The sequence below is a fragment of the Hevea brasiliensis genome, chromosome 2, assembly GCF_030052815.1.
Source record: "Hevea brasiliensis isolate MT/VB/25A 57/8 chromosome 2, ASM3005281v1, whole genome shotgun sequence".
In the NCBI taxonomy this organism is placed as follows: domain Eukaryota; kingdom Viridiplantae; phylum Streptophyta; class Magnoliopsida; order Malpighiales; family Euphorbiaceae; genus Hevea; species Hevea brasiliensis.
The window spans coordinates 103,075,483-103,147,571 of NC_079494.1; the positions used below are offsets into that span (position 1 = coordinate 103,075,483).

The 72,089-nt window shown below is 31.7% G+C and overlaps 5 protein-coding genes and 2 long non-coding RNA genes across 9 annotated transcripts; 4 read left to right on the forward strand and 3 right to left on the reverse strand.

Moving 5' to 3' along the window:
* Positions 1–3,927: 3,927 nt before the first annotated feature.
* On the reverse strand, positions 3,928–10,918 carry LOC110640569 (single-stranded DNA-binding protein, mitochondrial). The gene is made up of 4 exons (XM_021791920.2): positions 10,485–10,918; positions 9,982–10,208; positions 5,077–5,177; positions 3,928–4,129 (listed from the first exon to the last, which is right to left on the reverse strand). Exons 1-4 carry the CDS (start codon positions 10,779–10,781, stop codon positions 4,050–4,052), a joined length of 705 nt encoding a protein of 234 aa, XP_021647612.1. The 5' UTR covers positions 10,782–10,918; the 3' UTR covers positions 3,928–4,049.
* Positions 10,919–20,867: 9,949 nt separating this feature from the next.
* Positions 20,868–22,372, forward strand: LOC110640550 (peptidyl-prolyl cis-trans isomerase CYP26-2, chloroplastic). Its single transcript, XM_021791895.2, has 2 exons — positions 20,868–21,833; positions 21,984–22,372. Exons 1-2 carry the CDS (start codon positions 20,962–20,964, stop codon positions 22,084–22,086), a joined length of 975 nt encoding a protein of 324 aa, XP_021647587.2. The 5' UTR covers positions 20,868–20,961; the 3' UTR covers positions 22,087–22,372.
* A 7,882-nt stretch (positions 22,373–30,254) lies between these two features.
* LOC110640549 (kinesin-like protein KIN-8A) lies at positions 30,255–34,574 on the forward strand. The gene is made up of 7 exons (XM_021791893.2): positions 30,255–31,354; positions 31,792–32,065; positions 32,323–32,373; positions 32,462–32,554; positions 32,658–33,023; positions 33,100–33,777; positions 34,017–34,574. Exons 1-7 carry the CDS (start codon positions 30,501–30,503, stop codon positions 34,050–34,052), a joined length of 2,352 nt encoding a protein of 783 aa, XP_021647585.2. The 5' UTR covers positions 30,255–30,500; the 3' UTR covers positions 34,053–34,574.
* A 3,586-nt stretch (positions 34,575–38,160) lies between these two features.
* On the reverse strand, positions 38,161–39,647 carry LOC110640552 (protein MIZU-KUSSEI 1-like). The gene has a single exon (XM_021791898.2). The coding sequence runs from the start codon at positions 39,186–39,188 to the stop codon at positions 38,433–38,435; it is 756 nt and encodes a 251-aa protein (XP_021647590.2). The 5' UTR covers positions 39,189–39,647; the 3' UTR covers positions 38,161–38,432.
* A 3,181-nt stretch (positions 39,648–42,828) lies between these two features.
* Positions 42,829–48,598, reverse strand: LOC110640568 (protein Dr1 homolog). Of its 3 annotated transcripts, none has more exons than XM_021791917.2 (6): positions 48,348–48,598; positions 48,144–48,214; positions 46,522–46,611; positions 44,695–44,789; positions 43,552–43,620; positions 42,829–43,257 (listed from the first exon to the last, which is right to left on the reverse strand). In XM_021791917.2, exons 2-6 carry the CDS (start codon positions 48,196–48,198, stop codon positions 43,099–43,101), a joined length of 468 nt encoding a protein of 155 aa, XP_021647609.1. In that variant the 5' UTR covers positions 48,199–48,214; positions 48,348–48,598; the 3' UTR covers positions 42,829–43,098. The 3 variants fall into 3 exon arrangements, with proteins under 3 accessions (XP_021647609.1, XP_021647608.1, XP_021647610.1); XM_021791916.2 differs by having other exon boundaries at positions 42,829–43,260; positions 48,348–48,597; XM_021791918.2 differs by lacking the exon at positions 48,144–48,214 and having other exon boundaries at positions 42,829–43,260; positions 48,348–48,596.
* Positions 48,599–49,976: 1,378 nt separating this feature from the next.
* On the forward strand, positions 49,977–54,197 carry LOC110640575 (uncharacterized). The gene is made up of 3 exons (XR_009144323.1): positions 49,977–50,375; positions 51,390–51,669; positions 53,889–54,197. It is a non-coding gene; the product is annotated as an uncharacterized LOC110640575 (long non-coding RNA).
* A 1,436-nt stretch (positions 54,198–55,633) lies between these two features.
* LOC131173975 (uncharacterized) lies at positions 55,634–57,355 on the forward strand. Its single transcript, XR_009144325.1, has 3 exons — positions 55,634–55,911; positions 56,010–56,084; positions 56,253–57,355. It is a non-coding gene; the product is annotated as an uncharacterized LOC131173975 (long non-coding RNA).
* Positions 57,356–72,089: the final 14,734 nt, after the last annotated feature.

The following is a 72,089-nucleotide window of genomic DNA, read 5'->3' on the forward strand; positions in this document are numbered from 1 at the left end:
TTTGTGCCTTACATGCATGATAATGGGACCGTCATATCCAAGATCATAACAAAGATATTTCTGATACATAGGATCCTCATATGAGGCAAGTGTAGAGCATACGTATCTCTGATTACAAAGGTATAATACACGTTCTAAGGTTTTCAGGAGAATAAAGAGAATTTAAAAAGCCATGGAAAGAAAACTCAGGATATTATTTCAAGAACACTTAAGTTTGCTTACAGTTGAAGAGAGCATCTCCTTATATAGACTTGGAGGCTCTGGGATAACAAGCAATCGGCTAGTGACTGGTTACCGACACTCTAGAGTAAAAGATTCTTACAGAGTGAAAATAGGAAAAGATAAAGACACACTTATTACATATAAGATTGGTAGGCTTTTACTTTAATCATGGCGTTGTTGACAGATTGAATGTGATATAATCAGAGTCATCTGAGTCACTAACTCCAAAAAAGTCCTTTGGCCACTGTCGGTGTTCAACAGGTGATGGTGGGTCAGCATTCTCAATGGCTTCTCATGTTTCGATGTCCATTGGGTCTTGGGAATCTTGCCAGATTGGATAGGACCAATCTATGGGCTCATCTGTAAGAGACTGAATGGGTCCAAGAGACATACAATTCACATGAGGCAGGGTCAGAGGTTGATAGCCATTGATTTCGCAGAGATGCTCTGCCAGTTGTCTCCTTAGTGGTTCCATAGTGTCCTTTTCAATGATGGATCCTTCGTAGTTCCTCCATTCATACTCAGAGTTTTGGGTCTAAAGAAGTCCATCAGGCCTTCTAGAGAAAGGCCTATGCATGATGAACGTGGTCTTGATGTTGGGCTGAGTCCTGCTAGGCCTTTCTTTAATTCCATGGGTCTCAATAAGCCATCCGAGACTGTATTGCCATGTTGAAATGGGCTTGAACCATTCTAAGAATCTAAACAGGAGAGTCCTGTTTGTTCTGTCCAGAGTGTGCTGGTATAGAGACATGAGTGGGCACCATAGGAGCCATAACTCTTCAAGGATGAGATCTTTATCTAGATGGATGCTGAAACATGTCAGAAATGAAAATGGATGAGGAGGGGAGTAGTCCCCTTAGGGTATTCCTGGCACTTAGGTAATGGAATAGGTAGTCCTTTGCAAACTGGGCTATTTTTGGGATAGGCTGGTTAGGAGAACAGCCAGGTGGGAAACTATCTGGTGAAGGAACGAGGAAACCAGGAGTGTTTGGGGAAGATGAGGATGCCATGAAGATCAAAGGGAAAGTGGAGTGAGTTCTGATGAGGTGAATTTCTTTAGGTCGAGACAGAAGGTCTGGAATTAAGTTATGTTTCCCTTTGATATGTTGGACTGTGAATTTATACTTAGAAAACCAGTCCTTTAGCCTCAGTAGCTGTGGTTCTGGGAAAGACTTGTTCTTGAAGTCTAGGATCTTCAAGAAAGATGAGCTGTCCATAACCACAGTAAAGTGATGACCAATGAGGTGGAATTCAAATCTTTTTATTTCGTTTTTGACAGCCAATATCTCTTTGTATACTGAGTGGTAGTGTTTTTGTGGCTCTGGGAATTCTCCACTAGCATGTCCACAGATATACCTTTCTCCTTGGATCTCTTCAATAAGGACAACACCCCAGTGGGTGTCACTAGCATCAGTCTGAAGAGTTCGATGTCCTATGCTAGGACTCTTCAGAGGTGGCAGATTCTGAGCCACAGCCTTGAGAGCCTTGACAGCTTTTGTCTGTTCCTCCTTCCAAGGTGGGGCAGTCTTTCTAAGCATTCTTGACAGCTGGCTGGTGTGAGTGGCAACATGAGGAATAAACTTTCTGATGTAGTTGACAATGCCAAGAAACTGTTGTATCTGTTTTACTGATAAGCCATTGTCAGGAAACTTTAATAGTTCTTCTATAATGTGTGATCCTAGTTGGTATTTCCCGTCCTTGAACTTCATTTCAAGGAAGTCAATGTTGGTCTGGGCCAAAGAGCTTTTCTTTTCTGATAGCATGATCCCATGGGAATTCACAAAGGTTTGGAAAGTGGATAAGAGCTCCTTGTGGGCCGTGACATCTTTGGAGAATAGGAGGATATCATCTATACAGATGAGAGCACTATAGAGAATGGGCTCGAATATTTTTGTCATGGGTTTTTGGAAAACAGATGGGGCTATTTTTAAACCAAATGAGAGAACAGTCCATTGGTATTGGGCCGTAGGAATGCAGAAAGCGGTTTTGGGCCTGTTTGTGGGGTTGATACCCAATTGCCGAAATCCGGCCTTGAGATCGAACTTTAAAAAGATATGGGCTTCATGGAGTTGGGTAAATAAGGCTTCAGGTTTGGGTAAAGGAAACTTATCATCCTGAAGGAAATGGTTGAGAGGTTTGTAGTCAATAACAAGCCTCTTTTTTCCCCTTAGCCATTCAGATCTTTTTTCCACATAAAAGGCTTAGCAAGCCCATTGAGAAGATGTGGGTTCTATGAGACCTTGTTGAAGCAATTATCTGCATTCTTCCTGGGCTAAAGCCAGGTCTGCTGGGTTCATACCCGGATGTGATGCCTTGGTCGGGTTTATATCCTCATTGAGCTTGAATGGGAGGTTGACAAAGAAGTCGGAGTTTCTCCATAAGGGTTGGTGATGATGGAACTATGCATGAAAGTCGGCACAGCTTATTAAGAGAAGTTCTTTGTATTCTTGGAACTCGGCTGAGGCATCCGTTAAAGAGTACAACCTTGGCATAGAGGTGAATGGTTGGAAACTTCTTTTGAATTTTAATCTTGTAGGGAGGATCTTCAGATGTTTTGCTTGCTGGTATAAGTCAAAACCAATCAGCAAGTCTTTATCAGGGAGGTTTGACCCAATGACCTTGGTCCAAAGAGTACAAGTGGGAAAGAATTGGATCCCAATGGGCTGTTTAGTGATTAGACTAATTTTGAAAACATTTCCATCAGCTGTCTTGAAATATTCTTCATGTGAGATCCAGTATTCTGAAGATAGAATGGCTAGGTTCATCATGTTTTTATGGTTCCAGTATCAAAGAAACCAATAACGCTGATGGGTCGATCATACTTGCTGAGAGGATGTGAAGTGGAACCAGTGGAATTGGAATAGTATCTGGGTTGTGAGTTGGATGAGAGAATTGAATATGTTGGGCTAGGTAAGAAGGGTAATGGGTCTCAGTGTCAGATTCTGAATGTTCTGAAGACAAAGGCTAGTTCTGATCGAAATCAATATCCGTTCCAAGCACGAAAACAATCTCTTCATTTGATTCATCTTGTTCAGAAAATAAAGATTCAATATCATCATGCTCTAGAGAGATATGAGAAGCCTGTTGAATATGCTGTAAGAGTTTAACAACCTTATTAAAATTCTTGGAGCAATTCTTTGCATAGTAAATATTTTTAAATTAATGAATTTTTTATTTATTTATTAGTAATAGTTGATTAACTATGATATCTTTTAAATTAAAAATTTTTGTATGTACATTATAAAATTATTTATACAACTACACTTAGATAATCTTGATTAAAAGGAAAAAAATACAATTAGATAATCTTTTCTTCCAATATATTACATTTTTTTTTCTATTTTTCCTTGATCAGTTTTTTTTGCACATTAAGACTAGTTTCCTTCTTGCCGATCTTAAGAATTGATCTCCCCACATCACATCAGTATAATACATTTAGAATAAATAATCATCAAGTACTCTTTAATAGAGTCGAATCATAATTGATAAAGATGAAAATCCTTATCAACTGGACAAACCATAGTAGATAATATTACTTTTAATAATAAATAAAATTTTTAATTATAAATTTTAGAAAGGAAAACTGTAAAATTAGGGAAATGAACATATTTTCTTATGGAAAATTAGGAAAAGGAAGAGAAAACAGAAAAGAGGGCTTCCTATTTCCATAAACAAATCATGTTGAATTAAAAAGCCATGAAAAAGTAAACAAAAAAAGGCAACCGGCAAGGCTTTCTGCCTCCATAAATCATAATCATTACTAGCTTGAAGCAAATTCAAAGCAAAATTAGGTTACATGAATACACAAATTGTTATGAGTTATGCTCCTAGTGATAGCCTACATTTTTCAATTCATTTGCACTTGCTTGCTGGTCATCACCCCCTTTTCCCAAAAACACAAGCCGACCTGGCAAAAAGTCCACATAACAATGTTAAATCTAGTAGTTAATGCTGTAGTAGCTAGCACTTAACTGAACTGAAGTATGAAAGCATGTTGGTCAAGAAACAATCCAAGTGGAACTTGATTTGAACTTTTAAGTACGTAGAATTTGAAAGTTACAATCTCATCTTCATCTTGATTGTAATATTCCTAAAAACCATGCCATTAAGTGACAAATGAAAGAAGCAAACCTATGCAGTTACTTGCTTCTGACGCTGACACTGCCAAACAACAAATTCACAACCTTTATGAAGTTTCATGTCCTCTGCTTTTTATCATGCAAGGCGAACTACAATGTATTTTCAATAAGCATTTATCACTTTGACTTGACGTATATCTCTCTGTGCATGCACATGTATACACACATAGAGCTAAAGCTGTCTGTATTTAAGAATTGTGTGGTGAAGCTGAGATCAACCGGTTCCTAACGTTGACTCCAAAATTATCTATTTCAAAATTCCAAGCACAAAAGTAACAGATTCCAAGGCCACCAAACAGCCAGAATACACAGCTAAATGCCAAATTGTCTTGTAGAGTTAAAACTAAAAAACATGTCAAATAAGTCATTTGAAAGAATAACAGTACTGTTCTCAAGACTCATAAATAATGCATAGGGGAGCTTAAGCCTTAATTAATGCAAGTAGAGTGGCAGAAAAGAGAATTATAGCCTAAAGCATGATTCCATCAAAACATTAAATCACTGCTATCTTTCACAATATTATGATAAACATCTGATTTTTTTTTTTTTTCAGGTGTGGTATGTATAAAATTTATGACATGCATATAAAAGAAAGTGGCACGTCCATCTCAGTGTTAAATATCTTTGTTTTCAAAATATGAAGCCATCATTGAAGTCCCAATTCCTCACGGTAACAATGGTAAACAGCAACAAAACACATAAAGAATGAACATACCATGTTGACGAATAGCAACCTCTCTTATGCGACGAACAAGACCAGTGATCGGATCAGTGAACAGCCTGGACTCCAGACTTCCCTCCAGATAAATAATTGAACTATAAAAAGAAATTTAGAACATTGCCACTGAAATCAGGATCCACATGATCAATTGCAAAAGTTAGCAGTAGCCAAAAATCAAGACAAATTGAAAATCATCAGCAAAAATCATCACTTCACATTAACAAAGAAATTCATTAAAATATACCATAAAGAATAAAAGTTTAGGCGCACAGCTTAGAATCAAAATAATTTCTAGAAACAAATAAGAAAAAACAAAAGGAAATACCTTTTGATTAAAAAAGTTCAATTTAATGAGAAAATTTCCCATGTTTGACAAGAGTTGCTTCCCATGTACTGATCTAAAACAGCTCATCAAGCAATTTCTTTTTTCTTTTTCTTTTTTTTTTTTTTTGAAGGACCTCATCAAACAGTTTCTATATTAACCATAATAGTAAAAACTTAAACAAAAGTTCCCATGTTTCCTGAGACATTTGTATAATGCATTGAATTTATGTTGATGCTGCTCGCCATAATATTATTCCAGCAGGCTCTCCAAATAGATAATTTAGTACATAATGGAGTTCTCTACCATAGAGCATTTAACCTTATATGCTCAAAAATGAGAGGGGAAAAAGAGGACCTTTGAAGACAAAATTGAACCACTACAATGTGCTCCATTGAAAATAACTGGAAATAAATACAGCAAAAGCCAGTGAAAAAAACTTGATTGCATCATTTGGCTGCAAGTGAAAGTACCAAAAAATGAAAACAAAAAAAATGGTCTATCCAAAGTCGAAATACAATTGGCCTTCAAGATTGCCGTTTTATAGACACTGACATATTTCAGCAATATAAACTCTATAGCACTGTTATCAAAGGCGCGCCTCAGGCGCAAGCCGCACCAGGCGCAGCCCTAGGCGCCTCGGGACAACTGAGGAGCACCACCTCACCGAGGCGCACTGAGGCACACCAAGGCGCGCCCCAATAAGGCAAGGCGCTTGATAAAAAGGTAGGCTGTTAGGGTTTTTTTTTTTTTAAGCTTGTCCAGCAGCCAGCAAAAAGGAAAAAAAAAGAAGAAGAAAAAGAAGAACAAGAAGAAGAAGATGAGTGAAGGGAGAGAACAAACAAACCTGGTAGTATTTTTTTTTATTTTTTTCTTATTCTTTTTCTTCTTCTTTTTATTCTTTTTCTTCTCCTCTCACTCTCCTTTGCTCTCTTCCCCTGTGCTGCATTTTTTTCTTTTTGTTTCAGTGTTTCCTTTTTTTTTTTTTTGCTGCCAATGCCATGCTTTCTCTCTCTCTCTCTCTCTCTCTCTCTCTCTCCTGTGCTGGGTATTCTTTTTCTGCTTCTCTTTTTTTTTTTTTTGAACTGCCATGCTCTCTCTCTCTCTCTCTCTCTCTCTCTCTCTCTCTCCTGTAGTGTTTCTGCACTGCACTTTCTGTTTCTGCTTCTCTTTTTTTTTTTTTGACTGCCATGCTCTCTCTCTCTCTCTCTCTCTCTCTCTCTCTCTCTCTCTCTCTCCTGCAGTGTTTCTGCACTGCACTTTCTTTTCTGCATTTTTTTTTTGCTGCCATGCTCTCTCTCTCTTTCCTGCACTGTTTCTGCACTACACTTTCTTCTTCTGCATCTTTTTTTTTTTTGCTGCCAATGCCATGCTCTCTCTGGTTTCTGCACTGTTACAGCAGCTGTAATTTTTCATTTTCTTCTTTTCATGCTCTCTTCTTAGTCCTTACCCTGCAATGTTTTTCTTTTTCTTTTCCTTTTCTTTTTAGTATAAATCTGTGATTTTGACATATTATTTATTGTGAATATGTGAAAATATGTTGAGACTTGACCTTTATTGTTAATATGTGAAAATATGAGTATGAGGAGGATAATGAACAAGATGAAGAAGATGAAGAGGATTTTGATATTTCTATTGATGTGGATTGAACATTTAGTAGTTTTCTAGTTTATTAAACTTTAATTTTTAATAGTTTATTTTTATCTCTTTTGGATTATAAACTAATTATTACTTGCATATTTGTTAGTTATTATTATATAGTTTTATGTTACTTGAGGCGTGATAGCATAATTATAATTTTTTTATTTTTAATATATATTTTTTATTTTTGCGCCTTGGCTCTCTCGAGCGCGCGCCTGCGCCTGCGCCTGCTCCTTGCGCCTTGCGCCTAGGCTCCAAGACACCTTGGCGCCTCGGGCGCCTTGAGCCTTTGATAACTATGCTCTATAGTAGAAACAGCAACTATAATTAACTATGATGCAAAGGCATTTGATTCTCTGCATTGTACATGACCAAACCATCTTAAATGGCCCTCTCTCATTTTATCTCCAAACCTTCCTGGCTATCTTTCCTTTCTTTCAATATGTCAAACAAGCAAATCAGCTATAAGCTATTTGACACACAACAACTAAAAGGCCTTGAAGGGACAAAAACAAAATCTCATATCTGAATGCAATAGAAATTTGTTTGCAAAATCTAAGGAAAAAGGCAGAATTTTTAAAAAGCTTTAAAATGCAAGAATTCAATTCTACTTGCTTGATTCTCATATTTGGAAGCTCTTTAAGTGATAGAATTCAATTGTTAAGGAGTCAAAAGTATCATTTTGCAAGAACTGGAAACTGCCCATCATTTAAAAAAAATAAAAAATAAAAAAAACCTTAAAGTAACTTTGTCATATTTTAAATTCAATCCAATTTATCATTTTACAAATTATTCTAAACGACTGAATTGTATCACAAACCAATTGAACTGAATTCTTTCGCATGATTGAATACAAAGTGTGAAGTTTAGAAGATTTTAGCACCATACCTACAATGCCTTATGCATTACACTCAAGGTCCAACGCAATCCAGATTGCGTCACATAACATAATCCTAAAGAGGCAGAACTGCTGGAAATTTTTGAATCAGTTCTTTAATTGATTCTGTTCATAAAGCCTTAAAGGAAATATCTATGGACTCAGTAATCCTAAACCTTTTTAAGACTTTGACTTCTAAAACTTAAAGTACTCATTAGAGATGTACATGGGTTAGTTTGGACAGTCTGGATATATAATGCTAAACCCAGTGTTATTAAAGCAAGAGACGACATTAAGACGAGAGGCGAGGGCCTTTTTGAAGTGAGGAGCTATAGCCAATATATATATATATATATATATGTGTATATATATATATATATATATATATATATATATTATACTTTTAACTAGTTTAATGAGTAAAAACCATATTGCAAAGGAAAAAAAAACATATTATTTGCAGTGCACAATATGTAATATAAGAGAAATGGAAGCAAAAAATAATAAGGTTATATAAAGGAAATGAAATTTAAAGAAAGATTAATTAACTCCACTTTATTGGGAGTTTAGAACAAGTGTTTGACAAAAAAGACACTGAGAACTCTTCAATAGATAGGATTTATATAGGACAAAAAAATTTACATATGTGAAAACTAATATTTTAGCTTAATCAGATATTGTATCATAGCCAAAAATGGAGAATGTCAAATATGTATTGTAAGAATCTCTAAAAATGTAAAATATGTATTGTTAGAATCTCTAAAATATTTCCTATTTATTTTTATTCCTTATTTGAGAAAGAGTTGACTTAGGAATTCACTAGCTATATAATCACTTTGCTGTATAATCCTTAATTTAGATCCTAATTTATTATAATCCCTTATTAGTTGTCTAATCCCTGATTTAGTTCTTAATTGTTGTAATCCATGATTAGTTGTTTTTTTTTTTCCTTGTTTAGTTAGGTCTTCATGGTGTATATATTCTTCTCGTACCTATAACTTAAAAAAAAAAAAAAAAAGTTTTGTTCATGTACAGCTAGCCGTAATTAGTGTGATTGCTTATGTCTTAGGAGAGGATTAAGCTATCAGTGCAGATTTAGTTCCTAATTTGTTGTAATCCCTAATGATGAAGAGTATTATATAAGAAAATTACCTTCTAATCTTTTGCTGTGTAAAAAACAAATTAAAAAAAAGAAGTAAATGTTACATGAAAAAAGCGCCGCCTCTGTCGCCTCTCGGCTAGCGCCTTTCTCTCTAGGGCGCTCGCCTCATGCAATCTAGGCAAGGAGCTACAGGGTCGCCTCGCCTCACCCGGCGCCTCGCCTCGCTCCTCGCCTGGTGCCTCAGAGTGCCTTTAACAACATTGGCTAAACCAAACCAAGCTTCTTGGTTTATAAATAATTCAAACTGAAAACAACCATTAAAATATTGAAACCAGCTATTTCAGTTTATTAAAATATCAAACCAATACCAACCATTAAACTCATAAAACAAAAAAAAAAATTGGCTTGAACTGGTTTGGTTTGGATTAGTCAGGTTGGGTAATTTGTGCGGGCTGACGTACACCCAACACCCCTAGTACTCATAATCCTAAAGTAAAGTACTTCTAATGATACTACTAATAATATATCCCTAACAAATAGCAAAATTACTGCAATGCTGAGCACACAATTAAAATGAGCTCACATCATCATATGAAGAACCTCAACCTGCAGATCATACAACTCAAATTTAAATTACCTTAATTCCAAGACCACCATTATTCACCATGGATGATCATGACATGCTGGTAATAGAATGAAAACTCCAATTTGAATCACAAAAATGACTCCATTAATACAAAAATATGAGCACAATAATGCATCTCAAGATTTAAATTATAAGCATGATAAAGTATCACAAGATACAACTTGCATTGAAATGCATAATTATTAAAATGATTCTGCGATTCCAGAATAGGTAATTTGATAATCCTCAATACAGAATGAAAACTCCATATTTAAGCATCCAATCCATAATTCTATTGGGAAAAACAAGGTATGAATTGCTTCAAAACTTACCCTGGTAAAATACTCTTCATAAAAAGACTCCCCAACCTTTCTTGGTAAACTGCAACCCGGTGCCACTGAACAGAAGACCGATTTTCATACTCTCCTGGCTCCTCATTCTGTAATGGCCTCCTATTATTGCGAATACCACCTGTCCCCAGGGAGAACATTGTCACAGTCCTCCCATTCCTCAACTTCTTCTGCCATGGACTCCTCCCAACCTGCCCCACCAATATTGCCTAAAACTCACACACAGAAGCCACAAATCAAAAACCCTAAAAGTGTCAGTTGTAGAGATTAATCTTTAGCACGTTTGAGGCACTAAAAATCATCATAATTACATATTTACACTTACATACCATCAACCCACACAAACAGCAAAAGATATTCGTTCCAAGAACTTCACAAACCCACCAATAAAAATAAAGAAAGAATAATGAAACTTAAAATGCTATAAATAACAAATAAACACAATTTTTTTATTTTGCCAAACACGGGAGGGATTTTGGCAGCACCCTGTAAATGCCAACATCGAGGCCATCCTCGAGCCGCTGTTGATAGACCACTCGATCATCAGTCGAAGCTGGCGAAGCTGCTGTTGGTTCAGATGTTGATGAGGAGAATAATGATGACTGCGAGGTTGAGTTGGGCACAGAATCCGCGGCGGAGTTCAGATCGGAGTCTTCAGAGTTATAGTCGTCGCGAGAGGATAGGTTGTCAGTGCAAAAGGGCATGGAAATCTGAGAGAAGTTGGAGTTAGAGAGAAGGGAACGAGAGAGCCTGCGTGAGAGAGCAGCAATTGAATTAGCCATTTCTTTGAAACTCAAAATTTCAATGATTTTGTGTTTTAGGGCTTAAATCCTTAAACCCACAACTTAAAACCCTGGCGACCTCGACCTTAGCCTCGGCCTTGACCTCGCCACGCTATACTGTTTTCGTTTCGTCATGCAAGAACTCGCTCTTTTATTTTTTTTCATAAATTATATATTAAATCGGTGGACCTGGGTGAATTTCACCAGAAAATTTTGAACTTTTGCCTTATTAGTTATTATTTAAATTAAATTTTAATTTGAATCATAATATAATTCAAATTAAAATTTAATTAATATAATAATTTCAACAAACTAAGCCGAGTTTGAACATAATTTGATATGATATAAATAAATTTGAGACGAATTGAAGGTTAATCATTTATAATATAAATAAGTTTGAGATGATTTGATCTCAAATTTAAAATATTTAAATGGAGCCCTTGAGCTGTAATCTCCTTCGATAGCTTAATAAAGATGGCTCAATATAAGGGAACTTGGCATGCGGAGGGGGCTTGATCAGGAACAGAAATAGTAATTGGGTTAGGGATTTTTCTCTTTATATTGATACTTGCTCAGCCCCGTGTGCAGAGCTTTGGGGTCTTTTTGAAGGAATTAAGTTAGCATGGTCTCTCTGATTATCTGAGCATCCGCAGTCACCAAGTGAAAAGCGATAGCTTGTTGGCGGTTAATATGATTAGTGAGGATTCTTTGTCGATGGTGGCGTACATCCGTTAGATGTCAATAAGAAATTATTTTAATTTGAATTGGGATTGCAAGATTGGAGAGGCATCATTCAGCTGATAAGCTTGCGGATCTCGCTGCGTAATTCCCTATAGGTCTCAATGGTTTTGAACTTCCCTTGGATTAGATCACAGATAGCTTAGTTAAAGGGAACTCGACATGTGGAGGGGACAACAATGGTAATTGAGTTGGGGATTTTGCCTCTCATATTGGAACTTGCTCAGTCCCTTGTGCAGAGCTTTCGACTCTATTTGAAGGAATTAAGTTAGCTTGGTCTTTGATTATCTGGGCATCTGTAGTCTCTAAGGGAAGAGTGATAGCTTGTTGATGGTTAATATAATTTGTGAGAATTCTTTACCGCATGGTGGTTTACGTCCATTAGTGATGTCAATAAGAAATTATCTTGATTTGAATTGTGATTGCAATATTAGTCATGTGGTTTACGTCCATGGTTTGTTTTGAGCTTCCCTTACCTTAGATTAGATCAATGATTGCTGCATGATGTTTGTGGGGTGTCATACCCCAGGTTTTGCTATTAGTTTTGTGCCTAAGCTGTGCTCCTTTCTGTACACACAAAAAAAAAATACAAAAAGAGTTGAGCTTGAGCTAATTTCAAGCTTAAAAAATTTTAATAAATCAAGCTTGTACTGTTTAAAATTCAATGATTCATTTATACTTTTTATTTTTGTCTTTTTTTTATTGTCTCTTTCTTTTTTATATAAAAAAAAAATACAAAAACAGTTGAGCTTGAGCTAAGTTCAAGCTTAAAAATAAGAAAAATTAATGAATCAAGTTTCTAGTATTCAAAACTCGACTCAACTTGATTCACTTATACCTTTTATTTTTACCTTTTTTTTAATTGTCTCTTTCTCCTTTGACTTTTTATAATTTTTCTATTTACCATTTTAGCTTTACTATAATCTTAATTTTATATCCTATCTCCTTAGAACTCCGTTTTGCTTAAATTGTAAATTTTCTTTAGTTTTTTAAGAACAGCAACAATGCGGTCAGGGTGGGGATTGCTCTACTTAGGGATGTGCAAAAGGTCGGTTCGGTTTCAAATCAAATCAAACCGATAAAATCAAAAATCAAAAATTAAAAATATTAAAAACTGAACCAAATTGATTAATAAGAGAAAATCAAATCGAATCGAATCAATAAATATCGATTCGGTTCGGTTTTAAATCTATCAAACCGAAATTTATAAAATTTCATATTTTTAATATTAAATCTAAATAATAAAACATAAAAACAAAAAAAAATTAGAAATCAAAACTCAAAAATCTTAAGGTTCGGTTCGGTTTTCTTTAATTTCGATTCGATTCTATTTGATTCGATTAGGTTTGATTCAATTTTCTTTGATTTCCTATATATATTAATAATTTCGGTTTGGTTTGTTTATTTTTTTACTTTTTATGAAAATAACCGAACCGAATCGATTAACTGAAATTATCAAAATTATAAACTAAATCAAACCTATTAAATTTTAAAACTGAACCGATTAAATCAAATTGAATCAATTTAGTTTGATTTTTTAGTTTAAACCGAAAACTGCTCTCCCCTCGCTCTACCAATCTCTATCTCGTAAGAGATTGGTGTCAGGATGAAAACTTTCTTTGCTGAAAGCTTGTTGAAAGCAGGACGGGACGAGTTTCCTTGTAAGGATTTTCTTTTTACTTAAATATATAAAAATATATTATTTTTGATAATAGTAATAAAAAAATTAATAATAATATATTATAGGATGGGTTTTGAAGACATGGGAGAAGAGACATTTTCCTCATTTCTGTCCCATGCCGCATCAAAATTGAAGAAAATTAATCAAACTACAAGACAGACCAAGTCAGAATCGATAATAATTATCATCTCTATGATTTTTACTATGATTGTGAAAAACATCAAATGCTTAAATTTTCTGTATTTCAATGGAACCATTGAATCATTATGTGCAACGGAAAAAGGAAAAAAAATGCCTTTTGTTAATTTTAATTATTGGAAATTATAGCAAACATCAGTTAGGTCTTTCTCAGATTTCAACACAAATACATCTCACCCTCAACAAATGCTAAAGCTTTCAGTCTTGCTTTTAATGATCTACTTGCATTGACCATTCACGTACTTCAGTCGAGAATACGCGGCCTATTTAAGGCATTTTTTTAATTAAAAAAAATTTCAAGTGTGATAGTCATTACTTTTGGACTAAGGATTTATAGTTAAATGAAGACGGTCATTACGTCAAGGCTAAGAAAACTTACCATTAAACTCGAATTGAATCCCAATGAAGCTTACAAGGAAAAACCGTCTTTGATCCATATCTCACTCTTGAATAGAAATAATATTTAGCTATCAACATTAGTGTAGGGATTCAACCAGGATTGAAACCATGCCACTACACCAGACTTACCACTAAGTCATCAGGTCTAATGGTCACGGCACCTTCGAATTAGCTACATGAATCCACTTTCATTTTTCTGCTTATATCATTCTTTGGTGCTAGTTAGTAATCTTCCCTAAGTTGGAGTTTGGACATCTTGCAGGTTTGAGATTCGTAGAAGGAACATCATGAAATGTTCATAAGCTATTCCATGGATAAAATGCTTCCTCAGTGTGAGACATTCTGCAAGCAACCCAGCTCCTGGAAGCGACAGACTCCTTTGGTTAACCACTTTGTCTAACGGTGGCCAATAATCAAGCTCATTAAGACTCAAATTCCCAATCCCATTCAAGAAAAACCTCTCCCACGAGCTCAAATACATTTGTCCATATGGGGCAGTTAACGCAAATCCTATTATGTCACTGCAATGCAACTACATCTTTGACAGTCGGAGACATTGGGTAAGGCATATATCATTCCAAATGCACGCTGTGATGGTTTATGCCAGCCTATACAATCCCCTTCAACCAGTATTTGAATCTCCCCCAAGTTAGGGTAATCACTGCAGCACCTTCTTTCCTCTATAATGCGCATATCCAATTTGTGGTGAATGAAGTTGAGCTTTCTGTAGGTACATGTTTTTGTTTGTGTTCTCTCTCTCTCTCTCTCTCTCTTTCTCTGTTATTTACGTACCTTCAATTATTCATTTAATAGATAAAGACAGAAAAGAGAGTGAGAGAAACAGAGAGAGAAGAGGGAAATTGACCGTACAAGGGTGAGGAAGAAACAAAAATTACTAAAATTGGATGTTATGTGAAAAATTTACCTGATTAGGATGAAAAAAGTCAGGAGCGTAAAAATGCTAATAGTAATAGCGTTTTAATGTCCAAAATGTTATTAATAATGGCGTTCAAAAAAAACGTCAAAAACGAAAGCTATTCAATTTTTTTTACAAAAAAAAAAGCTGGACGCTACTTACAGTAGCGTCCAACTTTTGTTTAAATTTTTTAATATTTTAAATAATATATAAATATTATTTTAATAAATAATATTATAATAATTAATATTATGTATTATAATATTTTTATTATAAAAAATTATTTTTTTATTTAAAATTAAATTTTAATTAAATAAAAAATTAAAATATAAAATATTATTTATTAAAATAATATTTTTAATTTATTTAAAATATAAAATAAAATATTTAAAAATCTAAAGAAAAATTGGACGATAAGTAGTGTTCAATTTTTCTTAAATTTTTTAATTATTTATTTTTTTAATTTTTATTTTATTAAATTTTAATTTAATTTTAAATTAAAAATATTATTTATAATAAAAATATTAAAATATATATTATTAAATATTATAATTTTATTTATTAAAATAATATTTTCAATTTATTTAAAATATAAAATAAAATAATTAAAAATCTAAAGAAAAATTGGACGTAGCGTCCAATTTTTCTTAAATTTTTGTAATGACCTGAATTTTAAATACTCATATATTTGGTTTTATTTACAATACTTTAATTATAATTTAGTTATTTAAAGTATGTGCTGAAATCAATAGTTATATTATGAGAATATTTTATATATATGTATTGTTTTAAATAGATCACCTCTAGTTTATAAATAATTTTAATTATATATATATTATAAATAACAATTTATGCATTTATATTAAATAAGCAATAATAAATGATAATATAGATTCTAAAATTTCTATTAAAAATTTTAATGTTTTATTTTAGTTAACTAGTTGATAATTTAATTAATTTAGATTAAATGATTTTCTAATTTACATTAATATATCATTAACAATAAAATAGGATAGATTAAATTGTAAGCAAATAATTTATAGTATAATCTAGCTCTAAGTATAAGTTAGTACTATATTATTTTAAGAGAATAGTAAATATGTTTTACTTGGAAAATTAATAATAGTTATAATAGTATATATATATAATATAAATAGGAGAGAGGACATGAATTTTCTTTAATGAAGAGCTTCTCCTCTGTCAACAACCAATCAAAAAAAAAATAAAAATAGAGAGAGAGAAATGGGTACAGCATCTTTTCGGGCAATTTTTGGCCAATCCGACCGTCGGATCGGAAATCCGAGGCCACCGATGGACTCAGGACGACGAGATCTTCGAGATAGGACTGGTCCCGCTCCGATCGGACACTGTTTGAAAAAGGCAATAATCGGACGGTCCAGATCGCTTGGTGAGATTTTCGAACTTTTTCGGTTTCTAAAATTTAAAAATAATTTTATGATAATTATTAACAAAATTTGGACTTAAATTAGGTGCGATCGGATCGAGGATAGCTTACCGGCGTCGGGACTGCATTTTCAGCAAGATCCCGTCTCAGAACGTGGTCAATATTACAGTCAATCCTAGCATTTTTAGACGTTCTGGACGCGTTCCAGGTGTCAGAATTGGCATAGGTAAACCTGAACTCCAAGTTGCTCATTTTCGACGAATATCGATTTAGAATAAAATTCATAAAATATTCGTGGATGATCGAAAAATTATAATTCCTTTTGCAATAGTCTTATAATATTATTAGGGACCGCGGAGCGAAATTTCAGAATTTTTAGAGCTTGTTTGAGTGGATTTTTGCAAAATGTCAATTATAGGGACTAAAACGTAATTTTTAAGATTTTGAGTATTGTTTGATTTGGAGGGCCCAGGAGGGGCCATGTGATATTGATGAGATGTGATTGTGGAAATTGAGAATCTAGAAGTGTTATTTGAGCCTTTTTGCAGGTTGGGTAGGTCCTAGGTATAGGGGAGACTCTGCCGGATTTTCGGCACGACTTAGGACGTATTGGTCTTTTTCTTTGTTTGTATTGAGTCAAATTTATTAAATGATTGTAATAAAATTGTCAGGTGAGCCGATGACCTTCTTCCTCCGCTCACCGCATTGACCAACGTCAAGTCTGTGAGTAAAATATTAATTTTAATTATAATTTCGATATTATTATATGTTCAAAGATGCCCATGCATCACTTATATGCATATATTTATGTAGTTAAACTCTAGGCACGATTTATGTTGCATTCATAATCGTTGATGTACCATGGATGTTGTTGTGGTAATTTGGAGCAGCAGCGTGGCGTTGGCGTGCGTGTGATGTGGTGTGGACTATGGAAAGGACGGGTAGTCACGCTTGAGTAATTCGGGACCTGCTCTTCGAGGGGTAGTCACGGCTTGAGTAATTCACTGACCCTCGATTTGGTTATTAAGTGGAAGTCCGAGCTTGAGTAATTACCGCTGGGTTGGATTTAAGAGAGTCAGATAGGGATCACCCCATATGTTATGATTGATACTACAGGGTGTGTGAGTGCTACAAATTACCTTAATGATGAAAAGATGTGAAAATTTTTTGTATGTTTCTTTTCAATCTACAGTTTTCAGTAGTTTCAGATAGTTATAGAGATTATATATAAGAGTGATATGTTACTCTCGAGTCGAACGCTCACTCTGCTCAAAAATTTTTACAGGCCACAGGAGGATATTTTGTTGCAGGTTAACTCGCTTTTTACCTCGCAGGTTGTTTATCAATATTGTGTAATTTTAATTACTCCTAGAATTTCCGCATGTGTTAGCAGTAATTATTTGAAATTGGTCTGTAATATTATATTCATGTTGGACCTGTAAACTTAATATTTTAAGTCTGTTTGATGGATTGGATGAGGGAGCTGAGCTCCCATTTATTATTATGTTGATGAGTATGTGGAGGGTGAGAGCTCCCAATGGATTGTTTATTGTGTTTACAGTCGGGTGAGTCGAAAACTCCCGTTGGAAAGTCCATTTTATGGCCTGGACTGTCCGCTTGTTTTCTTGATATTGGGCCCAAATGGGCCTTAGAGTTGGGTTAATGCATAGTTAAGCCTTACTACGCCCTGGGGCTTTAGGTCGCCTGTGTCCTAGTACGCCCATAGGTTGGGTCGTGACAATTTTTTAATTATTTATTTTTTTAAATTTAATTTTAAATTAAAATTATTATTTATAATAAAAATTTAAAATATATAATATTAAATATTATAATTTTATTTATTAAAATAATATTTTTAATTTATTTAAAATATAAAATAAAATAATTAAAAATCTAAAGAAAAATTGGACGCTACTTATAGTAGCGTCTCATTTTTCTTAAATTTTTTAATTATTTATTTTTTAATTTTTATTTTTATTTTATTAAATTTTAATTTAATTTTAAATTAAAAATATTATTTATAATAAAAATATTATAATATATATTATTAAATATTATAATTTTATTTATTAAAATAATATTTATATTTTATTTAAAATATAAAAAAAAATAATTAAAAATTAAAAAAAGGTTGAACGCTACTATAAGTAGCGTCCAACCTTTAAATTTTTTTTAATTGATTTTTTATTATTTAAAGGAAAGCTGGACGCTATTTTTGAATAGCTTTCAGCTTTCTTTTTAAACATCTGGACGCTATTTATAATAGCGTCCGGACCTTAAAAACACCACTATGATTAGCGTTTTGCATTCAGCCCGTCTACCTCAGCACAATTCATCCATTTTTGGTAATTAATTTCAAAATCACCTGTTTTGGTAAATTTTATTTTTGATTACACCTTTTTGGTAATTAACCCGAGAGAAGAGATGGTGAGGTTAGCGATGGCCAGCGGAGGAAGAAGAAAGATGGTGGATAAGTAAGGTGGAGAAGAAGGGGTTGGATCAGTTTTTAAATTAAACCGACTTACTCAAATTATATGATTATTTTATTACAATTACTTAATTTCAATTTATTAAAGTAAAATTCTTCGACTTAATTTTATTTCAAAACGAAGTTTTCCCAACTTATAATAATAAATTTTCAGATAAAAAAAATAAAATTATTCTTTTGTTTTATTTTTATCTTTTTCTTTTTCTATCTTTATGAAAAAAATTAATGAATAATATTATCAATAAAATTATTTTATTTTAAATAAATTTAATAATAAAATTATTAATTATATATATGTTATTTATTATTATTAATTAAAATTATATATATAGAAAAATACTAATATAATAATAATAAATTTCAAATTTTAAAATAATATTTTATTAATATTTTGAAATTTTATCAAGTTTTTATATAAAAAATAAAAAATAATAAACAATGACTAATAATTATAGATTTTTTAATTAAATATTAATTTAGTATTAATTAAAAAAAAAGAAAAAATAACATAAAAACTATTATTGCAAGTTAATGGTCCTTTTTTCCATAATGAAATTAAATTTTAGAAATTTTATGTTAACAAATTGAAATTGAGCAATTAAAATAAAATAATTACTTAAATTGAGAGATAATTAATGTAATTTACTCGATTGAATTAGGTAAGTGGAGATAACAAGAGGAGTGCAAGTGAAAAAGATAGATTTAGTTTTTATTAGAGGATTAAGTCATCTTAATTTTTTTTTTAGAAAAAATCAAATTAGTTTTTTAATTAAAAAATAAATTATTACAAATTAAAAATAATTTTATATTCTTTAAATTAATATAAGAAAAATTTTATATTACAAATTAAAGTTTAAATAAATATATAATATATCAATTGTTTAGGACAAAATTTATTTTACTTTCAAACATTTTAAACTAATTCAGTTTTGCAATAATAATAATAATAATAATAATAATAATAATAATAATAATAATAATAAATAAATAAATAAATAAATAAAATGGTATATAATTAAATTTGGGAGGAAGATAGTAATCCATCACATTTAAACTTTTACAAACACTTTCAAATAGCTCCTTCAAACTATTAAAAAATATACAATAATTAATTTTTAAACCATTTTTGGAAAATAATTTCTCAGTTATAACTTAATAAGATGTTTTAGTGAGAACATCAGGGCGTGTTCAATAGTGGAAAATTATGGTAATTTTTTAATGAATTCTGTAAAATAATTACAAAATATAGTTTTTAATTTATAGGTGCTAATTTTTATTTATTGAAAAATTAATATTTTATTTTTTAAAAATTTAATTAATATTTTTAAATTATTTTTCATTATCTTTTTTTAATAAAAGTCATATTTTTTCAATGAAAAATAACAGTTTTTCTATTACAAAAAATATATTACAACTTTTCTATGGCTAAATTATTTATTTACAATAATAAAAAATAATTATATCATTATAAAATAAATAAATAATACATATTAAAGTAAAATAAAATTTTAAATATATTTATAATTATTTATTTTTTTAATTAGAAATATATGAATAGTTGTTTAAATTAAATAATTATTTTTTATTATTAACAGTGAACATTTTTTTATTTTTTTTAAAAAAATGAAAATAGAGTATTTAAAAAAATAAAAAAATAAAGTTCCTCAGCATTTGCGTTTCTTTTTTTCTCCACTCTACTGATATACTGTACATTTTGGTAATTTTCACAGGAATTTTATTTAATATTTTACTTTTATCTCTTAACTTTAATATATTACTAAATAATCTTTTAATTTTAATTTTGTTTGATAAAAAATTTCTCTAATATGCGATAAGAGATTTTTATATTAAAAAAATTTCTCTAAATTATAATGTATTATCTATAAATATAATTTTAATATTTTTTAGTGAATAATTAATTTTCATTATTTTTAGAAAATTGCTGATATTTTTATAATAGATTTAGATGATTAATGAAATTTTTAATATTTTTTTAATATGAAAATGAGATAAAAATATCTTTTTATTATTTTTTTTAATATGAAAATTTAATATAAAAAATATGGGAAATTTTTATAAAATAAAATAAAATTTTAATAATTTTTTAATAATAAATTAAAATTAAAAGATAAAAGTGAAAAAAAAAAACAACCTCTATACATTCACATTCTGCCATAAAATATTATTGTTATTAATTTATGTACTGTGTCGACCCCACACAAGGCTTCAGATAACTTGTATGCATTACAAATTGCAATGGATGGATTTTCTCTGTATCTTTTCTTATCCTCAAAATTCCTTTCCCGGAAGAAAAGTCTTTAGCTTCAAACTGAACAAAACCCTCTTCACAGAGAAATGTTACAAAACCCCAAACTCCTCCAAATCCAATCCTCCCTTAAGCTCCATTCTCTAATACCACCAACACATTTTCAAAGCATACCCACTTGCCCTATCATCAAACAATGTTGCAAGTTGTCTCGCAGAGAGCTTGCAATTTTCAGCAATTCTTCATTGCTTCTTCTTCTCAGCTCTCAATCTCTAGAACCATTTAACCTGTCAAAAGCAAAAGCTGAAGAAAATTTGCCAGGAACCAGTAAAATTGATCAGCCAGAAGAGAAAACAGGGACTAATCCAAACTGCAGCAACCAAACTCCAACTAAGCAAGCATTTCTTGATATATCCGTTGATGGAGAACCTGTTGGCCGCATTATTATTGGATTATATGGAGAGGGTGTCCCTGCTGGAGCTGCTAGGTTCAGTAATCTTGTGAGTGGAGCTGCTGGTATTAGCTACAGAAGAAAAGAGTTCATCAAAATCATGCCAAACTATGTGCAACATGGTGGGGTGAGATCTTATGGTGTGGATGCTGAGCTTGCAAGTAGAAAAGGAAGTAACTTGGCAGTTGAAAGCCTCGCAGATGAATGGGAGAGACAGAGTGAGTGTTCAGGGATCAAGAATTCGGCTGGGACTGTTAGCATAATTGTGAGGGATCCATTGAAACCTCCTCCAAAGTTGAAGTTGATTGCAAGGAATGGGAAGTTAGAGATTGATAAAGAAAAGGTGGGAACTGATCCAAATGGTACCGAATTCGTGATCGCCACTGGGGATTCACCGGACCTGGATGACTCAATTCTGGTGATTGGAAGAGTACTAGAAGGTATGGAGGTTGTGGAGAGAATTGGACGAGTGAAGACAGTCCAAGAGAACACTGGTTCCCCCTATTTCAGGTAAGTCAATTCTCTGGCAGTTCTCTCGCAGAACATTGTTCTGTATAAACAGAAATGCTAAGCTCATAAAACAAGATCACCTTTTAAGAATTCATTGCATAATCACAGAGTTAATAAACAGTAAAATTATTTCTTTTTTCTGGTGAGCAGAGTTGCAAAGCTTATAGGAGACAAGAGGGCTGTTGTTGCAGAAAGAGGCTTTAACAGACCTTATTCAAAGGTGATTGTCACCAATTGTGGCTTGATGGAATAACACCAAATTCTTCTTGTAATTTCCCCCCTGCCAAAATCTCACAACAATATTTAAGAATGCAATCTGTCCTGCCAATGTTACAGTTTAATTCACAAAATACTTTAGGTTGTAAAATTTGATGGCTGCTGCCATGCCAAACCTAGTGATACAACAGTCAACAATTGCATGGTATGAATACATAATTTCTATGGTCACAGTACCTTGATCATGGAAATGGGTGAAGGAGATTTGTAGAAAGGCTAGAATGCACTTTTGATGAAATAAAGCAGATAATGCTTGCTTCCAACCAGCTGCTCGAGTGTTTGCTGATACAATCCAGGGGCAAAAATATCTGTGCTGACTGAATGGATCAAACTCCATTCCTTCATCAGATATTTCTTTCAGCTCCTTTCCTGAAACATGAGAAGAACATGATTGAAAAATGACAACAAACTCTCAAGCAAATAAAAAACAAGAGCAATTCACACCATCAACAGCAAATTCTGCAAATGCATGAGGGAAAAAAAATACATTTAAAATGACCAACAAACATAATTTCAACAATAGACCTGCTATGCTAAATTGGTTAGTCTACATATAAAATATAAAATATATAGAATTCACATATTTATATCTTAGATTCATAATAAATTAGGTCTAGTAGCATTGAGGATGAGTGAAATGCACTGCAAACTCATTTGATAAACAATGTCTTCCATAATGCTTGCAAATGGTTTGATGTGCATGAATTTTCGTTCATTGGATTAGAAGCTCTCACTTACAATTTTAGGATTAGGTTTTATAGGTACCAAGATTGATATTCATTGTTATTAGATTAAGGCTCCGTTTGTTTCACAGATTTTCCTAAAAATTATTTTTCGTATTTTTTAATATTTTGGAGCAGTTAGGGAAATGCGTCAACAAAAATTTTCTTGATCAAAACTAAGTCATTACTAAAGAAAATGACTTCGATAATCTTATTAAAATGTGAAAATATTTTTACATATATGATATAAATATATATCATTAGTTTAACATTACAACCAAACAATGAAAAATATTTTCATCATGTAAAATATTTTTTATACACAAGTTATTTTTTGCGAAACAAACGGAGCCTAATAGTGAATAATCTTAAAAGAGGTCGATGGAGAAACTCAAACTCAACACCTATTAAGATGTATAAAGACTAACCACGCTACCCATGATTGATTAAATCTAATCATTTCTTTCTCTTTATGCTAAGTATAAAAAATAGAAAATGAAAGAGTTATTTGCCAAAAAAACTTGAAATTTGATAATTTTTGCAATTAAATTCTGATATTTATATAATTGTCAATTAAACCCTTATATTTGATTGATGTGTTAAATTGACATTGACCGTCAAAAAACTGTTGGTATACTTAACGGAGTTCCACGTCAGCTGCCATATCATCATTAGAAAAGCCATATCAAAACCATAAATTTGTGTTCATTTGCCAAAAAAAGTGAAGTTTGCCAATTTTGTAATTAAACTTTGAAATTTACATAATTACCAATTAAACTATTACATTTTATTGGTGTTTCAAATTAACCTGATCATTAATAACTTATTAGTATACTTCAATCTTAGAAGTAGAGCAAAATAAAATAAAATAAAATAAAATAAAATTCTTCCTTCTCTGCACAGTCAACTCTTTCTTCAAATAAACTATTTTATCCTTAATTTTTTTCGGGTCTTTGTCTACACTTCAACTATGCTTTACATATCATTAATCAATATATCATTTTGATTATACTTTTCACTAAGTTGCATCTATTTTTCAGTGATTTTGCTGTAAATCTCATTCAATTTTGTAACTTTCTCTTTAACCTTTTCCCGGCCATTGGAAAGTGGATCAAACCACTGGAAGAAAGAACAGTCATTCCCTAAATTAATTGCTTATTAATATCAGTTATCAATAAGCTTATAAAGTCCAAATCTCAACCAAAATAGTTAAAATAAAATCTAATATAATTAACTGTCAAGCACCACATATTAATGGTTGATTGATTGTAGGGTTAATTTGAGATATTAATTGGTAATTATACAAACTTTAGTTTATAATTGTAAAAATTGGCAAACTTCATGATTTTTTTAGTAATTAAATCTGATTTTGGATTTTTTATGTGGCTTCTTCAGTGATAATATGGTAGCTGACGTAAAATTCTTATTAAGTATAATGAAAGTTTATTAACGGTTGGGTCAATCTAAGACATCAATCAAACGTGAGAGTTTAATTAATAATTATGCAAATTTTAATAATTAATTGCAAAAATTGATAAACTTCAAGATTTTTTTGGCAATTAACCCAAAATAAAATAACAAAAACATGGAGGTGCCACCAATTAGGATGAAGAATTATTTCGTCAAATTGCAGGTGAGTTCATTAGAGATGTGGATAAATTAATTATTGGACAATACAGTGGGAATCATGGAACAAGAACATGATGATAAGATAACATATACTCCACTCCAAAGCATTCATGAATTCTCATAATTTGAGTGCTTCATTGGCCTTCCTTAGAAGGCATATCCATTGTTTATAGTTTTAACAAAAACACTAATCATGATAACGTGGATAATTATATACCACTCACTCTATAATCGATAAAAATTCTTATCTAAATTCGATTTAATATAGATTTAAAATACAAAAATGTGAGATTCATGGGTTTAATAGGTAAGTCTCACTATACATCTAATGTCTTAAATTCATGATAGACCCAATTTATACAAGAAAAATTCATATAATTGCTCATTTAATCACATGTTAATTAATCAATTGTTATCTTGAGGCAGTCTCTTTGTATTTAAGGTTCAAAATTTTCACTTAAAATTGTGTTTAGAAAGACAAAGGGGTCGAGCTGGAACAACAGGTTTAGATGATTTTAAGTTATGAATGTGTTCATTTAAATTATTTATATAGTCATTATATAAAAAATTATACTAAATTCAGATTAAATTGTGACTTTTTGATTGTTTTGAATTAAAATATTGCTTTTATCATAGAAACTAATTCTAATAGTTTAATTAATGTCAAAATATGAATTGATCAAGTTAATTCAAACAGATCAATTTCGAGTCAAATTAATTATCTAATTGACATCCAATCAAATCTTTAAATTTGTCCGTTATTTTAAATTTAGTATAAATTAAATTAACAAATTCACGTTGAATAAAAATATATCATATGTCATTTGTTTGATGTGAATGGCATATGCTTTACCTTAGACTAATTAAACTACAAAAGTTTCAAAATTTATGTTGGAGTAACAACTTATAGTTTTGCGGTATGAGCACTTAGAGTCTCAAGAATTAATTCTTCATTGTAATTCAAGACATGTGATTTCGTATCGTTAGCACATAGATGAAAAAATAGTTAATGTCATTAAACATGTTGACGTTACACATTAAAAAATCAAATTTTCTGAGTTGGTAAATGTGGGTTGGCCTAATGTATCTTTTCATCTCTAAATTTATACATCTTAACATATCACCCCATCAAGCTTTTGTTCTTCTAGCGAGAGTAAGAAATAACCACTTTTATAACGGATAATTTCTCAGTCTTTAACTGTATCTAAATGTAATTTCTCTAAAACTTAATATATTAACATGTAATCATGCTATGGGATCAATATCTAATGTGCTTCCAAGGTTACTTGAGTAGGCTCAATCAGGGAATCTCATCCAAGGATACAAAATCTCTTAATACTACCCCACTTTAACTCGTTTCCTTTTTGCCGATGACACTATTCTCTTTGGTTAAGCATCCTTGGAAGAAGCTACTCAAATTGATTCCATTTTAGGTAAATACAGTTTAGCATCTGGGCAATGTATCAATTAAGCAAAGTTTGATATCACATTTAGCTGTAACACTCGTCTTGCTTGTCATAGAGAAATTGCTAATATTCTGCATATTCAAAATTCTAGTTCCTTTTTGAAGTACTTGGGATTGCCTGTTTCTTGGGGTAGATCGAAAACACAAGCACTATCCTTTTTGCAAGATCGTATTCTCTCTAAAATCCAAGGATGGAAGAATAAATTCCTCTCTTAAGCAGGAAGAGAAACTCTTATTAAAGCAATTGTACACGAGGTTCCCTCTTATGTTATATCGATATTCAGGCTCCCTAGTGGTTTTGTTAATGACCTCCAGCAGCTCTTAACAAAATTTTGGTGGAGGAATTCATTTGATAAATCGAATGTCCATTGGTTAGGTTGGAATGAGTGTCTTAGCGTATGAGTGAAGGGGGAATTGGTTTTAAGAATCTGAATCTTTTCAATGTGGCATTATTGGCTAAGCAGCCTTAGAGAATTCTAAAAAATTCGGACACATTATGGGTGAAGGTGGTGAAGGGTATTTATTATCCCCACTCAAACTTTTTAAATGTTAAGTGTGTTGAATTAGTCCCTCACGATCATATTTCATTAGGGAATTATTGCTCATGGGTTTGGAGAAGCTTCTTGATTGAAGGTAGAGATGCTATTTTGTCAGATTTGAGATGGAATGTGCTAGGTTTTTCTTTCATAAATGTGTGGAATGAATTTTGAATTCCTACTCTTCCGGGGTTCAAGGTTAGTGGCCTTAGACCACTAGACTCTTCTATTTTGTATGTTGCTGATTTGATCAATTCTGAAACTAGAAACTGGGGCAGACCTAATATTTACGCATCATTTGAGCCTAAGGAGTGTTATGAGATTTTGAAATTTCCTTTAGCGGAAACCGCTAGAGAACCTGAAATGGTTTGGCATCTTGCGAAACAAGGAGCATCTTCAATTAAAGCGGTGTATTTCAAGATTAAAAAAATTCAAGCTCATTCACAATCACAATAGATGGTATCCTCTTCTTCTTTTCAGGTTTGATAGCTTTTTGGAAGAAGATTTGGTCTTTGGAAGTTCCTCCAAAAATCTAGAATTCCATTTGGAGATGTTGTAAGAGTTCTTTGGCATCCAAAGACAATCTTTTCAATGAAAATGTAATGTAAATCCTAGATGCCAGCTGTGTAACCATCAAGAGGAAACCATTGAACACTTGTTATTCTTTTGCCATCTTGCCAAAGTTTCTTGGTTTGGGTCGCCTTTGGGTTATTCTCCTAGGGAGGCAAGTTTTGGTTTTGTTATGGGCTGGTGGAAGCACGTTTTGGAGAACTTCCCATCAACAAACCAATATTTTGTTCAATTCTCCAGTTATTTATGTTGGAATATTTGGAAAGCTGTTGTGTTCCAGGATTGTAAGCCTAATCCCTGGCTCACCATTAAGAGGTGTTATCCCTTGTAACAACCCAATAGTGGGGTGAATTGGGTTTTAATTAAAAATTTGGAAGGATAGGTGGAGATTATCAAGTGAAATGCACAAGGAAAAGGAATGAAAGAAAGAGCGCAAGAGATTTTATAGAGGTTCGGCTATCTCACGTCTACGTCCTCTCCTTAAGGCCCTCCTTAAGAGTTAATTCTACTAAAATTTTTCTTTGATTGAAGAATAAAACCCTTACAATTACCACAAAAGTAAACCATTACTCTTTTATAAATCCCTTTATACTCAAGAATAATTTAATGCTCAATCGCACTCAAGTAGCAATAAATGTTCACAACAACTTTGAACTAACTCTCAGAACAAAGAAATTATAACTCAAAATATCAAGCTCTCAATAATCAATTATGGCAGCTTAAGTTCTAGAGAGAGAAGAAGAAGTAACCACCCAAAACCCTATTTTATTAAGTTGCAAAAACTCAAGTTCAGTTGTCGAAGTCATTTACTGTGATTGTCGAAGGTTGGGGCACTAAAAAACATCATTTAAAAAGTGAACTTCAACCGTCGAAGGTCCCAACTTCTGCTACCGAAGTGAACTCTGGAGAAAAAGGACATTTAAGCTTTAAAAACTCAAAAACCATTATTTTAAAGAGTGAACTTCGGCTGCCGAAGTGCTCTCTGGATAAAAGGCACAAAAATGGCATTTAGGCTTCAAAAACTCGTAACTTATTAACTCAAACTCAGATTTTTTTATCTATTTAAACCGTTGAAAAGTTAATGTGTTAAAATTTTCAATGAAAATACTTTCAAAAACAAATTTGCATTTCTCAAAAGTAAAAATTTCATTTTAGTCCCCCTTGGTCAAGAATAAGTTAAAAATTCATAACTTTTTGACCTAAACTCGGATTTTCGATCTGTTTAAACTGTTGAAAAGTTAATTTAATAAACTTTTCAATGAAAATACTTTTAAAGACAAATTTGCATTTCTCAAAAATAAAAATTTTATTTTACTCCCCTTTAGTCAAGAAAAAGTTAAAAATAAAGACACTAAGAAATTTAGAGAAACCTAGACTTGAGCTAACATAACTAACCATTTGAGATTCGTAAGATAAAAGAAAATTTTAAATTATAGCGTCTCCTTGATCTTTGCTTGAATTTTTTATCTCTTTTAATCTTGATTTGAAATAATTTCTTAATTTTGAACTTTGGACCTCCAATCTTAATACAAATACTTCTAAAGTAGATCAGTAGCACAATAATTATTTATTATCATCAAAACATAGATTAAGATCCCTAGGTCCAACAATAGATTTCATAAGGACATTCAGGATTTGTGTAATTTGGGTTTAAATCCTACGAGTCCTATCCAGCCTATGACTCATCGAAATAATAAAGGTCAAATTAAATGGTCCCCTCTACCTGGTAATGTAATGTCAAGGTAAATGTGGATGCTTCCTTTGATTATATAACGGCGAAGGCAAGTATTATATACTTATTTGTAAATTCAAAAAGAGTGTGGTTGATGGATGTGCTGCCTTCTTTCCATCAGTTTCCCCTTTTAATGCAAAGAGTTTTGTGCTGAAAGTTGTTTATCCTTTTCTTAGTTGTAGAAATTTTCGAATTTTGATTAGGTCATTATCCCTAATCCTTTGTTTAGATCTTTATTTGTGTAGAAGAAATGCGGAAAAATTAAAGAAAAGAAAAAAAATAGAAATTATTTGGATATCTTACTAAAATAGAGGAGAAATAGAATTTCTCTTCTAATAGAATTACCTAATGCAATGAGTTTTAATTTTATTATTATATGATGTTATAAGTAATTTTAATATAAATAATATCTAATCCTCTCCATTTCACTAAATTGGAAAAAAATATTTTGGGTTGATGAAGAAAAATTTGGAAATATAATTTTTTTCATTTTCTCTCATTTCTCTCATTTATTTGCTATCCAACCAAAGGATGAACATTCAAAAAATAATTATGTCATTTTCTCTAACAATATTCAAATAAATTAATTGATGCTTCTGTTTTTTTTTTTTTTTAGTTGTATTATGAAGGATTAAGCTAAGATGATCTAAACATAATTATCCAAGAAAAAGTAAAATAGCTTTATGCCTATATCTAATGACACAACTATTTCTTTCTTTCACTAAAATTGAATAAACAAGAAAAATGGGGTTTGGTTGAAGAAATTATTTAAAAATTTACTTGAGAATTTGTAATTTAATTAACTTCCTGAAAAAAAGTGAAATGCAAATTATATATATTTGATAGCATAAAACTAATGTTTGTCATCATTCATCCGCTTATGAATATATATATATTTTTATTTAATTTAATTAAAATTAAAATTAAAATTAAAAATTTCATAATTAAAATTATTTTTCCCAATTTTTGTCTAAACAAGTGAAAGTAAAGCAAAGATCTAAACAACATCCAATTTTTTATACGAGAAAATCAACTAATCTTGGTTTGTATCGAAGCAAACCCATTGTGTGACGAGTTAGTATTAGCCAGTTAGCCACTCGATGTACTTTTATTTAACCGTCAACGGTGTAGGATAGAAGTTTGCATGGACAAATGGTGTGCCTGAGCACCACTATATAATTCACCCTTTGCTTTTGCTTGCTTTGAAAAAGATTTGTACTTTAATTATTCACATTAGTCATTACGAATTTTGCTAGTGGGCCCCATGGCTATAATATCTAACCGTTTTGGGGCTGACAACATTTTGACCGTTGCAAAAAATTCTTTTAAAAATTTTCATTTCAAAAATTAACCCGATTAGCACTCCAGTTTCTACTCCTTCCACTCCCTTTCACTGAGGTTTTCACTTTTTAGCACATTGGAATTTAATTCTAGAGGACTGCGAGAAGCAAAAAGTGTAGTGTTAATAGCACCTCACTTCAAAATCTGACCTTCCCCGCTAGCCGTCGGATCTTACTCCAAATTAACAGCTCCGAGTCGCCCCAAAATTAACTCACAAAGTTGCAATCTTGATCTTCCCTCTCTTTCCATTTCTCCTTTTAGCTTCAACTCAGTTCCATATCCCATCAATCACTCAACTTTCCAGGGAAATTTCAAAACTTTCTTGCATTTTGAGCAGTTACTCGAACTGGGTTGGAGAAAAAAAACAGGCATGTTTGAATAGCTAGAAAATTTAGAATGCCAGTGTCAACCAGGTCTCATATCAACAGCCAAGACCAAAATGGTCCAAACACAGTGCAAAGAACCAGACCTAGCTCGGATCAAGAAGAGACCCATGTGAGCTTTCCATTGAGAAATCCCCACCATGGCTTGAAAGAGAAGATGAAAGCTTTGACTCTGTTATATGAGCAGCAAAAGAAAGCTTCTTCAACTCTTCGGAACCTCTCCCCCAAACCTGAAGAGAAACGATTCTCGACACATCCAAGCGTGGATCTCCTCAGTTCTTGCAAAAAAAACGAGAGAGATTTTAAAGAAACTAAAGATTCTGAGCAAGACAATGTAATGAGAGAGAACACAATGCCCACGGTGCCTACATTGCCTAATGCGAAACTTAATTCAGCAGGCACAAGAACCTTTCTGTTGCCACAGCCACCTGTGGATGTTGCTAAGGAGAATCTTGTGATGGGTCCGGATCGTTTTATTGGGTTCCCTTCGTTTCCAAGAAAGGCCAATGTTTCGACTACAGTCGCTAGGAAGCTTTCGATGGGAAGTTCAGTGCCACAAACAGAGCCAAGAGAGTTTCTTGGGAAAGAAAATGTGCTAGAAGTGGAAAAATTAGAATCTGTTTCGGAGAAAAATGAGGCTAGTGGAAGCCGCATCTTAGTGTTTGTGAGGCTTAGGCCTATGTTCAAGAAGGAAAGAGAGGCTGGTTTGCGCTGCTGTGTGAAGATTGTGAATAGAAAAGATGTGTATTTGACTGAGTTTCCTAATGATAATGATTATCTTAGGCTAAAGAGGGTTCGTGGACGCCATTTCACCTTTGATGCTTCGTTTTCGGATTCAACTTCTCAACAGGAAGTTTATTCTACCACGTGAGTTTGATTGCTTCAATTTGAATGGATAAATGTTAGTTCTGAGAACGATTTTCCTGCTCGTGAAGCTTGGTGTTGCTTGTTAACAACTATTTCTTGATACATGAAATTCTGATGATATACCTGGAAATTTAACTCCCCCTATGCATTTGAATTCCCATGATTTTGCTGAATAGTTGTTAGCTGAAATTTATATAGCTTCATGTGCTTGAATCACAATTCCTGCTAATATTTTTTAATTATGCATTTGAGACCCTACAATCTAGTAATCTGTGTTTGTTTTGATTTACCTTTGCTAATGTTAGCCAATGTGTTTGGTTGCTGAGAAAATGAAATGATTTTATGAGTCTAATGATTCTAGTCCGACAATCAACGAATAGTCAATAGACCATTTCTTAGATGGGCAAAAATGATGACCGATTGAATTGAATTTTCAGGACAGTAGAGCTTGTAGAAGCAGTGTTGCAAGGAAGGAATGGATCAGTATTTTGCTATGGTGCCACTGGTGCTGGGAAAACATACACAATGCTAGGGACAGTGGAGAATCCTGGAGTGATGGTTTTGGCAATTAAGGATCTTTTCACTAAGATTAGACAGAGGAGCTGTGATGGAAACCATGCTGTTCATCTTTCATATCTTGAAGTTTATAATGAAACTGTCAGAGATTTGCTCTCTCCTGGAAGGCCTCTAGTGCTTAGAGAAGATAAACAGGTCTGCCTTCTTTTTTATATTCAATTTATTCCTCTATTTTGCTTACCAGAAAATAAAATAAAAATTTCTGATGCTTTTGCTGGATTGACACTGTCACACTGTGTTAACATTCCCTCTATTTCTTCTTTTCCAGGTTCAACTTTTTTGTTATCTATGGCCTGTCAATTTTCCTCAAGGACCTAAAGTTTTTGAAGTTTATAATTTGTTCATATTATAGATTTGAACTGTCTTGAATGATATTTGTTCCAATGTAACAGGGAATTATAGCAGCCGGCCTCACTCAGTACAGAGCTTATTCTACAGACGAAGTAACTTCCTACTTCCATAAAAGACTACTTTGAAGGTCAGTAGTTACTTGATTGGAGAAAGTTGATATCTTCATCTGTGCTATGGCAGGTAATGGCATTGCTTCAACGGGGAAATCAAAACCGAACAACTGAACCGACTCGTGCGAATGAAACCTCTTCACGATCACATGCTATTCTGCAGGTTATTGTCTTCGTTTTTTCGTTTCTTCTTGTTATGATTTCAAGGGAAGAAAATTCCCTTGTACTTTTTTAGATTCTTGAAAGGTCTATTCTGCTCCTTTCAGGTTGTCGTTGAATACCGAGTTAAGGATGCTTCAATGAATGTTGTCAATAGAGTGGGGAAGCTCTCACTCATTGATCTTGCGGGATCAGAGAGAGCCTTAGCAACTGATCAGAGAACTCTTAGATCACTTGAGGGTGCAAACATAAATCGATCGCTCCTTGCACTAAGCAGCTGCATCAATGCCCTTGTTGAGGGTAAGAAACACATACCATACCGAAACTCCAAGCTCACTCAACTTCTCAAGGACTCATTAGGAGGAGCTTGCAACACTGTAATGATTGCAAATATCAGTCCAAGCAATCTCTCATTTGGTGAAACTCAAAACACCCTGCATTGGGCTGATCGAGCAAAGGAGATCCGAACCAAGGTTTGATTTGATAATTGTTCTAGTAATTTTGGCATGAAAGCTGACATAATAATGCCATTTGATTCTTCATTTGCAGGCATGCGAGGCAAATGTGGAAATACAACATCTGCCAGAAACTGAAACTGATCAGGCCAAGCTATTACTTGAACTGCAAAAAGAGAACCGTGAATTGCGAGTACAATTAGCTCGCCAGCAACAAAAGCTACTAACCCTCCAAGCACAATCCTTGGCTGCAAATGCCTCCCCAACCCCTCCATCAATTTCCTCTCTCTTAACTCCTAATACCCAACCAAATGAAAAAAGAAAAGCTAGGCCTTCCTTTTTAGCTAGGAACTGTTTCACTCCTGAATCCAGGAAAAAGGGAGAAGAAGAAACAGTTAGAGAGCTTCAGCGGACTATCAAGGCATTAGAGGCAGAGGTTGAGAGAATGAAGAAAGATCATGCGTTACAGATAAAACAGAAGGATGAACGTATTCGTGAGCTTTCTCGAAAGAGTGAGAAATCATTAGTAGGAGTTCCAAAGGAAGGGGCAAAGAGGGTGGTTACCAGGGCTAGCTTGCGACCAAAGGAATCAAACATGGGTGAATTGAAGAGTCCAAGTAACCGCTTCAAGTCACCGGTTCCGACTACAAAGAAACGAAGCTTTTGGGACATAACAACAGCTAACAGCCCATCTGTGGCTACACTAAATGGAAGAAAAACAAGAGGTCATATAATTGCAGAACCTGCTGCAGCTCCTTCCATGCTTCTTCAGGTATATTCCCTCCTTTATTTCCCCTGCACCATTGAAAAACAGTATCATTTTCTGCAATTGAAAGACAGTGACAACAAGAAATGACCAGAAAGCTATCATCTACATTTTCACACCTTAAAGGGCCCAGTGGGCGGAAATCCCTTTTTTTTTAATGTGTGTGAGTTTCTTTTTCTGAAACTGATGCATGTTTCTGGTTTGTGTTCTTATTTGGACAACACATCGTCAATTAAATCATTCAGCCAGGTTTTGCTCGTCAAAGACCACCTTTGAAGTAGGAGATTATTTGACAAGAAGAGGCAGCAATACAAAGAGATTAAGCAACAGTTAGTGATTGAGAAGTCATGAGTCTCCATCACATTGGAAAAAAAAAAAACATTATGCTTCGTAGGTGGTGAAATCTGCTGTGATCAACAAAGTCCTATAGAAGAGATTGTGTTCATAGTTTTTTCCCCCTGAAATTGACTTCTTCCATTCATCAGTACATATTTCCAAAAATGAATATTTATCCCTGAAATTTGGTGTTGGCTCTTCTGGTGTTCCACAAATCCAAGCCTGTTAGCATAAATCATGTTCCACATTTGGTGACGCCTGGAAAATAAATCATTATTCATGTGATCTTGAAAAAAATCCAGCAGAAAATCAGTGAAGTTAGTCTGTTAGCATAAAGTTGGCCTTGCCCAGTTTTATGCTTGACTCAAGTCTACAATTACGAGTCAAGTTACTTGTTATTTGTTGGTTTGTAAACATTTCACCATTTTACTTTGAGTTAATTATATCATAAACTATCATTCATTTCTCTTTGGGAGGATCTGTTAAACTGTATTACTGCATTTTTTTTGAAAACTTCCTTGCTGATATTTTACTCATCCCATAATTCAGAAACATTCCTGATTCAATGCACAAAAGCATGCAAATCTAGACTATTAAACGTGTTGATTCCAAGAGGTAACACTTACAGTATATGAAAAATCAACGTAGAATTGATTTGTTTATATTGATTGCATAGCCACTTGATCAAATCATAACTATATAACAATTAATGATAGCAATTTTTTTTATAGGATAACTAAATGAAATTAGTTATTATGTTGAGGAGGCCATGACGAATATAAAGATAGAGAGAGCTAAATGACAAATACTGCAGTAATATAAATGAAGCCATTTGATAGTTAAATAACCCACTTGAATTTTTAAATCAACCCTGACATTGCTGAACTTTGTCAACAAAGTAACCTTTTGTTTTTTCAAAATATTAAGGGAACAGTAGAAATGCAGATTGGCATTGGAACTTTCATTGAATCTTTCGGCTACTTGTCTGAACCAGCTTGACTTGCAGCTGCATAATTCACTGGAAAAGGAGGAGGAGGGTTAGGTTGAGAATCGATTAGTTATTATAAATACATCTGCCAAACTCTTTTTGCTTCAAATTCCATTGCAAATTTGCTGAAGCACTGTGTCACCAATCACCTTTAATTCACTACCATTCATTTGCAAACCTAATTAAAATTTTTGGTTATCGAGATTGCATTAATATTATTGTTCTGTGTGCATCATGAACTGAGCTTGCCTTTGCTAAATTTAGAGACGGCCTTTTTGACATCGAGGACCTCTCCTTGTCTCATCCATTGCTAGTGGCCACTCTAGACCACCCACCACCTCCATCGACAACTCAAATGTGGGAGAGAGAGAGAGAGAGAAATGAAAATTAGAAAAGATTTAAGAATAAATAACCCGTTCCAGCTGTGTATTTTAAATAAATTCGAGGTGGTTTAAGGTTATTAATCCGGCCGGAGGTTGATCCAGCGAATGGATCAGGTGAATCAGGTGAATAAGTTAATGGTTTAATCAGTGAATTAATGGTTCAATCAATGGATCATTAAAATTTAATTTAAATATATATATAAATTAATTAAATATGATATCTAAAATATATAAATAAATAAATATAATTAATTAAATTTTTTTTATTTAAAATAAAACTTTAACATTTATTAAATTATATTTAATAAATTTTAAAAGTATTTTTAAATTTTATATAAAAGTATTAAGTGATATAATGTGTAATTTTTTTTATATTTGTGATATATTAAGTATATGTTAAAAAAATAAATATATTAAAATAAAAAAATAACTACCAAGTTAGCTCATTTAATTTTTATTTTAAAAATTTTTATGAGATTTTGAGTTCAATTCTTTATATTAATACTAAAAAAAATTATTTTATTGAATAATTGAACCGGTCAGGTCAATCGGATCACACTGGTTTACTAGTTCAACCGTCGAGTCACACCGAATTACTTTTTTATCTGGTTTAATTATAAACTCGAATTAATTTGAAAACCGATTCAACCAGTCGGTTTGATCCGAATTCTTTTCAAACTCACTCTATTTTTGAACTCCGGCAGGAACAAGAATGGAAGCAATCTCATTCTTGACCTTGTATAATGTCATTTCTAGGGATTTGACTTGAAGTAACTAAATAAAGCTTATCATATTAAATTGAAAAAAAAAAAATTCATAGTCCTTAAAAGTGAATAGACATAGGGATAATAATTAGTAAATTACCCATGAAAATTACTCTACTTAATTCACCCCAAATTATATTAAAATCTATTTTTAAATATCCGAACTTGTACCAAACTCAATTGTTATACTTCAAAAAATATTACCATTTAATTTTATATATTTTAATTAATAATCTACACAAAAAATAATTTTTATTAATAGTTTATATTTAAAAATTTAATGATTATATTAAATGTTTAAATTCTATTTATTTAAAATATAATATATAAAAATTTATAAGTATTATTATTAAAAATATTTATTTTATATTTAATTAATTATTTATATAAACGAATTGATCTTAATTAATTACATATATTATTTTTTAAATTTATCATAAACTCAATTATATATTATCTAAATTTATCCTCTTAAAATTTAGTGAAAACTTTTTTTTTTTTTTTGCGTAAAAAAGCACAACTATAATTTATTCCAACTCTCACCCAGAATTTTTTTTTTGATAATCTAAGTGGATGGGCCATAGATAAATAGCCTATAAAACATTGACAAGATAGCAGACATCTAATAGGCTTAATCTACGGAAAAAAAAATAGGCTTAATCTAAGAGAAGAAACAGAGAGGCAACAACTCTAGGAGATGGGCTTAGAGCTGTATTTATGAGGAAACTTGGTGGAGTAATCAAAATAATAATGAGTAGATGATGAAAAACACAACCTCGATTTCTGCGTATGCTCATATCAAAGGATTGTTCTTGTCCCGGCTGTAACCCACACCCTCCCAAATTGCCACTTTCCTTTCCCTTCCTATGTATTTTTAGTCATTACTTGGTAGAGGAAGATGACTAAATAAAATCTTTAAACATGGAGAAAGGGTAGACATATCCAGGAAAAGTGTTACATATTACCCTCCCAAAGATCCTCAAAGCTGAATAAAATACCCATGTCAAAGGGGTTTTCTTTTTTTTTTTTTTCTTGGGGATAGAATGTAATTCAAAAACTGTGTAGAACTTAACAGAGAAGCTTTAAGATTTAACAGAAGAATCAAATAACAAGGTAAAAAGCAGTCAACAAATGACAAAGGCTTGCTTGATTCAGCTGTCTGGAATTAAAAAAATTTTTTTTTCTCTTTGTACTTTGCTTTTGAGAAGTTCTATGATTGGGCTTTAATAAATTTTCTTGGGATCAATCCTCACAGAATTTTTGTTCCCAAAAGCAATTATCGGAACATATTTTACCCTTTTGGATCAAATACTGAAAATTTTGTTCTGTCATAGATATGTGAATATAAAGATGAAAAATAAGAATCAACTAGACTTGTTATTGATGAACTCAATCAATCCTCCCCTCGCATAGACTGAGGATGAGTCCTCAATGACCATTTTCTTGCCCATCAACAGTTTAGGGAGGGCAAAAAAAGAAATACGTCATTTTAGATGCAAAAGTTGCAATTGCTATCTCAGCAGACAAAATATAATGCAAGAAAATGAAATGAAATAGACCATAAAAAGTTCAATTGCTTGGATATTTGACTGCATATAAGCAAGATAAGACCATCCATGTAATTATGTTTGTTCTTGATGGCCTAACTTTCAAGTGTGATTGAGAAAAAATTCAAATGATTCCAAGATGATAATCCCAACAAACAAGCTGATAGATCCCAAAATCCCACTCCAATCACTTTCTTGGTAGCCCTGTTTTTGTTAGTATTCCTTTCTGGAGGAAAAGAAAGGGAAATTTTCCACATTGAAATGAGTGTGATATAGAAAATATAGAAAGAAATTAAAGAAAAATGAGAAGATATTCATGATTGCATTATAGCCTCCATGTCTCATCACTCACATAAAGAAAAAAAAAAATCACACCCTATACATATACACTTTCATGACCCCACCTATCAATATCATCATGTTCTAATGTATTTGCCCCTCCATTTACAACTAACAAATACGAGTAAAGCCCCACTTACCCCCCCATTTTCTCAAAGAAAAAAAAAAAGCAACATAACAGAAAACTTGGACAGTGCTAGATCCTCCATTTTCATGGTTCTTCAAGAGCTAAACAAGTATGACTAGCTTACAGTTCCAAAATTGCTATAAAAAATTAGGAAACAGAAGGAATATGCAAATAACTTTAGACTCTTAGTAAATAGATACTGAGCTCAGGAGCTCCATTGCTGTCAGGATTCATCATGTAGAAAGCCTCAGAATCTCTAGACCCAACAATTCTCTCAAACTTGGCTCTCATGAACATAAGTTCACCATCAGCTCCAGGCTCACCTGCAGACCCTGGCAACACACCAGCACCCATTGAAATTGGTTCCACAGCTTTCAATACTCTCCACTCTTTAGGCCCACATTCTCTCCTTGTTGCAAAACCACACTTCTTCCCATTACAGTAAGTCCTCCACATAGGCTCTTCCAGCAATCTCACTGCTCTGTTTTTTTCCTCTTCTTTCTCCTTGTCACACTCCAATGCAATTCTCACCAACCCAGATGCCATTTCTCGAACCAATCCACTAATTGGTGTAGCAAGTTCTATAAGAAAAGCTGGAGGCGAATTGGGATCCCTTTGAAATGCAAAATGAACATGCCCACGGCGGTAGCCAAAAAGGGTGCCAACCACTCGGGGTCCAAGTCCCATTGGTAGATTAGACCGATTCTTACCAAAGGCTGAAAGAACAGAACGAAGCCTAGCAACTGCTACTGCTGGCAGCTTCTTCTTTGGAGTTAGCAAAGCAGCATGGCTCCTAGCATTTTCTTTCTTGTCTTCCTCGATGGAGTTTGAGGAAGACTTAAAGGTTGGAACTTCATCATTTTCAGTTCCAATCTTTTTAGTCCAGTGGAAGTGCCTCTTGGAGGAGGAGGACTCTTGAGATGCTCTAGCCATGACTGATGGTTTTGAGAAAGCAAAATAGGGAGAACGGTTCTCCTTATAGATGGTGTGGGGGGTGAGTAAGGCAGATTCGGAGTTTTGATTTCTTTTTTATCTTTTATTGATATGCGGGGCTTCCATGCATTTCTTTGTTCCTAGCCCTTGTTGTGCAGCAAGAGAATCCTGACAAAAGAAACATAGGGCGCCCCACCAAACTGATTTAGGAATATGAGATAGAGAGATTTGAACAGAAAAGAAAGGAATCAAAGGAGACAATTAGCGTCTAATTTCACTTTCTTGTGGGGTAGGAAGAGAGGGATTTGCTTGACTGACTCTTTTGACTTGAATCCAAAAGCAGAAAAGAATGGCTAAAACAATCCATTAAAAAATAAAAATCCAACACCGAACCAACTCTTTCTCGGTTGCTCCAACATCCGCACAGGAGTATGTTCTCCCCTTCATTGTCTTCCGGGGTAAACATGCTTCAGGCAGATGTTGGGTTCAAAACAGTAACCAAAGCGATCAGTCTACATTTCCACCAACCTAGGAAGTGACGCCTCCTTCCCTGTGGGTCCCTTATTAAAACCACAGTCTCCTGCGTTCGTTCGTGATGCAGCATGAGTCTTAAACAACACATACAAATACGATACACGAAGGTATTGGAGAGAAGAAATAAATAACAACAATAATAATAATAATAATAATAACAATAATAACTCTGCTAAAATTTATTAATTAAAATTTTTTAATTGATTAAGAACACAAGCAAGACAATTAACAATCAATGTAAAATTTTTAAAATTTATTCAGCTACTCAAAAGCAGATAAACACCCCCATCAAATTGAACAACTTAAATTCTTCTTTTGAATTGGTTATATATATATATATATATATCCTTTGGCAAAACTATAATAATTTTATTAAAGTAAGTTAATTCTTATATCTTATACATATGTAATATTCATAATTGATATCGAATCTCAAATGACCATTAAAGACTTTACTTTAATGCATGGATTTATGGTGTATTGATAGCAATTTTAATCTCTTAATTTTAATAGGAAAATAAATCTAATTTTTAAGAATTTACAATTTAAACTAAAAAAAGTGTGCTAAAAATATTTACACTGGAAAAATTTAACCCATGAGTGGCTGTCTTGTTTATATTTATGATAAATATAATAGATAAATGTTGCATTACTTAAAAAAAAAATTACTTTCATGTCTTTAAAATTTGTATAATTTTCTCAAGTGATTTAATTTCACATACCTTTTTTCATGGGAAAAAAAATTATTAAATTTTAAATAACGGTGAAATATATATATATATATATATATATATATATATATATATATATATATATATATATATATAAACAAAATTATGATAAAAACATTAATCAATTAAAATGATTTACAGATATCACTATTTTTAGTATATACATAGTAACTGTAACAAAAATAATAGTACTACATTTTTTATATATTTTTTTTTAAATTTTGATTATATGTTTGAATTTTATCTCTTTTTAAAGAGAAATTATATTTAAAGAACAAAGAATAAAACTAAAGTTATATTGTACATAAAATTAATGCTTAAATTCTAAAAGTCATTTTGTAACTATAATAAAATTAATTCATTTATTACTTAAATGAATTAAAAATGCACTTATTATAATAAAAGAAAAAATATTTAAATGAGATATAACTCAAGAGTTTTTCATAATTTATATTAATATTATCAAGGATCATAATTTATTAAATAACTTTAACACAAAAAAACAAGGTAACAGAAAAAATTACTTGTAAAAAATCTTTTAAAGACCAATTTTATTATGTTTATATAAATATAGATATAAATTAAAATATATTAAAAATATTAGATTAAACAAGAAAAATTAAATACTAATTAAAATAAAAAATTTAAATAACTAACAAGAAAATTAAAATAAATCATAATTAGGATATAAGGTTACGTTTGGTAGAGCGCAATGTAATGTAATCAATTATATAATGCAATTAAAATTATAATGTAATATAATGTAATCATTATTATAATCTTATATTTTGTTGTAAAATAAAAATATAAATAATGTAATGTAATGATAATTTTTATTTTAATATTTAATTTATTTATAATATTAATAATAATTAGTAGTGATTACAGTGATTGATAGTCGAATGGTAGCGTTAAGTGGTAGTGGTGGCGCCAACAGTGATAGTTAAGTGATAATAATGACAAGATAAGTTAGTGGTTGTAGCGATGACAAGATAAGTTATTGGTGGTTAGATGTTAGTAGAGATAACAATAGCTAAGTGTTGATACAGTGATCAAATAATAGTGGTAGTAGTAGTAAGAGCAATGGTTATAACAAGAAAGTGATAGTGGTGGTAACAAGGTGGGGTAGTAGTGGTTGGTAGCCGAGTAGTAGTGGTAGTAATATTAATAATAAATAAACAAAAATTATGATTATATTTATTTTTGTATATAATAATCGTTACATTACTTTAAACACGACCGGATCGTGTAACTGGGCTCTGGTACACGCCAAGGGCGTATACTACTCTGGTTGTCTTCGTTTTGATTCCTTTCATTCTTTTCTTTATTTCTTGAGACCAAGACCCGCATCAGACCAGAAATGGGAATAAAGCTTACATTCACTGTGTTCAAATAGGCACATTTTTAGCTATTTAGTCAAATAAATTTAAAATTTTTCTTAAGATCAATTTAGCTTATAATCTGTCTGTTTTCTGAGTTTATAAAACAAGCGCTTAAAAACAATAAAGAATTAATGATATCGTGCTAATCTTTGAAAGCTGCTTGTGCTGGAGAAAATTCTCCTTCTAAGCAGGTGAAAACATGACTTAGCAGAGTCACTCTTGCTCAGCTTCTAAACGCCATAAAGAGAGTGAAATCAATTTTAAAATTTTAGATGAAAAATAATAAAGAGAATCGATCAAATTTGCCAAAGCTGAGAACGTTATATTAACGAAGAATAACAATTTGGGAGCAGAATTGCCAAATCAAAAAGCCCCAAATTGCAGAAAAAAATTTTTTTAGAAAAATAAAAAAAGGCAACAACCTCCTCCGTCCACCAATCCGACCATGCCCTTTTCTTCCTCGTCTTCTTCATTGGCTGTTCCAACTGCAGTGCTTCTATCCCCCTACTTTGCCAATCAATTTGCATCCCCTAACTCATTAAAAGTGACTAAATTAAACTTTTTCAATGAAGACATAGATGTAATTGAACTTTAAGCCGTTCAATATTTTTTTCCTTTGAACACTTTTTGCTCAGACGCTTTTTTTTTCCTAAAAATTAAGTTTAATTGGTATTAAATGATAGGGTCAGGATCTACACCTTAGATTTTTGAGAGGTAAATATGAACTTTATTTTCATTAAAAAAAAATTACACATCACTAGCATGTTGGCCCCACACGTCAGCAGTATTCCAGAATCCTTCTTGACGCAATTACATGTCCTTTTTGCCAGGTTTGCTCCATTCATTATTTAGTGTCACACATTAGCACAAATTGTTGGTAAGACAAATTTTCCTTCCAAAGGGACGTCGTAGAGCGATAGTTACCAACCTAGAAAAAGGACCACAACATATATATCAAAATCATTTAGCTATGCTTAGGGATTCGAGTAAGTATGTCTAGTAAACTTACTATGTTTAATTGTCATTAAAGTTGTGAAACAGATGCGGATTTGGACGAACTTGCACTAATTACATTGAGTTATAGACATGGTCCGTAAGTTGAAGTACAAATCCAAGTGCATATCCACATATGCTAGTGCACTTGCCAAATGACTTTTTGTACACTCTATGAGAGAGAGAGAGAGAGAGAGAGAGAGAGAGAGAGAGAGAATGAAGAGTCAAGGATGCTTGCCTATGGTTTTAATGAAATAAAAGCACCTAAGGTTAGCTCTCTAAACTTCGGTCAGTCTCTGGTTGCTTAGGAGCAATGGCGCCTCCATTCATTCTTGCACGTGCCTCAGCAAACATCCTTTGTTGCTCTGCTACTGCTTCTTCCTCAGTCATCTCTGCCCCATTGCTCCATTTACCACCTTTTAAAGAGTCCTGCTGGAAAGCATCCCAAAAGAAAAATTCAGGAAATATACTTCACAATGCCCTCACAAAACTTAATTTTTCTAATGTCCAGTCCAGTTAGGGGTTTGATGAAGAATTAGAGCATAAAAGAACTAGAGCTTTATAATATGCTATCATTACCAGAGATGAAGCAAAGGTTGAACTGAAGAACCAGTAAATTATGAGTGTCTTACCAATTACAAGGATTTTGTAAGATTTGGTTTCCAAAATCTTTTCTTAACAAAGGTCAAATGTGAATAGGAGCATAAGAAAATTATGAATTACCGTAGTCTCAACCTTGTGTTGCTCATATGCAGCATAAACCTCCTCAATGTACTCTCCAAACCCAAGAACCTGATAGATCAGATAAGAATCAGGTTAATATGCAAATAACATGTTTCAAGAAGCAATTTGAGCATTCATACTTGTATCATACCCACAACTGCTCAATCATAAAATAAGCATATCCTCTCTCTTCCCACCCCCCCCCCCCCCCCCCCCCAACAAAAAAAACAAAAAAAAAAAAGAAAAGAAAAAGGAAAAAAAGAACACTTCTCCTCTCTCTCTCTTTCTCCTTTTCAGAAAGATGTAAAGAAAATTTTTATTTAATCATCATAAGAGCCACTATTAGTTAAACATATCCATGGGTTGAAATACAGTCTGATGATAGGAATACAGACTGCCAATAACGAGCATGTCACCTAGACACAAAAAGACTGTTTGATGTAGAACAAGAAGAACAAAAGGGATCAAAAGAAATAAATTCTCAGAAACTCTCATTGATTCTCAATAATAATTATAATAATTAAATCTATTACATAATAAAAAACCTAAACCTATTTATAGAGTTTTTGCAACCCTAATCACATTAAACTATAATAATAATAATAATAATAATAATAATAATAATAATAATAATAATAGAAACTCTAGACTTCCTAATTCCACAACAACTATAATTGCTAAATTTAATCCTCTTCCAATACTGCAAAAGTACTTCACCTAAATATTACACCCACAATCTAAAAATATAACCATCAAATGAATTTTTAATTACAGAAATGCCAGATATCTCAAGCTACTTTATTTTCAAGTTCTTGCAAATCTCCTCCTGGGCTTTAACAAGAAGTAGCAAAATGATGATAGGGCAATAAATAGGTCCTAGGAATAGGATAGGTTAGATTCTTGCCAATGAATAGGTTATGGTGGATCAATTAAAAGAAACTTAGAAGAAAACATGAATAAATTGATCATGAGCAAAAAAATACTAGAAAAACAGAATCTACAAATTAGATAGGAAATTTAACAATAACGATCATAGGTAAAAAAGTACTATAAATAAATTAAAAAGGGAAGGGAACAAATGAAAGGAAGAGAAGGGTAAAAATGAATTTTGAAGGGGGACAATAGAATGGATTAGTCAAAAACCTCTAAAGCCTTGAGTACATGCTCAGGCGCAATTGTCCGCTTCTCCTCTTTGCTGCATACTTCATTGGACTCTGATGATACAAGGTTTATAAATTCTGGAATGTGAAAATTTTGTCAGTCATAAGTAAAACATAAATCATACATCTACAACAAAAAGTAGAGACGGCCCAGCATTAAAATATATTAGGAAATCTAGTAACAAAAAAAAGAATGGAGGAAGCAGATATACCACTGTAGCTTTACAATAAATATTAATCACAATCAGCAACCAATTAGAACAATATCAAACAAAACAGCATTTTTAAGCAAATAGATCTAAAGACTGGCACTATTCTAAATTTAGACAACCCAATGCTGCACTTTGAGTTGAGGGAAATCATTTTAACAGTAACACATTAAGTAGTTAAATAATTATCTTCTGTTGGATATGCTTTCTTTATGAAAAAGAAATAAAAACATTGATGTTCCTTTTCATTCCAACATCAACATCTTTGGCAGGCTGATCTTAAAAACTTCTTCCAGAGAGGTTCTTTTATCAAGATCATATGGCCAGGCCATAAATTTTGTTTCCATCAACTGATGCCACCATAAATTTTGTGATAGAAAATGGCCACCCTAATAAAACTACTAAGTTTGACTTTCTTTGGAAGCTATGCTACAAAGAGATTGAATGTGCTTATTGAAATCCCCTAATCGAAAACTAGGGACAATCTTTACAATATATAATTCCAAATTTACTCATTTACAGCTTAGGAGCCTCTGATATAGAGACCTTTGAAGGGAAAATTTTATGCTTTAAAGGCTTTTATAGACATGCAGCTATGTGATGTACTGTTGCAAGCAATATTTGGAAATAATTCAACTATAAAATGGGTGCGTTAACTAACCAAAATAAAATCCTGAAGTTTGGACTGAACTCATAAGCTTTTTGACCCTTTTTATACTAATTAAAAAAAAAAAAAACCAACAACCACAATTTGATTCTTTAATTTTGTTAAATTCAAAAAGTTAGGCCATCAATTGAACAAATCAATGTCTTTTTTACAGCGGAAAAACTTTTTTTGACCTATTTTTGGGCAATAAAAGACTGAAGTATTATTTTTATAAAATTCAAATGTCAATGAGTTGAATTTTGAAAAAGAGGGAACTAAAATGTGTAAAAGACCAAATCTCATGGAGTTTTCAATGATTTTCCATATAGAAATAGAAGCCCAAACAAATAAACCATTTTAGAATGGATCATTAGGTATCTGTTAATATTTGTTCTTCATGAGAAGAAATTAGTCGCTTTCATGTTTAAACAAGTATTAAAGAAATGTCTCCAAAATAAAAGACACATAGCAGAACCAAAGAAGATCCAACTACTGACTGATTTAAGCTGATATATTAGAGAATAGCTGACGCCATAGATGTTATAAAGGAACTATGCTTTCAGACCCAGAATCTCTTAAAATGAATGACCATAAAGAAAATTATAAATGATAACCTTTGGTGTTCCCCAACAGCAAGAATAAGTTGTTTTAAAATTATGTTTCTTCTGGAATACCTCTATGATGACCCCCTCTTTGACTTGGGAGCTTAATAAAATGGCACATAATAGTGGAAATAACAACCTTGCCGATCAACAGCACATACTGACGATATCATGCACAAAAGGAGAACAAAGATGCTAGGAACAGATAAGGGAAAATAAGACAGATTAACAATCAAAAGGATATTTTTGAAGCTACAAATCCAAGTGAAGACGATAAATATTGATAGATACAGGTTTAAAAAATAGAACAGTTCAAGCTAGATAGGCACAAATCTTACAAAAGAAAAGCGCACCTACACAACACTCTATCAGAAGATCTTGAGCATCTCTTGCAACGCGAACATCTGGGGGCAACATCTCTTTAATAATTTTGGTCATGGTTGCTGGAAGAGAAATATATTAGTTTTGAGTCAAAAAAGAGATATGGAGCATTGTTTACTAATTATCACAGTTCACAACCAATCAATAGCCAACAATATATAACGTTCATGTATAGGCAGGCACATCCATGCATCTGTGCAGTGTAGAGGTTAGATACACTACAACCACAGAAATGTCCCATAGAATAGAGCCTACCTCAGCACAAACAAGTGCCAAAAACAGGCTGACACTGTTTATCCACCCACAACCACACTGACTGCAAATGCATAGGCCACTCTCTCATTAATCATTATGCTATAAAACCAAATCACAAACGTTGACAATCTAGTAAGAACTCTATTACTGAGCAAAGAAACTTTTTAAATCCTTCACTTATGCAGTGATTTCCCAACCAAACTTAATTATATTCTTCCATAACATGCCACTGAACTAGCAACAGTTTGCATTTCTCTTCACTAGCTTAGAATCCTCCATAGATCTCCACACAAGTCTAAACTTCTGCACAAGACAGTCCTAAAACAAACTAAAAACTCCTGCATCTATCGCATTCTGAATACAAGAATTATGGAAGCATGACTCCTCCACGTCATGCCAGGGCATATATCCACCAATGAATTGCACTGAAACCAGCAAAACTAATATGCATTGGAGAATGCTTGTGCCAATTCAAAAGGGTTACGGTTGGACCTTGAAAAGATAAACAGGGATGGTGGGGGGATATCATCTAGTTCACAAAAATGGTCAACAATTTCAATAATGTGAGGAAACAAACAGTGTGAACCTAGAATAGTTATAAGTTAGAGAAAGGCCGATGTGTGCAAACTTATAGAAGATTGTGGAGCATTTCAATCAAAACACAAGGCACTATCATCATCAACTACACATAGTTAAGCTAACAATGACAAGAGTTATATCAGAATGAGCATTAAACATTGAACTCCATAATCATCAATCAAATTACAGCAACCACTGTCCAAAAAAAACTAGCCAAATAATAGATGTACTGTACAAGTCATGTCAAGTAAAGGCATGTGACACAAGTTAATAGCACCAGTTTTACTCAAATCACACAAACTTAAATTTACTGAGCCAAACGCTTCTAAAGCTATAGAATCTAGTGTAAAATCTATTCCTTTAGCTACTCAGTCAAAAATAACAGCAATCTTAAAACATTTAATGAATATAGTTCAGAATTGTTTTGCATACCATAAATAAGAAAGCACGTTTATAACATCTTTACACACAGTTACAAAACCATTCTAATTGAATATCTTAATTTCAATCATCACAATAATACTGATATTTAGAGTAATATTATAAAAAAAAAAAAACTTTCTCAAATTTTGACATAATTGCAACTCAACTAGTACCTCAAAATTTCGAATTTTCAACCAAAAAAAAAAAAAACCCTGCTAGGGCATGAAATCAATAAACTGACAACCCTAGGGTACAGAAAGGAAAAATCCACAAAAAAGGACCCAATCACTAAAATTTTAAAGAAAATAGTGATAATATTACGATTGAATTTTTTAACCTTTAGGAAGCGACGCATCCTCTTTCGATTTACCAACAATATCCATCGGTTCCATCTTTAATATCCAAAACCTAATCAAATAAAAAAAATTAATAGAAAAAATTTATATTCACGCATAAAAAAATAACCATATATGTATCTGAATCGAATCGACCAAAATCGATAGATCTGAAACGCGAAATAAAACCGATAGAGTTGACTCACCGAGTCAAAACGCCGGGAGCGATTACGGAAATCTACGGGCAGAGAAAACGAGCCAACCGATTCACGATCGGAGATGTTGCGTAAGAGATCAAACAAGCGAAAAGGAGGAGGGGCATTGTTGATATATGGATTTATCAAACAAGGGCATGATTTGTGTCTTTCTCTTCTTCACAATAAGAGAGCCAGGTCTCGCTCGCAGGCGATTAGGGGCATACCGGCAAAGTCCACCCCTCCCCAAAAACAGTTACTTCTCGTATGAGGCACGCTCGCAGTTGTGCGCGTTTAAATTTCATTAAAGAAACAGAGTTCGTACATGGGAGTAGGACCCATAGAGCTGATTGGTGGGTGTATGCACGAACCTTTTTGGCGCGTTAAGTGATTCTGGGTCTTGAACATATGTTTCGTGTCTTTTTCTTCAGCAATTGTAGAAGATACAGTGGGCCCGGCCCAGTTAGTATCCCGCTCATTCCTTTTAGTTTTGGGCCAACTTAAAAACCCAAACATTACAGACTCTAGAATAATCGGTTCTTAGACCCGCATAAGACAACCCGACAATCTCAAAGGGAAGTCTTTGACATTAACGTTGAATTGTTACCGAAAAAATTATTTTTTTAAATATATTAAAAAATAATTAAAAATTAAATTTAATAAATTTTAATTATAAAAATATTAAAAAAATAAAATATTTTTTTAAAATTAATTTTTTTAATAATATTTAAAATAATATTTTTATTAAAAACAGTAGTTTTAAACTTACAAAATCAGCACTGACTAGGTTCGAAGCAGCACCGCTAGAGAAAAGCACGATCGGAGGCCTTTGCTCATTCGCTGGCCATGAATCACTGAGAAAAACAGATTATTGCCAAGCAGAAGCCGCAAGCAAGTCTTCTCATATGGGTTGAACCCAAATTAGGAGAAAACAGTGACAACCATAAGAGCGAGAAAAACTAAGGCAAGCCAGTAAAATAGCAAAAACATTGAGAGCAGCCAAAGAGGGTGATGGAGTAGAGCTCATGCATTTTACTATTAGTCTCTTGAGAATCACCATGGAGATATCATCATTCGTAAAATAAACATCCGTCTCATAGATCAACTCAAACACAATGAGGAGCAGGACATCCAAATCCCTCGCCGTGAAAGCCCAACCTACAAGAACAAAACAATACAAACCAATACCCATATCTAAATGAGTGCTCTGATGAATTTATTGAATCATTTTTATTGCCTATTCCATCCAGAGGTAGGAAGGAAAAAACCTATGGTCGAGGCAAGTGGAGCAGAGCCACCCCGCCCGGAAGAAGCAAAGAAGTCGCAATATCCAATGGAAATTAAATTATATTTACATTCTTTTTTTTTTAAAATATAATACATTTTTTTGATAAAATTATATTTTAGTTTTTTATAACTAAAATTAAATAATGACTTTAAAAGATATTTATTTATAATAATATAAAAAATAATCATGTAATAAAATAAATAAATAATACATGTTAGCAAGAAATTAAAAATAAAATAAAATAAAATTTAAAATATATTTCTTCAATTATACAAATATAAATAATTCTTTATAATTTTTAAATTAAAAATTGTTATTATTATTTTTTTAGATTTTTTTATTCGAAGAATAAAAATTGTTATTCACCGTTTTTACCAACGAAGGGAAAACTGTTTCCACACCCTATCTTCAGTCTGCCTTTGTTCAATTGGTTTCTCTATCAATTAGAACCCATTCTTTTCAATCTCCAGCCTTTCCAATCATCTCTGTTTATTTTAAGATTCACTGAGCTTCAACCGCTCGCTAAAAAACAATGCAGATAAAATATAGTAAGAATGGAAATGGACGAAGAGGATGTTATGATGAAAAACTTGTGTGGGTATATCTGAACTTGGGCTCTCCCACCTCAATAGCTAGCTTGATTATTCTATGGTACCCCGATAGAGCGCGAGGAAGAGCTCACTAGCCGCAAGAAGAAAGCCTTCGCCGAGGCCTCTGGTCACCTCCGAACCCTCCCTTCTTGGAAGCAAGAGGTAATTGTTTCATTGTCTATGTGTTTGGTTCTAGAGAATGTAAATGAAAATTCAGAAGCTTTAATTATTTGTATAAGAAGGGAGAAAGAAAGTACAGAGCTGCTTATAACTCCATCTGGCTCTGGTTATGGCCTATTTTGTGTGTGCCTGTGTCAGTTTTTGTTCCTTACTTTTTGCATTTATCGAAAAAGTTGAGCTCTGTGAACCTAATTATAATGTTTGGTTTCTGAGATATATAGTTAAGAAATTGAAATCGAAATTTCATGCTCTGTTGTTTCCAATTTTTGTTAAAAAAGGTTGAAATATCTATGTTAGAGTGAGTTCAAATACAGACTTGGGAAGTTCCTTAATGCAATTGATTCCATTCTATCCCATGAAGAAGTAAATGGGCCAGAACATGAAGCATTGATCGAGCGTGTAGACTCCTAATATCATAGTCAACAAGCCCCAAGTCTCTGAGGCATTGCATATCCTTATGGAGCTTGAATATAAGTCCTTTTAGTCAGTCTCAACAATAATGTTTGTTATATCAGTGTCCTAAGCAGTTTGAAGTCCATCGAAGCTAGAGCAAGTTGTGTGCTTTTGCTGCTTTGGATGTAATAGGTTGACTTCTTTGCCACTGCTGCTATTTTTTAGTCATACATATCCCTGATTGTAACAATTGTCTCAGTGCCTTTGTCTCCTTATCTTGCCCTGCTTCTTGGTTTAACCTAAAAATTCCATCTGATGGACGCTTCTCTTCTGAGTTAGTTTGGCTCATCGGACAATATTTCAATTGTTATTTGCTGCCTCATCACGTCTGTGCAAGAGAGCAAGCTATTTGAATTCTCCAAAAATTTTCTTCAACATATGTGATGGTTTCTAGTGTAACTGTGACTTGTTCATTTGATTTAATATGTCAAAAGAACTGGCACTTATTCACTGATGTTTTGTGGTTCAACAAAAATATCTCATGCCTTTTATTTTGTGTTGGTTTTGTTTTTAATTTCATTTCAGGTTAGGGATTCATTTCAGGTTAGGGATGAAGAAGGACGGAGAAGATTCCATGGAGCATTTACCGGGGGATTCTCTGCTGGTTATTACAATACCTTGGGCTCAAAGGAGGGTGCGCCTTTCAAGACTCTGAAATTAGACCTTATCATCTGCTACTAAATTTTTCCAGTGAAATTTATGAGCTAGTCTGATGAAACATTCTGCAGGTTGGACTCCTCAGTCTTTTACATCGTCCTGCAAAAACAGAGCTGAAGTTAAACAGCAGAGCATTCTCAACTTCTTGGATGAAGATGAGAAAGCTGTATGTTTCACCTCATTTTCTCAGTCATATATAATTGTTTTTGGTTTAAATTAAAAATAATATGATTCATTCTGGTATTGACTAAGATACATAGTTTCAAATCGTGATCGCAATCGTGGTTTTGATCATGTTCACGTTCACGGTCATGGGTAAAGGAAATAAGCTTGTAACGGCTGTCATGTAACGGTAATGGCCGCTACACAAATTTTTTTGAAAAATTTGCAAAGTTCATAAAATGACTAGATATTGGTAGATACAAGTAAAACTAAGACACACAATTATATGATAAGCTCAAATACATTAAATAAAGACATTAAACTCATCGTTTTTAGACATCAATGAAAAAAGAAGAAAAAAAAATACTATTTGCATGTGATTTGTCGTAGAAGCATAATTGATAGTAGTTTGTTATCCTATAATACACTTTTAATTTTTAAAATGTGGATGCAAGTTCAAAAATCAGTTTGAGATATAAAAAAAAAAAATATTAGCTGTTATGGTTCTATATTGTTAAACAATTTTGTTTTGGTTGTAATTTTTACGAGAGTAAACAACTTCTATGATAGATATTATGAGATTCTAATAATTGTTCTTTTTAAGTAAAATTAAGAGTGCTATTGATATGGATAACAAAAGGGGTTATGACTTATGAGTTATGATCCATTTTCACTAGGATTGTATATTATGGCTGCACCTAGAAGTTGGTTAAATGTAAATGAAGGCCAATTGGCTAACCTACTGAACTTGTTTTATAGTTCATTTTAGTGTGGTGTTGGAGGATTAATGGAGGTCAAATATTTACATACATTAGACTCCTTATAGAGTAATACCCATTTTTCTTATACCCCAAATTGGTGGTTAAAGGGTATAATCATAGTTTTAAATAACAGTCATTATGTAACGTATCAGCTATGAAATACAAGTTTTTGAGGGGGATATTTCATATTACCATTACCCTCGTTAAATAACGGCAAAAAAATTGGTATTGGTCACGGTCGTTAAGTAACTATAACAATTGTTACCCACATGGGTATAGATTCCTTACTTTGGAGCAGAGAGGCAAATAACTTGTTTTCTTTATGGTTTCTACACTTCATCTTTTGTTTTTCTCAAATTTTCATATTTTACAAATCTTCATTCTTGAGCTAAAATTATCAATTAATGAATGTTTATTTGAAGTGAAGGAGAGCAATTAATCACACTTCTACATCCATATTTTACAAAGAGTGAGTAACTTGTCTTTATTATTGGTATTTTTGCTTTTGCTGAAGAAAATTATGGCTTATGTTGATTTAATATCTAAGAATGATAGATTTATCGTCTTTATTTGATGTATTTATGTTTGTTATTTAATTGTGTATCATAATTTTAATTATATCTTTTTAAATATTAATTCGTTTCATGAACTTTGCTATATTTTCAAAAAAAAATTTGCATAGAAATACGATGTTACCGTTATGTGATGGCCGTTATAGGCTTGTTTCCATTACCCACGAATGTAGCCACGACCTTAATTTAAATCCGTGGGTATAATGTAAAGTTTGTTTTAAATAGTTTTACACTTATTTATATCCTACTCTTTTTAATACTCTCAAATAAAATTAAGTTATTTAATCTTCATTTACGTTCCATTCCATTCCCTTTACCTTAACTTTCACTTTCCTTTCCTTTAGTCCAATTTAGCTTTCCCTAAATACCATATTTCCCCCAGTCGCAATGTAAACTTACTCAATAATGATATTCCAATAATATTTGGTAAATCCTATCATTGACTAGGTTAATTGCTCTGGATAATTACTTTTAAATGGCATAAATCACCTTCTTGATATGCTTATATGGTTATATCTCATTAGATTATCTGACAAGAATATCTTTGGTGGCCTTTTATACTTTTATGGAGTTCTTCATGGGTGCTTCAAAAGTGTGGGTGAAACTATTCAGTGTTCTAGTTTGTGTATTGTTTATTATTGTTACTCTTGTTAGTACATAAATGATTTTTTTTTTTTTTGGGAGGGGGGGTGTGGTTTACCAACCCTTGTGCATTATTTGTGTGGATAACTAGAGTTTCATATTGTTAGTACATAAATGAGTTTTTTTTTTTTTTTTTGGAGGGGGGGTGTGGGTTACCAACCCTTGTGCATTATTTGTGTGGATAACTAGAGTTTCATGGATTGGAAGTAATTCTTGTATTTCTAATTTGTCTTTATTTTGCATTTAAGGAATTGGAAGGTCGATCTTTGGGAATATCATCCCAGTTTGACACACATTTGGATTTACAGCTGCTGAATATGCTCGTAAACAAGCTGAGAAGGAACAACAGCAGAGGTGTCCTTAGTACTTGTGATTGACATTCTTTGAGTGGTGATTTTTTATGGCAATATATGGAGTTAACAATTGCTGTTGGTGCCTATTATGAACTAAGAATTCCAGAAATTAAAATTTATGTTATATACTTCATAACCGATTTTCATTTTTGAATGACTGTAGCATAATCCTTTCCATGTGGATGAAAATGATAAGTTGTGATACACTGCATTTACTGCAATTTCTTTTCAATTTTTATTTTTATTTTACTTTTCCCACTTATGTTGCTGAAGAATATGGCCAAATGCATCGATTACCTAATTCACTGCCTCCCTGTAGTATGCTCATTCTAGGACCTACGTGCTGGAATATGGTACTTCAGCAACTTGGACCACCTTGATATGTTGTCCAGATCTCCAAGAACTGGAGATCCCATTTCTATTTCGGAATTTTTTCTTGTGGTATTTTTTCAAAAAAAATTAATAGTGAAATTTAACATATGTGGATGATTATATGTTCTATAAGGATGAGCAGATACATCTAGCCATTTATAAATGCATGTACATATGTGGATAAAGATATCATGTCTACTTTCGAATCTCTATGTATCTTACTGTGTTCTTGATGTGTTTGTTACTTGTGTTCATGGTTATTGCTTCTCATACCTTAAATTTTGAAGTTGTTCTAATGTTGTTGGAATCTCACACTGAAAGAATATAAAGGAAAAGGGCAATATATAAGTGGTTGAATTTCAACATTAAATTGACTAGTCATTTTGATGTGTAAAGTAAATTAAGTAATTCAATCATTTATATAAGCCCGTTAAAATGAATTAATACATAATTTGTCCAGTACTCTCTCCAAATTTAACATGGTATTAGAGTCTGATTTAGGTTATGGGTTTCCGTAGCCTATATGGCTGTATAATTGAGCTCATATTAGGTTATTATTAACTAATTTGTCAAATGACAATCATATGATTACACTGGACGGGGAAGTGTTGAGAATACTTGTCCCACATTGAAAAAATACAAAGATGAAAATGATAAATATAAGTAGGTAAGTTACAATATTGACTTGGTTAGTCATTTTGATGTGTAAAGTAACTTAACCACTTATATAAACCATATTAAAATGAATTAATTCATAATTTGCCTGGTATTCTCTCCAAATTCAATATTGTAATAGAGCCTAGACTGGGTTGTGGGTTTTAGCTTTCCATAAGATTGTATAATTGGACCCGTATTGAGTTAAAATTCTAACTAATTGTCAAGTGATAACCATGTAGTTTCACTTGAGGAGTGAATATTGGAATCTCACATTTAAAAGAATATGAAGTAAAAGGGCAATATATAAGTGGTTGGGTTTCAACATTAAATTGGTTTGTCATTTTGATTTGTAAAGTAACCCAATAACTTAAATAAGCCCATATTAAAATGAATTAATACATAATTTGCCCAGTAATCTCTCCAAATTTAACAGACACTAATTGCTTCAGCAAGTTTTACAAACTTACTGATCATGTATTTTTATTTTTTTTCAGTATTTTATGTGAAATGAAATTTATTTTCTTGACATGGTAAATAGCTAGATCTTTAATCGGTGAATTTATATGTATTCTATTTGTTCTTGAAAAAGAAGAGCTCCATAAGGACCATAACTGTTGCTTTATTTAATGAATGTTGCATTGTATTGTTTCTTTATGTTGTATGATGTAAATACATCATCCTGACAGTTAATATTTTGATTAACTAATGGACAAGCCACAGACATTCATCTGTGTGTGTGTAAATGTGTTTCCTGTAGTCTCTAATTTTTCTCCTTTTTTTAATTTTCTTTTTATAGCAGCGTGATCCTTTTTGGATGTCCATCGCAGACCATCTGCTATTCCTGGACCCGTTCTTGATGAAATAGTTCTTCCAGCCACAGAGTCTATTGGTTTGTTTGTGCTAGATTATAATATTGCTCCCATTTGATTACTTTTTCTTTTTGAGATTTTGAGCAACTCTTAGCTTCATGTTGTTGCTGTTGATTAGGTGTAAAATTGCTGCTGAAGATGTGGTGGAGACATGGTCATTCAATCAAGGATTCACATGCAAATTTGCTATATGGTAGGTTTTCTCCATGCCTTCTTGTTTGTTTTGGTCTTTGTATCACTTCAGTTTTGCTGTTCGGGTGGATTGTTGATTACTTTGTATTATTTGGCTTTTTGATGTAATTTGTATTAGTGTTTTCTAAGTAAGCATACACTGAGAACTCTAGTTTGTTATGCCTTTAAGCGGATGCTCGTAGAGAAGCTAGAAGAGCTTTTCCTAGCATTTTCTTCTGATGATGCACAAGCACATCGTGCTGAGGCTGAGCTTAGTGAGGATTGCCTTGGAAACTTAAAGCAGTCTGTTAATGATGATGTTCAGACTTTTAAGCACATCGGTGAGGATCTTTTTGTGGTTAATTCTATTATTTTGTTTTCTGTGTTTTTTATTAGCTGTTAGTGAAAAATGTTTGCTTTTGTTGACATCTTAAAGAGGAAAACAGGTTGCTATGACAAGTGAAAACCATAAAAAATGGTTTTACTTGTTTCATCAACTTGTTTTTCACACATAATTTTTTTAATATGGACAACCACCAGCAGAAAACAAAAACAGCATGAATATCAAACGGGCTCTAAGTTTACGGGTAATGCCTGCTACAATTACAGATTTAACATTACCTTTGCCAAAAGTCTCATTTATAACAATGAAATGCTATGTTATCTCAAAAAAGAAGGATAGTTTATAAGATATTGAAGGCAAAGGTCGTTTATAAGATGTTGAAGGCAAAGGTTATACTCTTGGTGCTAAGATTCCAATTTGCCTGTGGTTTAGGGGCCACATAAGATGCTTAGTTGGGGTGAAGGCACTAAGCTTTGGTGATTAATAATTATAGAAATAAAGTACAGAACTAAAAGTTGTCAAAGAGTCGTTCCTTCCATTGTTATGTTGGTAGAAACACAATATGGGAGTCTCGTTATGGAAACTATTATATTTAACTTGAAAAGCCATACAATCAGTACAGTATTCCATCACTATATTTAATATAGTGTTTCTCCCTCCTTTTAATGGAAGGAAATTTTGATTTGCACTGTCCTCAAAATAAAAATTTTGTAGCTTTTCTCTCAATTACTTCAATGCTTTTTTGCAATGAAAACTGATGTGGACTTATGCCAAGAGTGAGCCTGGCATTGTATTGATTCTCAATTGATGTAGATACTCCTTTTGTGTGTTGATGTTGGAGGTTTGTAAAAATTTATTGAATCTATTTATCTTGCTGTAGTTAACTTACAAATTTACAGAGATTCTTTTCGTAGTGGCAGCATAAGCAGTGTATCATTTTTTCTGCTTCAGATTTTTGTGCTCAACCTAAAACAAGATATGTATAGTTTCTATGTCCCTCGTTAATGAACAAAGCTAAATCCTTAGCAATTGGCAAAGCCTTTCAATACAATGGGCAACAGCCCTACTCCATGAGTTGAAAGCCACTCTTTTCAATGGGCAAAGCCACTCTCCATGGGCAAAGCTACTCTCCATAGGCAAAGCCAAATAACCTTCTCACAATACTCCTATTTATAATGTTAGTCACTTCAATCCTAATCTAATTAGAAATCTCACTCAATTTAGGAATAACACTAAGGAAATATACCTCCATCCTATTGAGGAATATTTCTGCCACTCAAATTAGAAAAAAGTCTTCCAAAATAACTAGAATTTTGGATCATAAATCTAACAAAGTTCTTTATCAGTTTTCTGTTTATAGCTTCGCGTAGCTACTGAATATCAAAATTTGCTGATATGCTTAACTATCTAATACTGTTAGTACTGTTTTGAGCATGGATGACAGAGTTATATCCAATGGTATATATCACTTTCGAAAATGGAAACATAATAAGAAAGTTTCACCCAGTTTTTCCTGTATTTGAAAGGTCTTGTTTTATTTAGCAAGTTATCAACACCATATTTTGCATTAAGTTGCAGAGGGGATGATAGAACATTATCTTTGGCTTTCACTGGTCACTCAATTCAATGGTTGATAGTGATAACTAAGTGCGCAGTGAAGTCATTTTTATTGATATTAGCAAATATTTGTTCTTTCTCTAGTCATTTGGCCCATGGCCTCTTACAAATTATTCTGAATTGATATCTTGTGCAAGAGTTTGAGTTTCATGTAGCAAATCCAATCATACCATAAATGAAGCTTATTTTGAATAGTATTTCTTTTTTCTTGATACAGATTCTTTATTTCTCTCTTTATTTCATGCATTAAATGGCAATGGAATATTGGATTTTTGTATTACTAGTAGTATTTTCCAAAGATAAAGCTGAAAGCATGTCCATTTCAGCTGATATCAGCCCATAGCCATTTGAGTGTTGAAATTGATAAGAGTGACAATTGGGTAGTTGCCGCCTTGAAACTGACATCTCCCCCACTCTCATGTCACATTTGGATTAAATTCTTTTTATTGTTATTATTTATTTTAAAGAAGTATTTAATCAACTAAATTACTGACCAATCACAACTGATTTTCATTTTCCAAATTCCGCTTTTTTGTTTTAATAATTTTATTTATTTTTAATATAATCATAAAAATTATTACTCAAAATATATTTTATTTCAATACAATTATATTATTATGAAAATTTGAATTTTCTTGCCAATTAAATAAGTGAAAAAAGTCTTTATATTATTATATAAAAGAATTAAAAGGTAAAAACAAGTGAACTATTCATAATTTTTATTTTATTTAAAGCTTCAAAATCTACCAATAATACATCAATTGAATTAACATATGATATGAGATGTTCATTTTCAAAAGACAAAAGAAGACGTAGTGTGGATAAAATAGGACAGGAGCAGCCTCATGCATGGTATATATTAACTGATGTCATGTGGTGCTTTTGCTTTCATAGTTGTGATATGTTAAGGAATAAGGACCCGACACCATCCTCTATGCTTGGATCAGTTCCACTTGCGGCCATGACTTGAGCTTCAATCATCTTCCCTGAAATTGTCGGTGGATCTTCTTTTCTTTGTATATAACAAAAGAGGCTAACTTTGGTGTAAGTTACTCTATTTGTGATCACAGATTTAAAAATATAATTTATTTTTTTTATAAATATTAGTAAATATACTTACATCAATTATATGGGAAAATATAAAAAAAAAAAAAATAACACTTAGTTATTTTCACATTTTGACATAGGGGGACTATTGTTTAATTTTTATCGATTCTGTGTTTTATTCCATTAGCAAAAGTGATCAAAATCGTTAGTTGCTATTAAATTATATATATATATATATATATATATATATATATATATATATATATATATATATATATATATATATATATATATATATATATATATATATATATATATATAATTTTGCAGTTTGACATATGAGGGGCTCTAATTTAATTTTTGTTAATTTGATATCTTATACTTTAATTTAATTTTTGTTAATTTAATATCCTATATTTTCTTTCTTTAATAAATGTGATTCAAATTAGTAGTCATTATTAAATGATATTAATGTAGCGAAGTATAGCATTAATGTAACGATATATAGCGTACATGGTGTTTACATGACGCTCATGTGATGAACACATTGTGTTAATGTGTTGCCATGTCAACATCACGTATTCACCACACCAATATTATTTAATGTTAACTAACAATTTAAACTATATTTATTAATGGACGAAAACACAATATATTAATTATCAAAAATTAAATCACGATCTTTTATACGATAAAGCGCAAAACTACAATGTTTTATTTTTCTTTTCTCTATATCAAGTTTCAATTTTAACGTGTTAACTATAATTTTATATTTTAATCAGCTAATAATGATTTTTTTTTAAATAATTATTATATATTTATCAAACACTTTAAATTAATAATTAAGAGTTTAAATATTAAAAATTCACTTTTAATAGCTCAATTAAATGGAAATTTATTCTAATGATATATGTGTACACACGGTTATTAATAATTTTAATTTATATATTTTTTTAGTATTAATGTATAAAAATAATATAATATTTTAAATTATTTATTTATTATTTTTATCTTTTAAATATTTTAATAAAGATTTCATGATAGAAATAATTAATTAATATATATATATAATAACTATTTATTATATATTAATAATGTAACTATTAAATAATTTATAAATTATATATAATAGAAAATGTCATGTAATAATATTATGTAATAGAATATCACATATTAACAATCTATCATGTACTCAAACACAGTATACAATGAAATTTATTTATTAAATATATAAATTTTATCTATTTATATTTTAGATTTATAATAATCAGATTTTAGCAAAAATTTTACTTAAGAAAATAATTAGGTGGTTTTACTAAGCATGTTTGGCATCAACCCACATTAATTGGTATACTCATTTAATATCATTTCTTTAACTATATTGTTTTATATTTATTTTTTTTAAAGGAAGTACTTCTAACAAAATATTAATTATTAAATTTTTTATTTACTTTCAATTTCATAAATTACAATCATGAATATAATTTTAGTATCATTGAAATAATTATTAAATTATTATCATAATGATAACATATAACAATTGTTAACTTTAAATCCCAATGTTATATATATATATATATATATATATATATATATATATATATATATGCAAGATAATATTAAAGGAGGTAAATTTTGTGTTATGTGTTATATTTATTTTTTTAGTCTAATTAAAAAGAAATTTAGTTTAATCCAGTTTAACTTAATAGTTAAAGACATATCACTCACTTGATAAACTCATATTTGAATCCCTTACTCAATCCCTCAATTCAAAAAAAAAATTAAATAAATAAATATTTTATAGTTTCTCCACGATTTGAATTTTCACTATTAATAAATAAGAGAAAAGCAAATATATTAACCAACTGAATCATTACTAGGCAGTGAAATATTTTAACCTTTCGAAATAGAAAATTTTATTATTTAATCTCTATATTCTAATAAAATTAATGATTAATTTTTATATTTTTAAAAATATATTAGTGAGTTCTTAAGTTTTAATTTCATTATACACTTTTTTTCATTCAGTTATTTTTTATAATTTTAATAATTAATAATAAATATTTTTATTCTTGAATATTTGCCATATTAACATTTTTTTTTATCTCTTATTGACTAACTTTAGTAGTTTGTCGATTAATAATTAAATTTATAAATAGACAAAGTGAGTAAATAGTTAAATGTGAAGGACTAAATTTTATATTTTTAAAAATATAAAAATTAAATAATTAATTTTAATATAATTAAAAAATTAAATAGTAATTTACCCTCTAAAATAAGTTGATTTGGTTAAAAAACTAAAATTAAAGGTGGTAGCTGATTTGATCTGGCACGTTTAGCTTGTGACACAAGATAGAAAGAAAATGTAGTATAAGTTTCTTGGAAAAGTCAATTTTCCTAAGAAAATAGTCATATTTCCCATCAACTAATTATATACTTGGCTTTGTGCGATTTGTTAATGAGAGGTGATCATTCTCTACCTCACAAAAATTTCACCTATAATTATATTTCAACACGCAATCTCAAAGATCTTAAAGTTAGTATTTTCAAATATATACTATTAAAAGTTTTTTTTTTTCTCTCTATTTCTATAAAATTAAAAAAGAAAATAAATTTAAATTTTCTCAACCAATAAGGATTTTAAAATTAGAGTAATTAATTTTATTTTTTTAGTATATCACAAATATCTCCTAATTCACTTGATTAAGCCTACTTACGTTGAGGAGACTCATTGTGAATGTGAGCGCTCTCAGTGACAATTTTCTCCATTCATAAGAATCGAACGCCTAATCTCACTGGAGATATACAAAATATTTTATAACTCTAACAATCCCACTTGGTATTAATCATCTGCTTTAACTTTAACTCACACCATTTTATAGTGTAAACAAAAAAATGAAATTAACTTTTTCCTTTATATAATTTTATTAAAGCTTAATTATTGGGTAAAAATATGCAAATATTAAATATTTATTGAAGATTTTTAAAATTTTCAATTAGATGAAAATATTTTTATTTTATTGACTAAAATACCTTTATTTTTTATATTATTAATATGATATCAAAAATTTTAATTGTCACGATCCAATCTATGGGCAGAACCGGCATTATGACCTGGGTCAACCTAAAGCCCCCGAGACCCGTAGTAAGCCTAACTATTCCTCAACCCAACTCTAAGGCCCATTTGGGCCCAATTTCAAGAATTCAACCGGATAGAGTCCGGCCATAAAATGGACCTTTCAACGGAGAATTTTTGACTCACTTGACCTGTAAACACAATATACAATCAATTAGGGAGCTCAGCTCACCCTCCACATACTCATATGTCATAAAAATAAATGGGAGCTCAGCTCCCTCATCCAGTCTAAAATACATGCATATAATAATAAGTTTACAGGTCCAACATGGTAATTATATTTCAGATCCAAATCAAATGAATATTTCTAACACATGCAGAATTCTAGAAGTTAACAGAATTACACAAACATTTATAAACAACCTGCGAAAGAGAAAAGCAGGTTAACCACAACAATAATCCTCCTGTAACCTAAAAAATAATGAACAGGAGTGAGCGTTCGACTCAAAGAGTAAAATATCAATTTTAACCATAATCTCTATAACTATCTAAAGCTAATACACCCTGTAGAGTGAAATGCAACATCAGTAATATTTTCACATCATAATAGTAAAAAGTTAATTTGGAGCACTCACACACCCGATAATGTCAAACAATACATATATGGGTGCTGATCCCTTATACAGCTCTCTTAATCCAAACTGTGTCAGCGAAGAACTCAAGCTCGAACTTCCACTTAATAAACCAAATCGGGGTCCAAGCAAAGAACTCAAGCCGTGTCTACCCCAAAGGACCGGGTCCCAACGAAGATCTCAAGTCGTGTCTACCCGTCCTGTCCATAGCCAATACCACACCACACGCACGCCAACTCACGCACACTGCTCCAAATTACCACAATAACATCCATGGCACTTTAACAATTATGATGCAACATAAAACGTGCCGAGTATTTAACTACATAGATACATATTTATAAGTGATGCATGGGCATGTTTGAACATATAATAATATCGAAATTACAATTAAAATTAATATTTTACTCACAAACTCAACCGAAATCACTGTGGCGGCTGGGCGGAGGAGAAAGGCTGTCCCGGCTTACCTGACAATTTTATTATAATTATTTAACATAATTGACTCAATACAAACTAAGAAAAGACTAAATATGTCCTAAGTCGTGCCGAAAATCCGACAGAGTCTCCCCAACCTGCAAAAAGGCTTAAAACATACTTTTATATCCACAACATCATATATCCATAACTCAATCACATCACACAGCCTCTCCTGGGCCCATTCAAACAGTCATCAATCATAACATGTAAAATTACAGTTTAGTCCTCATAATTTAACCCTGTTGCAAAAACTACCCAAATGAGTTCTAAAAATTCTAAAACTTTGCCCCGCGGTCCTTAGCATCATTACTAAACTAATGCAAAAGGAATTATAATTTTCTGAGCTACCATGAATATTTTATGAATTTTTAATCCCATTCAAGCACTAGAAAATTACGAAAAAACAAGGTTCGGGTTTACCTATGCTGATTCCGATCTCGGAACGCACTCGGGACGTCTGACAATGGTGGGGTAGCCAAAATCTCGATCCAATTCCAAGACTTTTTACGTAGCCGGTCTGGCTGGCCGGAAATTCACAGATCCGGGCAACCATCAAATTTTCACGAATTGAAGGTACCTATACGAGCCCACAACACGGGGGTTAGTATATAATTTTTACAAAATTTTCTAAGCTCATTTAATGCTCGGAAAAACACTACGAAGTTTCGTGAGACCCACCGAAAAATGGTGTCAAAAAATTTCGAAATTTATATTGACGCGAAGCTCTCGATGAGTGGAGCGCTTTGGTACTCTCGGTTTTCTCGTGGGATTCACGGTTTACGAGAAATCTAGCCTAAAAGTCGAAATGGGCTAAAACTTCCCGGACAAAAATTGGGCAAAGCGCTCGATAGATTTTGGTGTTATTGGTGTCTATGAAAAGCTCTCGAGGTGTAGATGGTGTTTGACACAAGATTCAGCCCAATCGGTGGCCGGATTGGCCGAATTTCGGCCGGGAAGTTAAAGTGACGCGCTGGGCGTCTGGTGGTCTTCACACGCGCTTTCCTGGCGTTCCAGGCTGCGGCGCGCCGGCGAGGTGGAGAGGCTGGGGCGATGGCTGGCCGGCATGGGGAGGAGGGAGGAGAGAGAAAACGGGAGAGAGAGGAAGGAGGGTCGGGACGCGCTGGGAAGAGAAGAAAAGAAGAAGGGAGGCAGGTCTGATCCGGTCCGGTTCGATTCATGATACAAATTTTTGAATTTTTACACTGCCTTGGGATCGAAAACGAGAGCTAAAAATTTCAAAAAAATTCTAGAAAACTCAGAAAAATTCATAGAGTCCAAATATATTTTTAGTTTTGCCACGTGATCTTTAAATTAATTTTTAAAAATCATCAAAGTTTTATATTTTTGAAAAATTAAACCGGATTTCGAAAATCCAAAAAATTTCAAATAATTTCCTAAAATTTAAATTATTTAAAATATTAATATTTACTCATAAAATAATAAATTTAAAATTTGGGGTGTTACAATAACAATTGTTAACTTTAAATCCCAATGTTATATATATATATATATATTTGCAAGATAATATTAGAGGAGGTAAATTTTGTGTTATGTGTTATATTTATTTTTTTAGTCTAATTAAAAAGAAATTTAGTTTAATCCAATTTAATTCAATAGTTAAAAACATATCACTCACTAGATAAATTCATATTCGAATCCCTTACTGAATTCCTCAATTCAAAAAAATAAAATAAAATAAATATTTTATAGTTTCTCCACGATTTGAATTTTCACTAATAATAAATAAGTGAAAAGCAAATATATTAACTAACTGAATCATTACTAGGCAGTGAAATATTTTAACCTTTTGAAATAGAAAATCTTATTATTTAATCTCTATATTATAATGAAATTAATGATTAATTTTTATATTTTTAAAAATATATTAGTGAGTTCTTAAGTTTTAATTTCATTATACACTTTTTTTCATTCATTTATTTTTTATAATTTTAATAATTAATAATAAATACTTTTATTCTTGAATATTTGCCATTATTAACAAATTTTTTTTTATCTCTTATTGACTAACTTTAGTAGTTTGTCGATTAATAATTAAATTTATAAATAGACAAAGTGAGTAAATAGTTAAATGTGAAGGACTAAATTTTATATTTTTAAAAATATAAAGATTAAATAATTAATTTTAATATAATTAAAAAAATTAAATAGTAATTTACCCTCTAAAATAAGTTGATTTGGTTAAAAAAAAAATTAAAGGTGGTAGCTGATTTGATCTGGCACGTTTAGCTTGTGACACAAGATAGAAAGAAAATGTAGTATAAGTTTCTTGGAAAAGTCAATTTTCCTAAGAAAATAGTAATATTTCACATCAACTAATTATAAACTTGGCTTTGTGCGATTTGGTAATGAGAGGTGATCATTCTCTACCTCACAAAAATTTCACCTATAATTATATTTCAACACGCAATCTCAAAGATCTTAAAGTTATTATTTTCAAATATATACTATTAAAAGTTTTTTTTTTCTCTCTATTTCTATAAAATTAAAAAAGAAAATAAATTTAAATTTTCTCAACCAATAAGGATTTTAAAATTAGAGTAATTAATTTTATTTTTTTAGTATATCACAAATATCTCCTAATTCACTTGATTAAGCCTACTTACGTTGGGGAGACTCATTATGAATGTGAGCGCTCTCAGTGAAAATTTTCTCCATTCATAAGAATCGAACGCCTAATCTTACTGGAGATATACAAAATATTTTATCACTCTAACAATCCCACTTGGTATTAATCATCTGCTTTAACTTTAACTCACACCATTTTATAGTGTAAACAAAAAAATGAAATTAACTTTTTCCTTTATATAATTTTATTAAAGCTTAATTATTGGGTAAAAATATGCAAATATTAAATATTTATTGAAGATTTTTAAAATTTTCAATTAGATGAAAATATTTTTATTTTATTGACTAAAATACCTTTATTTTTTATATTATTAATATGATATCAAAAATTTTAATTGTCACGACCTAATCTATGGGCCGGACCGGCACTAGGACCTAGGTCAGCCTAAAGCCCCCGAGGCCTGTAATAAGCCTAATTATTCCTCAACCCAACTCTAAGGCCCATTTCGGCTCAATTTCAAAAATTCAACCAGATAGAGTCCGGCCATAAAATGGACCTTTCAACGGAAAGTTTTTTACTCACCCGACCTGTAAACACAATATACAATCAATTAGGGAGCTCAGCTCACCCTCCACATACTCATATGTCATAAAAATAAATGGGAGCTCAACTCTCTCATCCAGTCTAACATACACGCATATAATAATAAGTTTACAGGTCCAACATGGTAATTATATTTCAGACCCAAATCAAATGAATATTTCTAACACATGTGGAATTCTAGAAGTTAACAGAATTACACAAACATTAATAAACAACCTGCGAAGGAGAAAAGCAGGTTAACCACAACAATAATCCTCCTGTAACCTGAAAAATAATGAACAGGAGTGAGCGTTCGACTCAGAGAGCAAAATATCAATTTTAACCACAATCTCTATAACTATCTAAAGCTAATACACCCTGTAGAGTGAAATGCAACATCAGTAATATTTTCACATCATAACAGCAAAAAGTTAATTTGGAGCACTCACACACCCGATAATGTCAAACAATACATATATGAGAGCTGATCCCCTATACAGCTCTCTTAATCCAAACTGTGCCAACGAAGAACTCAATCTCGAACTTCCACTTAATAAACCAAATCGGGGTCCAAGTGAAGAACTCAAGCCGTGTCTACCCCAAAGGACCAGGTCCCAATGAAGATCTCAAGTCGTGTCTACCAGTCCTGTCCATAGCCAACACCACACCACACGCACGCCAACTCACGCACACTGCTCCAAATTACCACAATAACATCCATGGCACTTTAACAATTATGAATGCAACATAAACGTACCGAGTACTTAACTACATAGATACATATTTATAAGTGATGCATGGGCATGCTTGAACATATAATAATATCGAAATTACAATTAAAATTAATATTTTATTCACAAACTCAATCGAAATCACTGTGGCGGCTGGGCGGAAGAGGAAGGCTGTCCCGGCTCACCTGATAATTTTATTACAATTATTTAATATAATTGACTCAATACAAACCAAGAAAAGACTAAATATGTCCTAAGTCGTGTCGAAAATCCGGCAGAGTCTCCCCTATACCTAGGATCTACCCAACCTGCAAAAAGGCTTAAAACACACTTTTATATCCACAACACCATATATCCATAACTCAATCACATCACACAGCCCCTCCTGGGCCCATTCAAACAGTCATCAATCATAACATGTAAAATTACAGTTTAGTTCTCATAATTTAACCCTGTTGCAAAAACTACCCAAATGAGTTCTAAAAATTCTAAAACTTTGCCCCGCGGTCCTTAGCATCATTACTAAACTAATGCAAAAGGAATTATAATTTTCTGAGCTACCATGAATATTTTATGAATTTTTAATCCCATTCAAGCACTAGAAAATTACGAAAAAACAAGGTTCGGGTTTACCTATGCTGATTCCGATCTCGGAACGCGCTCGGGATGTCTGACAATGGTGGGGTAGCCAAAATCTCGATCCAATTCCAAGACTTTTTAGGTAGCCGGTCTGTCTGGCCAGAAATTCACAGATCCGAGCAACCATCGAATTGCCACGAATTGAAGGTACCTACACGAAGCCCACAACACGGGGGTTAGTATATAATTTTTACAGAATTTTCTAAGCTCATTTAATGCCCGGAAAAACACTACGAATCGTGAGACCCACCGAAAAACGGTGTCAAAAAATTTCGAAATTTATATTGCCGCGAAGCTCTCGACGAGTGGAGCGCTCTGGTAGTCTCGGTTTTCTCGTGAGGTTCACGGTTTACGATAAATCTAGCCCAAAAGTCGAAATGGGCTAAAATTTCCTGGATAAAAATTGGGCAAAGCGCTCGATAGATTTTGGTGTTATTGGTGTTTATGGAAAGCTGCCGAGCTGTAGATGGTTTTTTGACACAAGACCCAGTCCAATCGGTGGCCGGATCGGCCGAATTTCGACCGGGAAGTTAAAGCGACGCGCTGGGCGTCTGGTGGTCTTCGCGCACGCTTTCCTGGTGTTCCAGGCTGCAGCGCGCCGGCGAGGTAGAGAGGCTGGGGCGGTGGCTGGCCGGCGTGGGGAGGAGGGAGGAGGGGGGAGAGAGAAAATGGGAGAGAGAGGAAGGAGGGTCGGGACGCGCGGGGAAGAGAAGAAAAGAAGAAGGGAGGCCGGTCTGATCCGGTCCGGTTCGATTCATGATACAAATTTTTGAATTTTTACACTGCCTTGTGATCGAAAACGAAGCTCAAAAATTTCAAAAAAATTCTAGAAAACTCAGAAAAATTCGTAGAGTCCAAATATATTTTTAGTTTTGCCACGTGATCTTTAAATTAATTTTTAAAAATCATCAAAGTTTTATATTTTCGAAAAATCAAACCGGATTTCGAAAATCCGAAAAATTTCAAATAATTTCCTAAAATTTAAATAATTTAAAATATTAATATTTACTCATAAAATAATAAATTTAAAATTTGGGGTGTTACAATAACAATTGTTAACTTTAAATCCCAATGTTATATATATATATATATATATATATATATATATATATATATATATATTTGCAAGATAATATTACAGGAGGTAAATTTTGTGTTATGTGTTATATTTATTTTTTTAGTCTAATTAAAAAGAAATTTAGTTTAATCCAATTTAATTCAATAGTTAAAAACATATCACTCACTAGATAAATTCATATTCGAATCCCTTACTGAATTCCTCAATTCAAAAAAATAAAATAAAATAAATATTTTATAGTTTCTCCACGATTTGAATTTTCACTAATAATAAATAAGTGAAAAGCAAATATATTAACCAACTGAATCATTACTAGGCAGTGAAATATTTTAACCTTTCGAAATAGAAAATCTTATTATTTAATCTCTATATTATAATAAAATTAATGATTAATTTTTATATTTTTAAAAATATATTAGTGAGTTCTTAAGTTTTAATTTCATTATACATTTTTTTCCATTCATTTATTTTTTATAATTTTAATAATTAATAATAAATACTTTTATTCTTGAATATTTGTCATTATTAACAATTTTTTTTATCTCTTATTGACTAACTTTTGTAGTTTGTTGATTAATAATTAAATTTATAAATAGACAAAGTGAGTAAATAGTTAAATGTGAAGGACTAAATTTTATATTTTTAAAAATATAAAGATTAAATAATTAATTTTAATATAATTAAAAAATTAAATAGTAATTTACCCTCTAAAATAAGTTGATTTGGTTAAAAAAAAAAATTAAAGGTGGTAGCTGATTTGATCTGGCACGTTTAGCTTGTGACATAAGATATAAAGAAAATGTAGTATAAGTTTCTTGGAAAAGTCAATTTTCCTAAGAAAATAGTCATATTTCCCATCAACTAATTGTATACTTGGCTTTGTGCGATTTGGTAATGAGAGGTGATCATTCTCTACCTCACAAAAATTTCACCTATAATTATATTTCAACACGCAATCTCAAAGATCTTAAAGTTAGTATTTTCAAATATATACTATTATACGGGTGTGCAAATGGTCGATTCGGTTTCAAACCGAACCGAACTGATAAAACTGAAAATTAAAAATTAAAAATTTTAAAAATTAAATCAAATCGATTAATAAGAGAAAATTAAATCGAATCGAATGGATAAATATGGTTCAATTCGATTTTAAATCGATCAAACTGAAATTTATAAAATTTCATATTTTTAACATTAAATCTAAATAATAAAACATAAAAACAAAAAAAAAATAGAAATCAAAACTCAAAAATCTTAAGGTTAAGTTCGGTTTTCTTTGATTTTGGTTCAGTTCGATTCAATTTGATTCGATTCAATTTGGTTCAATCAAAACTCAATTTCGGTTCGGTTCAATTTTTTTATTTTTTATGAAAATAACTGAATCGAACCGATTAACTGAAATTATCAAAATTATAAATTAAACCGAACCGATTAAATTTTAAAACCGAACCGATTGAACCTAATTGAATCGGTTCGGTTTAATTTTTCAGTTTAAACCGAAAACTGCTCTCCTCTAGTAAAAGTTTGGTTTTTTTTTTCTGTCTATTTCTATAAAATTAAAAAAAAATAAATTTAAATTTTCTCAACCAATAAGGATTTTCAAATTAAAGTAATTAATTTAATTTTTTCAGTATATCACAGATATCTCCTGATTTACTTGATTAACCCTACTTATATTGGGGAGACTCATTATGAATGTGAGGGCTCTCAGCGAGAATTTTCTCCATTCATAAGAATCGAATACCTAATCTTACTGGAGATATACAAAATATTTTATCACTCTTAACAATCCCACTTGGTATTAATCATCTTCTTTAACTTTAACTCACACCGTTTTATAGTGTAAACGAAAAAATGAAATTAACTTTTTTTCTTTATATAATTTTATTAAAGCTTAATTATTGGGTAAAAATATGCAAATCTTAAATATTTATTGAAGATTTTTAAAATTTTTAATTAGATGAAAATATTTTTATTTTGTTGATTAAAATACCTTTATTTTTTATATTATTAATATGATATCAAAAATTTTAATTTCACACAAATATAATTAAATTAAATAAAAAATATTAATGGCCAGAAAATTTTCAAAAAGAAATATAATTTTTTTAATATAATTGATTTTGATTGAAATTTAAATTTAAAATTTTACAATTATAAAAACAATTTTAATATCTCTCAACTCAAGTTCATTGATAATATAACTTTTTTTTATATATAATTTCTCAACATTAACTTAAAAATGTTTACATTACAAGCGAATAGGATATTCGAACTTAAAGAATCATAGATTCTTTTTTTAATTGCAGGTGACATTTATATATAATAAATAAATATAATAAAAATATCTCTAAAATAAATTCACTTAAACATGATAAGTGACATTCTATTAAATTAATTTTTGTTTACCAATTTTAACTTATTTTATTATTGCCACTATTGAATATGACCTTTTAGTTTCTTAACGCTTAACATAAAAATTTAAATGAAATTTAGTATATATCTACACTTATAAATTATAATTGCAAATATATATATATATATATATATATATATATATATATATAATTTTATTATTATTATTATTAATGAATTTTTAATATGTATACATTAAATAAAATTTATTAGTCTTATTATTACTACTAAGGGTGCGTTTTGTACGGGGTTAATAAGGGTTAATAATTAACCTTATAATTTTTAACGTTGTTTAGATGCTTTAAAGTGAATAGGTTAATTTTTAACCTCATTAACATTTAATCTCTTTTTAGGGGTTAAATGTTAACCTTGGGGTGGGTAGGTTAACATAAGCTAAACACACTATTTATATATTCATTTTCTATTTCTTCTCAACTTATTTTATTTTTTTTTGTTCCTTTATCTCTAAAAACTCTTCATCTTCTATAATAAAAAAAAGGTACGATTTTTTTTTTCAATCACACGAGCAAGATTATAAATTTTTTGAATGTGAAAAATATGAATTTCTATATTGTTTATTCCATTATGAGTTGCAAAAAAATTATATATATATATATCAAGGGATGATCATGTTTGATTGGTACAGTACAAAAAGAATAAAATTCTATTAATTTGCAGATTATATATACAGATTTTATTATGTCACAGTAAGTAAAGGAAATTTGAATATATATATATATATATATATATATATAAGTGTTTATATATTTTAATGTGAGCTCAATTTTTTAACCTTGTAC

Bases quoted from the DNA above. Each gene is read 5' to 3' on its own strand.
- LOC110640550 (XM_021791895.2), top strand. From the start codon at position 20,962: ATGTTACAAAACCCCAAACTCCTCCAAATCCAATCCTCCCTTAAGCTC. The intron at 21,834-21,983 runs GTAAGTCAATTC...TCTGGTGAGCAG, and splicing joins ACTGGTTCCCCCTATTTCAG to AGTTGCAAAGCTTATAGGAG.
- LOC110640552 (XM_021791898.2), bottom strand. From the start codon at position 39,188: ATGGCTAGAGCATCTCAAGAGTCCTCCTCCTCCAAGAGGCACTTCCAC.
- LOC110640568 (XM_021791916.2), bottom strand. From the start codon at position 48,198: ATGGAACCGATGGATATTGTTGGTAAATCGAAAGAGGATGCGTCGCTT. The intron at 46,612-48,143 runs GTTAAAAAATTC...TTTCTCTTCCAG, and splicing joins GGATGCGTCGCTTCCTAAAG to CAACCATGACCAAAATTATT. The intron at 44,790-46,521 runs GTGCGCTTTTCT...TTCACATTCCAG, and splicing joins TCTGATAGAGTGTTGTGTAG to AATTTATAAACCTTGTATCA.
- LOC110640549 (XM_021791893.2), top strand. From the start codon at position 30,501: ATGCCAGTGTCAACCAGGTCTCATATCAACAGCCAAGACCAAAATGGT. The intron at 31,355-31,791 runs GTGAGTTTGATT...TTGAATTTTCAG, and splicing joins CAGGAAGTTTATTCTACCAC to GACAGTAGAGCTTGTAGAAG. The intron at 33,024-33,099 runs GTTTGATTTGAT...CTTCATTTGCAG, and splicing joins CAAAGGAGATCCGAACCAAG to GCATGCGAGGCAAATGTGGA.
- LOC110640569 (XM_021791920.2), bottom strand. From the start codon at position 10,781: ATGGCTAATTCAATTGCTGCTCTCTCACGCAGGCTCTCTCGTTCCCTT. The intron at 10,209-10,484 runs GTGCTGCCAAAA...TGTGAGTTTTAG, and splicing joins TCGATGTTGGCATTTACAGG to GCAATATTGGTGGGGCAGGT. The intron at 5,178-9,981 runs GTAAGTTTTGAA...TTCTTTTTATAG, and splicing joins ATGAAGAGTATTTTACCAGG to TTCAATTATTTATCTGGAGG.